This window comes from Ciconia boyciana, chromosome 2 (genome assembly GCF_034638445.1).
Source record: "Ciconia boyciana chromosome 2, ASM3463844v1, whole genome shotgun sequence".
NCBI lineage: Eukaryota > Metazoa > Chordata > Aves > Ciconiiformes > Ciconiidae > Ciconia > Ciconia boyciana.
Window position 1 is genome coordinate 57,265,700 of NC_132935.1, and position 72,089 is coordinate 57,337,788.

The window sequence follows — 72,089 nt, forward strand, 5'->3', positions numbered from 1 at the left end:
GCCCGCCCCGCCGGCCGTTGCGGCCGTTGCGGCCGTTGCGGCCGTTGCGGCCGTTGCAGCCGTTGCAGCCGTTGCAGCCGTTGCAGCCGTCGGCCGCAGTCGGGCGATGCGGAAGAGTTCAGGTTTAGAGCTCGTGTTTGCGGCAGACGATTTGGGGTTTGGCGTGTCTCTCGTTTATGGCAGTGAAGCTATTACTTGTGTTTGTTTAAAGATACGGTTGTTTCCAGTGATGCCTTATCGGGCAGTTAATAAAGCTGATGCCTATATATTGTTTTGATTATCTTCGGAGGTCTTCAGGCTGCTGTTTGGTGCTAAGAGAAAAGTGATCCGGTGGTTGGGCATTTATTTAAAGGAATTCATAATGCATGGGTCTGTCTGTCCTCTGGATGAAGGTACGTAGGTCTGATCCTGGGCTTTTTCTGTGGGTGGGATTGCAGAATTCAGCAGGGTTAATATAAGAGATCTAATTCCTAACAACTCCCAGTGTAAACTTTTTTCCCCAACTTTTTTCATGTCTTTATTTGAAGTCACCACTATCCTGCGCAGCTTGCTTTCTCATTTTCCAATAGACTGCCTTGGAAATGGCAGCGGACAAGGACCGATGTGGTTCCCATGGGAAGAGGACGTTGGGAATCGTGTCTGCCTGCTTTGAGGTGGTGATCACGGGCAGTTCCCATTACTGGAGGACACGTAGGAATTAATTACTGTCCTCGGGGCTTGGTAGCACCGTAGCTAGAACCCATCCCATGGACTGGTCCTATACCCTGGCGCAGACCTGTGAAGAAGGGGTGGGGAGAAGGTGCCTGATAAAGAATCGCTGAGGCCAACAGCGCTGTTTCCTTAGCTGTTGAGGGTACTGGTGGTTTGGTTCCTCACAGCCATGTTTGTTTCTGCCTGATTCAGCAGTGGAGTGGAAATTTGGTTTCTTCATTTCCTTATTATTATTTGTTGCTGGCAGCAAATAGTAATTAAAAAAATCAACAGTGACTGCACTAGAGGAGAAGACTAGAAGGAAAAAATTCTTGGCAAATACTTGTAGTAAGAGGGAAAATTACGGAAAATTAATGAAACGAAACTATAAAATTCAGAATGAGTGGTGCTGGTTTTTATTACCTAGCCTTCCCTGTTGCGTCAGGAGTGAGTAAATTATGCCATGTAGAATCTGTTCATGCCTGAATTCACCCGTACCCACCACTTTGTGTGGAAGGGAGGCCACGTCTTCACAGGCTGTGGCTATTGCATTTGGAGTTCCTTGTAATTTAGGGCATGCTTCCCGAAAATCGAGCTCATCTTCAGGGATCTCCTGAGTCACTTCTGAAAACTCAGAAATTGGTCAACTCCAAAGTTTTTGATGGTGGTGGTGGAGGTCTCACTGACTGCATTTCACCTCCTCTTTGTGCAGGAGTGAAACTGCACAGCACTGAGGAAAGATGCTTCTGTTATCCTGTGGCTTTCTTTTCCATTCTCAGTTAATTTCAGATTTTTCTTCCTCTTTAAGAAGTGTCCTTTCTAATCCCTCCCTGCTCCCCCTCCAGGCTGTAGCCCTTAAGAGCAAGTGAGATGGAATAGCAGAGCAGTAATGCTCTTTTGTTTGCTTACAACTCATTTTATGAAAAATATTTTGTTTCTGTTGAACCGCACCCTTTGTCCTGACACAGCTGCTCTAACTGTGCTCTCCTTGCAAGCCAATGCTGTTGTTACTCGCTGGCTACTTCCAGCCCCTATTTTATTCAAAGAACCTGAAGATGTGCTGTGAAACCCAAATCATCCCAGCTGTATCCATCAAAGCTGTTTCTAGTGACGTGTTCTCAGGCAAAAACGTTTTCTTGTCTATATAGTAAGAAATGAGCTTTTCTGTGCACAAGTTACTCAGCAGAGGGGTTTTTGGTTATTGCTTTCAGAGACTTCTATCACTTTTTACAGGTAGAAAGTCAACAGAACAGAAAACTAGCATGTACAGGAGGCAAAGAAATCCTTAATTTTTCAGTTAGGCTTTTTTATTTCAATCAATAGTTTAACAAGTGCTTAAACTTCCCCGGCAGTGTAATCTGGAACATAGTTGAGAAGAAAAATATCTTCTATAACTTTACAAAAATAAAAAGATTTTTTTTTTTAAATCCTGCACTTTAAGCAAGCACACTCCAACTCAAGCAAGACAGACATTTTATCCTAAAATATGGACTTCTGTTCATAAAAATGACATTCTACCCCAGCGCAGCAGGCACAATATGTAAACGGTACAGAAACAGAGCGAGGACACTTGTTTTGATTTTTCTGATCCCTTTTGTCCTTTTTCTTAAATAGAATGTGTTAAAACAATTTGCCCAAGAACTTCTTTAGGTTACCATTTCTTCTGTCAGGTGGCTCCTTGAGTAGGGTATTACTGAGGGAAAAACTTTCACCTGTCCTGGCAACATTGGCAGTTATTGAAAATACCAACATTAATTGTTTCATTTGTTTAAAGCTTCTGCCTTTCAGTACAGGACAAATCACTTGGGTCTTCCACTGCTAAACCACTTCCAGCTTAAGTTCTTTAGCAGCCAGGGCTGCCAGCACATGAGGTCAGGCTGGAGAAATAAAATGAATGGAATATATTGTGTCACAAATATATAGGGTGCTGTGCAGCAGTTAATTTAGTGCATGATGAAACCAAAAGATCAAGGAAGCTTAGCTCCTAGTTCTGTGCCTGTAGCCTAGGAGAAGCCTTGCAGAGAACATGGATTGGCAAATAAACTGTGCACTCCGAAGACTTATATCATTGTCCAACTTGGCTTCTATTGGCTAACAGAAAAATAAAGAAAAAAATATATAGGCACAAGGAGGGAAGCTGGTGCAGCATATGCTAAGAACTCAGATCATAAAATTATGTTTCTGGTCAACACTACAAATAAACCAGGGGAGCCCCAAATCAGATTTCTGGTAATGCATTATGAAGGCCTTTTTCAAGTGCTTCCTTTTTAACTATCTCCAGGTGACAGAAAAAAAAATGCAGTTCTTGTATAATTTGTACATTGTGTCATGTTTGCATTCAGCGTAATGGTAAGCCTTGGAAAACCTAGATCTTTGCAAGTCTGTGATTCAAAACACAGTTGAGACATGAATGTGCTTTTTAGCGGTAAGAACTAGACAAGTCTTTCTCGTGAAACTGTTGCAATATTTCCAACATTAAGCAATTTACAGAGGAGCCACGAAGCACTAAAACTGTAGATCATTGCCCTGATGAATATAGAACATGGTGCTGTGGAGCTGTTCCTTTGCTCTCGGCTTCAATCCTGCATCACAAGCATGTGCAGATTTCAGCTGGGACTGAGCTGTGTGTGGCATTTGCATAGGGAAGGAACAGGGTCCAACAACTCCTAGCCATTGATACTTTTTCCAGAGATGAGACCACCTAACATGGAAACGGTCAATGGTGGTGGAAGAAGCTTGTCTGATGTGATCCGAGGACCATCACACCATACTCATCCTCATAAATAAAGACTAATGTGCATTCACTCATGCCACTGTGTCTCGAACAGAAGTCAGAAACAAAGCTAGTATTTGAAAGGACTTGTTTAACTATCTTGTAATAGCTCAGTAACTCAGTTGGAGATATACTGGTGTAAATCTGTTGAATAAAAAATTCAAGTCTAGCTAGAAAAAAACAAACTCCTTCCTGGTTCCTAGCTTCTCTTTCAGAGGCATCGTGTCTCCTTCTTGACCCTCTACTTAAAACTGTGCTCCCGATGCCTCCTGACCAGCAACTGATCCAGAACTGACACAAGTAGGTTTGACTTTGTGGAGCAGCAAACCATCAAGAAATGCTGATCAGAGCAGCTGTTGTTCATAGAGCTCGATTCATCATGGGGAGCTGGCTTTCAGCTCCTTCCAGCAGGCTGAAGGAGGATCTGATATCAGGTGGATGGATGAACACTTTCTCTGGTGACTACTGAGCCATCCTGAGCTCTGTTCCTGACTCCTAATGAGTTTTCTGTGACTTCTCATGTGTCTGAGGAAAAAATATGAAAGATGTGATCTGACCTGGCAGTGAGTCTATGATACTATTCCTTCTCCCCTTCCTCCTGCTGTCCCAAAACCAGGTGAATCTGAGGAAATTCACATCCAAGGCTGATACCAGCTGTCAAGAAGGCACAGACTTTGAGGAGGTAGGGAGCCTGAGCATAGCCCTTTGCTGCTTGAATGGCTTTTTCCTGATGTTTTTGCTAGCAAGGTCCATGCTGTCACTATGTTTTCCAACAATGCTTTTGCTATAGCAGACAGTATGGAGACTCACCTATGTAAAGCTGAAAGACCCTCATTCAAGACATACTTTTCCTATGATGCTGAAAATAACATACTAAACGCTTTTTTCTGCCATAGTACTGGACTGGGCAGCTAGAAGCTGCTGATATTGATGAAGAAACACTATGACCTTACTCCTTATGTTTCTTACGCAGGTTCCTGCTCCTGCGAGCCAAAACACGTGTGTGTATCAGTAAAAGCGACAGCCCAAATCCTGCAAGGTTAAGCCATGCCCTCAGCTCGCTCCCCATTAAAGCAGGGGAGCATGGTTCATCTATGAACTTGTACCTCCTTGCTGGCCTTAAATATCTCCCCTGCTGCCTCCAGAGTCTGCTCGGAGTCGCATCAGTGCGCACAAGGATGTATTTGTCACTGGGGAGAACCTGAGGGTTTTTCAGGGCAGGCTCTTGGTGAAGAACGCTCTGAGGGGCTGTGCCTATCCACCTTCCCAGCAGTGTCTCCCCAAACCAATGCCCTTTTAAGCTCGGTGAAACCATGGAGTGTGTTGGGACAGTCCAGCAAGGAGAAAAGGGAGGGGGCAGCTGCATTTGTGCAGCTCTTGCTCCTCCCTCTGGTAGCACTGGTCCAGTCTCTCTCTCAGATGGATGCGGGTCTGTTTCTGCCTGCTTTCTTGCTCTACTAGGGGCCATGGCGTCCTTGCTGCTGAAACCCTTTACTTGATCCTATTTAAGATCACATCACTAAACATACGCTGCTAAATAGGATTGCAGAACGTGTTAGACCCCACTTGCTTCTTTACTTTGTCCACCTGGCTGACACAAAATCCAAGGCACGAATACTGCACGCGGAGTATGTAAGGCCTCAGGAATACAAAAACAGAAGTCGTCCCTGCAGCGTTGTATCAGCAACTTACCTGTACTGTGTGCACCTGACAGAAAAATGCTTCTGTCTGGCTTTAAGGGGGCTTGGTTGTAACTGTTTGCTAGATACAAAGGGAGGCCTCAAAGCAATTACACAGCTAAGGAAAGTGAACAAGAAAATATTAAACCACTGGTTATTTTTACAACTTAATGATTGTAAAAATAGCTTAAATTACTTGGAATATTTTTGTAATTAGAGATATCAACCACTTAGCACTATCTAAATGGAGGGCTGTTGATTTGTTCTTTCTTTTTATGTTAGGAGCTGTGAGATCATGACAAGATAAATCTTTGTGGATTTCCTCCTTATATACATATCTACATCAGAGCTGTGAAGTCAGAGGGGGAAGCTGCTATCACAGTACTGGCACGACACCGAGCCCTTCCCCAGACATAAATTCTGATGAGAAACCCAGCGCTGGGGAGAAGAGTACCACAATGGTAAGATGGCAGAGACGACTGAAGCAGGATCATAATGTTCACCCCAGCAGTTAAAAAAAAAATATCAAAGGAGACCCCCTCCCTCCCCCCAAAAGTCTGCAGTCCTAAAGTGCAATTACTTTTGTGCAGTCATGTCAGGCCAGGGATCAGACTGGATGAAGTTCAAAGCACAAACATCAAACGAGTGCTGTTTGGGATTCGAGGAGGAGGGGGGAAGTAAGGAAAAGAACAACAGTTCTCAGGCATTCAAGTGCATCAAGAAAATAAATGTCCTTTTCTTTCAGAAGAAAAACAACCCCCAGTCTGGTGGAATCCTGGCTTTGTAGTCATGAAAAATAACTTTTTTTCACTTCTAGCTGAGAATGTCCCAATATGACACAGTACAAATAAACAACGCCAAAGCAAGAGCTGGGGTGCTGGGATATTTTTCTGGTGCCCTGCTGCTATACAGCCTTATTTTATTCTCCTCTGGTGACTCTTCAGATCTGGGTACTGATGAAGCGCACTGAATTAAAGGCATCTGGTAGGAAGTGGCTCTCTTCTCCGGTCGGTCGGGGCTGGACCCGTCGCTTGGTCTCTGGCCGTTATACAGCAAGTACCTGCCCCGGGCATCCTGCTCCATTTTGAAGATTTCATACTCCGTGTGAGGTAGGCGGATGCCAAGCGCGATGCAGCCGTTTGTGTGGGTGACATCTTGCTGAACCCCAACTTGCCAGGACCCCTGTGCTCCGCACTCGTTCCCGTTGAAGACATTGAGCAGAGAGGCTGTGGATATATCCATGGGAGTGACCTTCATGTGATTCACTGCGAGAGAGGAAGAGAGGAGCTATCAGCAGAGGGACGCAAACAAAATCAAAGACAATGTGCAGATTGGGGTGTACCTGTGAAATCAGAATTGTCTCTCCTTGTTCATTCTAAAATTGATTTTTTTATATTGCAGGTGTGGCCAGCGAATCTATTTGCATCATTTTATGTCTTTGACGTAATTGCTTCTCACACAGAACACAAACACACAAACTCAGTTGAAGAAAACCTGATGGCCACATATCTCAGTCAGAGATTAAGCAGAGCTTTTCATAAATTCCAGACAATCTTTTATAGATAAAGCCTGGTTGGTTATATTGGAGATAGCTAAAAGAGGAAACAATAAAACTTTACTCATGTTTTATTACCATCCATGTTAATCCATAAGTAGGGCTGCTTATAATGTATTTTTCGTCATTTTTTTAACACGTTACCTTGTAAAGCTAATGAAATAATTAGTTCCGGTTGGAAATTTTGGAAAGTACCACAGATGCATTATCCTCCTATATTACCTGTCCATGAATTATAAAGTATTGCTGAACTACAGAGAGATGCTTTTTCTCATCTCTAAACAGTGGCTGCAGCTTGCAGTATCAAACGCAGAGGTGCTGCAGCTTCTACAGTTCCAAGCTGCCTGTATTTCAAAGGAGCTGAAGGCACATAAAGTTTTATTTTTCAGCCAAGTTTAAAGTTGGCAAAAGCCAAATTGAATGAGCCTATGGAAGCTGAATAGAGATTATTCCTGGTGTGCGTTTTACACTGTATATCAAGAAAAGGGGGTCTGAATGGATCAATACTGACCAAAACAGAAGGAATAACCGGTCCTCATGCCTCCCAACACACCAAAATCCCAAATTCTCTTGCAGGTCATTAACAGCTTATATGTCTTTTTATAGTAAGATTTGTTGGGAGTTTTATTCTGGGGTTTTATAAACAGATATTTGACTCAATGGCTTTACAGTTCACATTATTTGTCCTAGCTGGTGTAAAAAGTCATCTATACAAAGTGAACCTAAAAGTTTTACCAAAGCCAAATTAGTGACCTTGTAGTGAGGTAAATTGGCATACCATAAACCAGAAATTCAAGCAAAAACTGGATTTCACCCCAGGGGCTGAGCTGGAACATGCTGCATGCAGCTGTAAAGAGCAGAAGCTCTGACAGGCAAGGGTATCTCCTGCCTCCTATGAAAATCACAGATTAGTAAATTATTTCTTATAGTTAGATGCTTTACTAAATTGAAGCCATGCAAGAAGCTGTATGTTTCTCACATGGTAACTGAAATAAGGAGGAGAAGAGCCCACAGAGTGCTTGGGGCTTCCAGAGGCTCTGCTGGGGCTGGCACCATGGCAGGACATCGCGTTTTGGAGATGTTTGCTTATGTGAGTGGTTAAAGCCACTGAGCTCTTTCTAAGCAGGGTCCTACGGGGCTGTTTGCACAGGAAGGCTTCTCAGTTGCAGGGACCCGGGTGGCATCACCACTGACTGCTGCTTCCCAAAGTACCCGAGGGCTTTCGGTTAGATACATCTAGTGGTCACTGTGGTGGGATTAATCAGAGCTGTCTTTAGGGACATCCTTACTTGCTCTAGAGCCCCTTGGAAGCTGATTAAAAGACACATTCTGCTGCTGTATCTGTCTTCATCAGAAAATGATTTATACCACATATGACCTGAAATGCCTTCAGAAGGTGCTTTTTCCTCTCTAGTGAAAGAGCCGTAGGACACAGATCTAATCTCATCCACTTTGCTTAGATGCTTGAAGTCTGGCCACTGGACTCCAAGACTTAGTGATGCGAAATCTTATTTTCTTGTGCTGTACTTAAAGATCTCTGCCTCAAATGAGTATTGCTTCAGTGGTGCGAAATACTGTGCAGCTGTAAAGTTTGGCTCGGCATTCACGCAGCGCCTAAGAACTTCCCAAGAAATGACTAACTCCTGAAAATGACAGAATGAAATCATCAGCAACCAAATTGTTATGAGCGAACTCTGCTCTGGTCCATAACTACGTGACCACCTCCGCCCCCAGTGTAGCAAGCCACTCTACCTTTGAACACAAACTCCGTGCCACCCATCACTTTGGATGAGTGCACTCCCCGGCTGTAGCGTCCCTTGGCGTAGATGGTGAAGGTGGGGTGCTTGCAGATGGGGTCGGAATAGTGGTAGTAGTGACCTTCCCAGGTGTTGTTGTTGTCGTGGAAGATGAAGTGCCGAGTGAGGAAGAGGACCTCTGGTCGCACCTCGCAGCGCTGGCTCACCCACTCTCCGTGTAGCCCTATAGTCAGATCTGCCTTGGGGGGTAAGATGGGAGGATGGTGCTCGTCCGACCGGTAGATGATTCTGCACGCGATGCACGTGCGGTCGTGGTTCTGAAACGAAGCAGAGAGAAACCCTCGTTAGGCATTATTCATGATAGAGTGCAATGAATCAGGCTGTCCGTTTCATGTTGAAGTGACACCAGCTTAACATTTTAAGGAATACGTTATTTCTTATCTTTTAAATGTTCTCCTGCAGATTCTCAACCTTCAAAGCACCTGAAACATGGCCCCATTTGGTTTTGTATGTATAAGACTGCACAGCAGGAGCGGAGTTAGGAGATTAATTCCCTCATCTGCATTTCTCTGAAATGAACATTTTAGTTCAGCTTTTTATTGGATCTAGAAAAGGCTGACTTTATCCTTCAAATCATACAAGAACCTGGCAGATGGTAATTTACTATGGTAGGGACCTGGCAACTCTTGTGTTAGAAACGAGTACATTTGCTGAGCTCTTATTTTGCATCTGTCTTCCTTTTAGTTGTTAACTTTGGGTACCGTAGATGGACACGGGTGTCCTAAGTACATTTTTCAGTTGGGTACCAGCATGGGAGAACGATAACCAGCTATTTTAAACTTTTTCAGCTTTTCTGAGCCTTAACGCAAGCTTGTGAAACGTACAGTATGGCCAGCTGCTGCCAGACATGGTGAAAGCTTTATGGCCCTCTCCAGCGGGAACGGGGTCCATGCTGCCTGCTGGGCTCCACGGCGGCTCACTGCTGTGAGCCAAGCACCAGCCTCAAGCAGCCGGGTACCCCCAGCCCTGTCCGTGAGCACCGGGGGTGTCTTACGAGGGGTGTGCAGGCTCCGAGCCCGGGGCAGGAGGGGAGGGAATTCCACACTGAGGCTGCCACCTCCTGACATCAGAAACTGAAACTACGGAGACCCATACGTTGTTCCTAAGGCTAACTGTTTCTGCCTCTGCAAGGTTTTCTCTTGTTGTCAGAAGAGTTTGGCCTAGCTATTCTCTTTTCAAACTGTTTTTTTCACTTTTTAAATGGCAAGAGAGATGGCAGCTTTAGCATTTGTCTCTGCTCTGCTAAACCTTGAAGTAAATTTTATGGACCAATAAAGGATTACAAAACTGATTTTTTAGGTCACTTCATTTATGAAAAATAATTAGATCAAGAAGAATCAATGCCACCCCGCAAGATGTGTTTTCTGTTTCACTAGTGTTTTCTGTTTCACTAGTGCCTGTTTTGGGTTGGCGATGTGCTGTTTGTTTACATCTTGGGATCTCTAGTCGGCTGGTGATGTGCAGAGGGGCTGCGATCTGAGCTGTAAGCATGCTTATACTCAGAGTGAAAGGCAAGGACCATACAGACGGCTTGTCCCTTCATCTTTCAAGGACATTTGATCCTTCCTGGAGAGAGGAGGATGCACTGGGTGGGTTACTCACATCCACCTTGTTCAAGCTGCGAGGTGTTTTCCCGAGGCGCAATTCAGAGTGCACCGAGTTAAGAGCTGAAGCTCCCCACGCACCATCGGGGAGACAGATCTATACAAATACCTTTTCTTTGTGCCCCTTTCCAGCCCTCTTTTCTGACATCACTCTGAGCTCCCTCCGTAACGTAAATGCTCATATTGATCTCTCGTACTTCAAAGTCCACATGAGCTGCTATAGAGTCAGCATTTCTTCACTCACTGCCTTCAGCTCACCACACACTTTAGGAGTGACATTTACACAACCTTCATTAGTGCCCTGAGTTTCTCCAATAATATGACCGTAGGTAGCCTCAGAGAATCAACATACAACTCCCACAGTATATCCCTTTTACACATATTAAACAGGGTTTATATTTGCCCCCACCCCAGCCCAGACAGACACCAAAAGTCAGTGAAATCAATGAAAAGTCTGCTACTCTACATCCCTGGGATGTAGAATAATGGTCTGCGTGCAAAATAACTATAAATGATGTAACTCAGGTTGACCTGAACCAGTGCTGGCCAACAGCCCCACTTTGAGGAGGAAGGCGGTTGGACTTGCTGACCTCCAGGGGGTCTTTCCACCCCAAAACACATTGGGGTCTTCTGGGAACCACGCGTCAGCACGCTATTACTGTGGATGCAGTTCTTTCCAACTGTGGAGCTTGTTAACTAATTTTAAGATACATTTTTCAGCTAAATTCTGCAAGCACGTACAAGAGCCATCAGTATCTTAGTGAAAATACAAAGAACATTTAATTGAGTAATTTAACTGCAACTGGTGAAGTTAGCACAGGTTTGTGCTGTAGTAACTGACAGCAGAGGCTGGTGCAAAACATCTGGTTCTCCTGAACACTGAAAGCACATATGACGCATAAGGACCATGGAACTGAGCCATTTTCTGAAATTGCAAGTTTCAGTTTGGATTTTCTGATGGTCAAGAGAGGAACCAAGATCCAGTTATGTTTCCTATTTTGCTCTAGATTTCTTGTGTGATCTTCCTGTGTAACTTAAGCTCATTTCACAGACACACAGACAATTACAGCTCTTCTGTTTGGGACAGGACTGGTAGAAGGCTAAATATAGACACTGAGCTGTCAGAAAGCAGACAGAAATTTCAGGGACCTGGATGTGATTAAAAATAAAATAATAATAATTCTTATTAAAAAATGTGTGTAGCTCTATTCCTGAAACAAACCTTCAAACACAATCTGACAGAAGTCCAGTGTCTACCTTCCTCTTGCCTGCAATAAAAATCTCACCAGGTTTCATCTGCAAGCTTGTTTGGGACTTAGGAAATGGGTCTGTTGAATCCCTAGCTCTCTTCAGAGGACGTCAGTCATTTTCTCCAGAAAGTGGTCTGGTTTTGTCATGGTTTAATCCCAGCCGGCAACTAAGCACCACCCAGCTGCTCACTCACTCCCCCCATGATGGGAGGGGGGAGAGAATTGGAAGGATAAAAGTGAGAAAACTCGTGGGTTGAGATGAAGACAGTTTAATAGGGAAAGCAAAAGCTGCGCATGCAAGCAAAGCAAAACAAGGAATTCATTCACTGCTTCCCATGGGCAGGCAGGTGTTCAGCCATCTCCAGGAAAGCAGGGCTCCGTCACGTGTAACTGAGACTTGGGAAGACAAATGCCGTCACTCCAAACGTCTCCCCCTTCCTTCTTCTTCCCCAGCTTTATACGCTGAGCATGATGTCGTATGGTATGGAATGTCCCTTTGGGCAGTTGGGGTCAGCTGTCCCAGCCGTGTCCCCTCCCAGCTTCTTGTGCCCCCCCAGCCTACTCGCTGGTGGGGTGGGGTGAGGAGCAGAAAAGGCCTTGACCCTGTGTAAGCACTGCTCAGCAATAACGAAAACATCCCTGTGTTATCAACATTATTCTCATCCTAAATCCAAAACACAGCACTATACCAGCCACTAGAAAGAAAATTAACTCTAGCCCAGCCAAAACCAGGACAGGTTTACTGGGTGGTTTGCAGCTCAGGGTTGCTGGGGGGCAGATGACTTATAAATGGCTAGGAAACGGGTTGGTGCTGGGGAAAGGTGGAGACTGCCTTGGCACATCTCAGGCAGCAGCAGAGCCACCCCATTTCCCTTCAGCTCCAGCCATGAAGGGGGATACCAGAAACCGAGCATCTGCCCTGTCCCAGGCAGCACTGCTGGTGCTGCAAGAAAACTGTTGGATGAGGTGTGCGATTCCGTTCACTGCCAACCAAAGCACCGAAGAAGTACACATTTTTGACGTGTAATAGAAATAACACTTTGTCTTCTTGGAGATCAACATCCAAAAGGTGCCACCACTGCCTTGCACAGACACCTGCAGTGATCCAGGCCGAGGGGTTGCTCTGTGGAAGATGCTGGTGTCTATCAAGCACTCATTTCTCCAGCATGGCTGTCCCGCCATGGGGCAGACTGGCGTCACTAACACTTTAAGGGCTAATAAACTGCACTGATGACAGTAACTTTATTGCTGTGATTGCCCCACTTGCATGAAGTGAAGCAAGAAAGCAAGGAATAGAGAGTGTTGTAAAACTAAACATAACTTATATAAGCTGAACTGGTCAATAGTAGGAGACAATTTCTGCTAAAATTCCCTTTTCTATTGAAGTGAAGTTGAAAGCTTTTATGATCTCTCAGAGGAGACCCTGGCAGAGCAGCATGGGCCAGCCTGGGTGGTTTGGTTTATTCACATTTCCCTCTCAGGATCCTGTCCTCCACAATCAGTTTGTTAGCCAAGGCAATTCGACCTGGGAACTAGTGGTTTCTGTTGCCCTTGTTCAAAATCTGAAGAAAAACAAACAGAAACCCAGCCTGTTGTCTTCTTGGTCACCCTTGGCTGTTTGTGGGATTCCTCTGTTGTTTCTCAGGTCTAGTGAATGGACAAGAAGGAGGTCTGGAATCAGTCCTATTTGCAGTAACATTATTTTTTTTACTTGTTTTGACCAGGAAGGACTATCAAGCATAAATGTTCTTTTTGCCATTTTTCTAGCAGTGATTTTAGGTTTCTTCTCTCCTCTTACAACATTAAAAACCATGGGTATTATAAGTCAAGGGTCTGACACTGGGTAGGGAGTATTATCATTGTTCAATGTCTTCTCCATCGTACTGGGAGTGTAGAAGGTGCAGACTGGTCACACCTGCGGCTGCTTAGTCCTTTGGCTGTGGCCAGCAGCAGATTGGGCAGAGAAAGGTCCACGGAGCTCCATGGTGGAAAAAAATTTGTAAGTGCAAGCAGCCCCTTTCTCCTTATCAGGGGTGGGTTCATGTCTTGAGGCACAAGGAGGAGTTACTTCCCAAAACTTACAAAACCCATGCAGTGCGGCTATGCTGGCTGCCATTACACTGTGAGTGGAGGTGACTCCTTGGGCAAACTCAAGGAAGGGCCAAGTTAACTCACAGAAGTCGAAGTGAAGTTTAGCAGTATAAACACTTATCTATAGCTCATCTGGCTCTTTGGCCTCTGTGGTCTGTATCTTGAACTGCTGTAACTCTGTGCAGCCCTTCTAATGCCAAAGGCTTTGCACCAGCTCTGAAGGTCTGGCCAACTGCACTGCTCCGAAATGTCCAGCCTGCCTGCCTTCGAGTTACTGACCATGTGCCCAGATGAAGGGGCTGAGGTGAACGGGCACTTTTTGCAACAAACAGGGAGCAGGACAGGGAGCGGCTGGGGTGGTGAGGGGGAAGCAGAAGTATCCCTTCACAGGCTGGCTCAGGTACCTCATACGGACGTACCCTGAACACATTGCTTCCCTGAGACCAGCACTTGAATCTAAGCCTACTTAAACCTTTTTTTTGCTGTGATAATATCTTTCACAGAGTTATGAACTTCTTAGTGGAAGGATATGCCACATGTAAACTCCCTCACTACAATTTTTGTCCAAGTAATGGACGAGAGAAAGATCTGGTTTTGTTATGAGGCAATTGGACTTAATTATGGAGTAATTTATGTTTAACAATTGACTGTATTTTTCACTGTTGCTTTTTCAGGTTGGCTGCTCTTGGCTCTTAATTACACTAGCTAAGGCCTTGCAAATCACTCCCTTTCCATGTGTCTCAGGGAAAGATTCTTTTCTAAAAACAGACATTCAAAGAAAATAGGGAACAGAGGCAGAGGACATTTGAGTCCAAACACGATTAAGTACTCTCTAATAAAAAGCTCATTTGGGCATGACATAGACTAAAAAGCAATAAAACGAGCAGTGGACAGGATGAACATCTGCTCTATGTTTGGATTATCTTAGGTGTACAGTGGAGTATTTTTAATAGCAGGGTCTTGCTAGAAGGACCAGCCCCTGAAATGGCTGCTGCCCAATGACTGGAAGATCCCTTCCCATGAAGGGTGCCTCCTTGCAGCTCTGCAATGCCAAATCGACGGTGCCGCAACTCCTCACCCTCCCGGCTGTTTCTCTAAAGCCAATTTCTGAATTAATCCATGAGGCCATGTGGGCTGAAATAACCTGAATTTCTGGCTGGAAACTCTGTTCTTGTAGTCAGGGAGAAAATAGTATGTGATCTGAAAATTTCCACCAACATTTTTCCTTATCCCTCCCTCCTGCTGCCTCAGCTGAAGTGGTAACAGGGCCAGGGAGCTCTTGAAGCCAAGCAGGGAGGTTTCTAATAAAAAAAGCAAACAAGGATGAGGTTCCTTGATCTTTTTCCCAATTGCTGTGGATAGTCAGAAACATAAACCCTCTCAGCATAGTTTAATTTTCTCTTAAGTTCTACGGGATTCTATGGCTGCCTAGGACTAATTTGCCTCTAATCAATTCATAGTGTTTTTTATGGCCCAGGCCAAAAAACTATCACGCAACTGGGATGCTCTCCGAGCAATGGTGAAATGAACTGAGTAACACATAGAAAGATCTTTTTGGAAGGTGTTCTAGGTTTTTTTGAACACCTTTGTATTTTGATGCTGTTGTTATAGAATAAGACATCTATGGACCAAACCCTTTTCAAAATGTACAGAAAATCTACCCTTTCCTTATGGTTCAAGCAGAAGCTGAAATCAATGCTTACTATCAAGGAGAGGACCTGCAGGATATACTGCAAGTTGTATTTAGGGACAAAACAAACAAGCACTAATAGTAAAGAGGAGGCTGAAAATATAGTTATTTTCAACTAAACACCTTGTTCATACATATTTGCTCTCTCCCGTATCTATCTATTTATTCTTTATATCCTGAAAATATGTCTGTATCTCAATCAAAAAATTTTAAACAACTATTTGTCTGAAACAGCTCAAATTGTAACTCAAACCTTATCTTGTAGAATTACAACAGATGACTATTCTGATATTTGGCTATTTACATAATGGAAAATTAACATTATCTCAAGTATAACTTACTGCTTTTTAAGGGAAGATTCACTGGTCAGACTACTTAGAGTCTGAGACATGCAGTGCATTCTTAGCAGAACAGACTGAAAAGTTAATGTGATATTTTTCATTAGATTTTATTTTAAAAAGGACATGGGAAAATATCTCATTGAGTATACACAGTCTGGAGGAAGAGAGATACAAAGCAAAATTTTGTTTTCTGGTATTCAATTTTTCTCTGAAAAGCACATGTTTCTCTTCAAAAAATGAGAAAAGCATTTTTAGGGGATTTTTTTTGGTATTTTTAATGGAGAATTTTGACCGTTTTCTGACAGGCTCTCTCTGTCATCTTTTATAGTCGCAGATAGTTGTTATTTTACCAGACCAGACACATTAAGAAGACAAAAGCATAGAAAGCAGCAATGTGTAGTAAGCTCCTAAACCATCCAAAAATACGGCAACTCCTGTTCTAGGAGGCCTGGTGTTGGGGCAGACATGGGACTGCTGCTGTTTCGAGCTGACCTGGGCTAAGGAAAAGCAGTGAACAATTCTGAGAAGTGGTGAATCCAATTAGTTTTCTCAGTAGCAGTTTGTTTTACACCTGCAAGGTCTGTAAACTTGCATGAAATTACACAGCGGTTTCCCAATGTAATTTGGGAAATCATCTCTCCTTCCCTTTTTACCTGGAGCCACTGGACAGTGGATGCATCCGTCCTATACCTGAACCTGGTTAAGAGATTAAAGTATCAGCTATGCCTCAGCACGACGGAAAAGCACATGCTCTTTGCAATCAGCTGTGCCACCTTTGGACTCCTCCTCACTATCCTCTTCCCCCCCCAGCAATGCCAGTGTCAAACCAAAACCCAACCCGAAACCCTTGGCAGAGCAGTGGCTTCTTTCTGTAATGCCTCCCTTGAGGCTCACGCCTTTCAACTTTCACTTCTTATTAAAACCCAGATATTCAGTGTGGCTACTCTAAGTACACCCTTCCCTCTCCGTCCCCCACACCACTGCCAGCTGGGCTTGGTCTCTCCTCAAGGGCTGCTGCCACCACCGCGCCGCTCAGTTACAATAACCCCATGCCGGTGAAGTAATTTATTTCAAATTTCTGTAGCAATATCCTGCCTTATCAAGACATGTACTGACATTAATAGTATCTCTACAATACTCTACTTCTGCTGGTTGAGCCCCCAGGTCTGTGCTGGTGGCTGTAGCGTGGGGAAATTGTTTGGAAGAGCCAGGATCTCAGCTGATATAAAACCACCTTTGGCCAGCCCTGATTTGCACTGGTTACTGGTGTGTGGCAAGAAGCAGGTCTCATTCATGGTTGGAAAAGGAGGACATGTTGCATCGATATAGTATTGCAATAGCAAGGGCTAGCACCCAGCGTAGCCTCGTTGCAGGGAGGCGTGCGGTGAGGGACCAGGTGCCAGGTTTCCTCAAGCGCAGTGCAGTACAGACCTATGCGTGCAGTACAGACCTAACCGGTGGCCCGGGATTTTGCAGGGTCTGACAGTCACAAAAGCTGGTGTAGGAAACCCCTGCCCTGTGAATGCACGTATTAGCATGAGGAAAAGTACTGAAGAAGAGGGGAAAGAAAAGATGCTCTTAGCAATGATCTCTCACACCCACCTGAATACCGTGTGTCATGGGCAGGGATAGATGGGACTGGAACATGGCATGCCTGGTCAGGATGTTTTAAACCTCACCACCCGAAGTGACAGGGTTTAGTGTTAGTAACTGAGTGCTCCCAGGATGAGTGCAAATGGAAGCCCTTGGGAGAACGTCAATTCAAGGAAATTCTGCCAAGTCAACAAAAAAAGTCGGATGGCTTTGCCTCACATTGCCAAGGAGCCGAGTCCACAGAAAGGACACTTTTGGTATCAAGCTCCGCTTCTCCACTGCTCTAGATAACTGCAGACCAAGACAACGCTTTAACAAACAGCTACAATCTCTCTCCACCACAAAAGTGATAACTTGCAGGCTTTCCATGACCTCATATGAAGCTGAGTTGGCTAATGTGCATTAGGCTGGCTCTGGGGAGTTGACGAGCATGGTTGACACAGTTATAATTCAGCCTGCCAAAGGAAATGAAGAATAACAAAGATTTAAAACTTTAATTAAAAATCTTGAAGCAAGTGAAATGTTGGAGAGAGTGGTAACTCCTTTGCAGGGTTGTCAGGGATTTCTTTTGGTGGGGAACAGAGGAGCTGCAAGCAGGAAGGGTGGAGATAGATAGGTTCAGATTTATCTACAAATTCATACCATATATTTTAAGACACTGAGGAACGGTTTTTATTAACTGCTCCCATGAAAAGAAAGATAGTGAAGGAATCCAAAGGCACTACCATTACACAACTGTCTGATCTATGATGTTGATTCTGTTGCACAACCCCGCATAAAACTGAAATAAACACAACTGACTTGAAATGCAAAATTCTGGTTGTTCTTTTCTGATATAAACTACTTTAGCCTGGGCAAAAGACAGGAACAAAGAGAAAACAGACCTTTTTCTCAGATGAATGTGCTTGCATGTCATCTATCCCATTTAAAATGATACTAATTTATGGTGACATGAATATTTTGGGAAGTATCAACAAAAAAATTCCTGGAAAATCTGAAGGGACAGCTTGAATGTCCATCTTGAGGAACAGAGTATTCCAAAATAAAGCTGCCTTATGTGTTTATTACGCCTTTAAAAAGCAACCTTTATAGCCCTCTGAACCATGTAGCAATATTACTAGCAAGTCCTCCCTCCCCTCCTACAAAAGATGAAACAATTATGGTTAGATGCCAACAACAAGGAAAATGTCAGTACATACGTTGAGTTGATCTGACGGTCCATGGTTTATTTTGCTAGGCTAAGTAGTTAATTTTGATCTGTGGTACTGTATTTGTGTTGGGGCAGGCTTTTACTGCAGTTGCAGAACAGTGATAGTTAAGTGAACAAAGACGAGTAGGGTTTTAAAAGCAACGCTTAGCTTTTGAAGGTTCACACAGAGAGTGAAAAGCAACCTTTTGCTTCAGCCCTTGCCTAGCACTAATGCTGGTGTCGGCAGCAAGTGCAGAGTGGCACCTCCAAAGGAGCACTCTTCTGCAAGGCCGCAGCCAACAGCGCTGCCGAGCACGGCAAGGAGCAGCCTCAGCTAGAAGCTGTTTGCTTCTTCTTATCTCTGCAGTGCATCACACGCACTGTAATTGTTCATAAACCTGGAATTAACCTATTTGAACAGTCTTCTGAATGTTCTTTCTTCGCTCCCCTCATAATTTCCCTAACGAAGAGTCTTTTGCAAGTAATAATGAACAAAAGAAACCTTTCAGGTGTTGGCTTAATCTAGAAGTCTAGTGGCACTACTCTGGCAAACAAAGAAGTTTTGTCCTCCAAAATTACACTTTTTGGTTGAGATAATGTTTTGCATATTTCTCTGAGGCGTTTCACATGTTTAACATTTATTTATTAACTTGTGCTCACATTTCCCTGGGAGCTCCTCAAGGACATAGCATTCCCCTATAGATGAAGTCACTAAGTTTCAAAGAGATGAAGACTCAAATTTGGAAAAGCACAAAAAACTTTGCATACTTTGTTCTTTTACCGCCCGGCTAATGGAAAGCCCAAGCACCAGTCTCCGTACGTTGATTCTGTATTAGCTGCAGATGCCAGGTGCTGCTGGAAGTCAGCTCCCAGCAGCGAATAAACTTGTAATAGAGAATCAATCCATTGGAATTGTGTTTTCAAGGGAAAATGTCTTACTGAAAGTGTGTGGCCACCAAATGTTTGAGCATGGCAAAGGCAGAAGGAAGGTTATCCTAGCACGTTTTAGGCTTCTTGTGATGTTCCAGACCACTCCAGCCTTATTCCTAAACAACGGTCTAACTAGAATGACTGTTCATAACAGCCCTGCTCTGATCTTTCCCGTTAATCTGTCAGATGATAAAATAGCACAAGGAGTTCTTTGTTTACAAAGCACTATTGCTGAGGCAATTAGATGTGAAGTAAGTGTCCCAGTATTGCTGTTGTAGGAACATTTCCTGTAGTTTTAGAGCAGATATCTCTGAAAACATCTTCTGTCCTTCTGCATAGCAAACGAATACTGCATGCAAGCCTTCCTTCATGCTACAAGTCCCTGTATGCATTCGTAAATAAGGTGTGATTTTATGACCAATCAGTCAGGCTCCTTGGTGCTGTCCCAGTCGGGAATATTTTGTATAACACACGCGATGATGGCCAAGCAGTTCCCCTGTCCTGCCCTTTCCACCCGTGTGCTCTCTCATGCTGGCTAAAGAAGCTGCATGTGCAATAGCTTGAATCCCTTGATAAACTCTCAACGTCAAGAGACATCAAAGATGTTCAGCCCTGTTCATCAGCAAGTCCTAACTGATATCTTGAGCAAGACTAGAGGACTGCTAAGATAAATCTATACAGTGGCCTATTCATCAGCTGCACTCAGGAACTTCCACGTATTTTACAGGGGGAATTTGTTTAAGGTATGCTCTTATCTAAGGGAATTCGTAAAGCCTTAAGAGATGACATATTATATATTTTTAAAAGCTCCCTGCTTTTATATGAACACTTGAGATATGGTAATCTGTGAATTTATTCAGATTTGTAGCTCAGCATAAAGCTGTCTGGTTTGTGGACATCCCTTTTGATTTACCATCCTGTGGTGAAATCGCTGCAGGAATCTGGAGAAGGTCCAATTCTATTTGTTTAAAGTCCTGATCATGTGGCTTTGGCATTCCTAACATATCCAGCAATCATTTGCTTTTAATTACCATTCATTTCAACCACATAAGTAATGAATGTGGCTACCACATCCAATTTACAGGCTGTGTAAACTCTTGAGCTGGGTGGAACTTTCTTCTATATAGAAGCTTAACTATAAATTTAACTCAAAATGTGAATCCTCTTAACTTATTTTTAGCAGGCCTTTATAAGTTTAAAATAAAAATAAATAAAAAGGAAATGAAAAAAGCCTTAAATGAAAGATTCCACACAATACACCTGATTCACTTCAGAAGCAATTTCCTGGCCTCCCCAACCTCTTGGTTATGACTGTAGAAACCTTAAAAAAACAAGTTGATTTAACGTTTCTATTTATTCATGGTGTCCAGTTTCCAGAGGAGTCTGTGACTTGTAGTTTTAAACTCAATTTAGCATTTAAACTCATTTTCAGCTGGGTCCCAGTGGAGCAACAATTAGGAAAGGAAAAGAGTTCAAAGAAGAAGGGTTATAACCTTTCAGCGGTATGTTTGCCTGGACTTTTTTAAAAAAAAAAAGCATCTCTGTTACTATTCTTCCTACATTTGGCAAACACTAGGTCAGACAGCCAGGTTGCAAACCTGTTGGTATAGAGAACTTAATGGTTAGGTACAAACCAACACCCAGAAGTCCTTCGTGGCAGCTAAGGCAAGAGTGCATTTTTTAGGGGTACTGTTACTTGTATCATGCTGAAAGCCTAGTATCAGCAGGCCCAACTTCTCTTGAGAAAAAAGAAATCTCACGTGAACTCTGAGCAAGAGGAACCTACCAAAAAACACAAAGAGAAGCTGCGATGTTGCACACTTTAAACTTGTGTTAAACCTACGCATCTTTTGCCATTGAAGGCTCCAGCTGAGACTGGCATCCCAGAAACCCACATCCTGTATATATACATCGTGGGAGCCAAGGAGGCCTTGCAGGCAACAGTTGGAGGAGAAACAGGTATTGTAACTCTCCAGAAGTCATAACTGGCCAAACTGGGAGTCGAGCAGTGGCCTGCAAGTCAGGACCTGGGGCTCCCACTTATTAAACTACAGCGGTTTCATCACAGAGAGCTGGAATCTGTACGTATTTTGGCGCACTAAGAGTTATCCTGTGCTTTCTACAGTAACAGCACTTTCTGTAGCCAACAGTACTCTTATGAATGGGCTTCCAGTGTCATAAATTCAGCCTTGAGATTCAGCCTCTGCCAAGACCTGGCTACCAAAAATCTTATTTGGAAGCACATGAATACCAACGGATAACTAGTTGGCTTGTTTGCTTTTCCCCTCCCCCAGTTCTTGTAAATATATGATATGGAAGCCTCCCCTGGGAGCCACGCTGCAGGCTCTCCTCGATCGGAGCGCACGGGTACCCCTGGGCAGGACCTGCCCGTCCGGACACGTGGCACTGCGGGGTAACGGCGTGCAGGGTGACCCAGGCAGGCAGGCTGAGGCTGCTCTTACCTTCCACATAGAGATGTCACCCACTCAGGTCAGAATGGATCGGATCATGCCTGAAATAATGGACTTTGTGAACACAAATGAGAGTTTTCAGTGCTCTCACAGTTTATTTAGCTAACCTGGCTCAAGAAAGAGACCTCTTATGCAAGATTTGATCGCTTAAATTTGAGCATTATACTTTAGAGGCATTATATTTTAGAGGGAAAAAGTGATGCTACAGTAGCAGAAGAGACAGGCAGGAAAATCGTTACCAGTGTGTCCTAAAATTACAGCAGACCTGGACAAAAATCTTATTTTTATAAAGCTGGTTGACAGTACACCTGATCATTCTGACTGTAATGAAATTACTACAAGGTGGAAGTGTAAGCATTTACTATGTTATCTATCAGCCCATAATAAGACAACTAGATTTGACCAAAAAAAAAAAAAAATCAGCTAGGGTGAATTAAATCAAGATTTTTTCTCTGTTTCATGTGGTCAGAAAAAGACCTACCATATTTTCTAGAACAGATACAACAGATAGCTGTCAGATAATCTGTGTCAGATAATTTGTACCTACAGATACCTGCAAGGAAGAGATTTAGGAAAAACCCTCACTCCCAAATAAGCAAAGAGAAGGCTGATGTGCTTATTTGAATAAAGAAAAGTAAAATTTTGATGAGGAACGTGCTGTGGTTCATCTGCTGCTGCTGAAACTCTCCATTTTGGGAAGGCACGTTTAAAAGAAAATGCAAATTTGTCCCATGTCACTTAAAGAGAGCATAAGAACGACAAATGACAGCAGCTTTCACACAGAGACACAGCTGACTGTGGATTAAAATTATCCCTAGGCCAGGCTATTAAAACAATTAAAGGCAGATCACAAAGTCCTGAACCATTGAAATTTGATGTTCACAGGAGGCAGACGCAACCCAGGGTGGATGGTTTCGAATGGAAGGGAAAGCCAAGGCTTTCTCATCAAGACTCTCCCTTCCCCTGTTGTTGTTTCCTGCTATTGCTATTAAGCTGTAGCTGATTTTTGAATCGGTTACGACGAGATGATTAAAAATGGTGATAACCCATTAGCTGGAAGTGATGCTGCGGCAGTGCCCAGCTGGAGCACAGCGGCAGCCGGCAATGTGGTTCCAATCACCGCCTGCCTTTGAAATGTCACCAGGAAAGATCTATAGACAGACCTCCTGCTACAGGCCATCAGTGTCTACTCTTCCTGTTTGACTTTTATTTAACTTACTATGGGGTTGATCAGTTCCCAATGAAGCTGAGGGCACTTTGAGGCCCCTTTGAAAACTGAATTATCAAATGGAATTAGAGCCCCATTCAAAATTCACCTGTTTTTCATTTCATTAATGTGTGCACTTGCGTCTGCATCCATGACCTGCACAGCCCATCAGTTTTTTTCCCTTCATGCTGCCCCTTTCATGTGTCTACCTTCCAATTTCCTCTTTTTCTCTTCAGATTATGGATCAGCCAACTTCCACATGCTGCTACAATTTGATTTCCTCTCTCCCTGGCATTCCCGCAGCTACACAAGCATCCACTGATGCTTGTTTCTCTTGTCCTTTTTCAGTCCTGTACCAAACTTTCTCTCTTCTCAGCTGCTAGCCTACAGCCGTGGTCCCAGCCAACCACTTCCACCTCTGCATACAAGTCTTTGATTCCATCTTCAGAGTGGCCTTTATTGACCTTAGTTTGTCAGACTACTTTTTGCACATTTGATGCAGTCTCATAAACCACAGAAGAGTTACTATTCTCATGAAATATGCTCTGTGACCTTTTCTTAATTGGCTGCACTGTCTGTAAGGGTGCAATCCACCTTGTATTTTAGAACCACATCTACATTTTAGGTTACACTAATGCACTGACTCAGAAGAGCTGAATAATGTGGGCTTTGTCACTAGTATCTTAAAAAGAGGGCATATATACACACACACGTACCTTGGCATTTTGAAGAGGAGGTTGGTAACTAGAGGGCCGATAGTACCTCCTCTGAGTAGCATCGGTATGAATGTCTCCAAGAAATAACTCCTCCACAAGGTGGTCTAAATTGTGGTGCAGGTACTGCTTCTCCACACGGATCAGCTGGAGTTCGTGCATGGCAAAATTCAGAGCTTTGGTGCATTCACAGCCGTTCTCTTCCCTCAGCAAATCGTAGCTCACATCCTGCTCCCAGGGACTATCTTCTGGTATAAATCCAGGACACGTATGGTTCACCAACTCACTTAATTTTTTGGCCACTGCTTCGTTGTGGCATATGATCTGTATGTTGCGTAGCTGGTAATCAGCTTCAGTACCCCCTCGGATGATCCAGGATGCTTGGCGGAGACGTATTTTGCCACGTATAACTAATGTGTAGATAGGGTTTGTGCAGCGATTGCCACCGTAATAAAACTGATAGGCCTTAAACGTATTATTGTGGTAGAACCTGTAAGATCTTGTGATGAACTCTGGGCCTGCTCTAACTTCACAGCTGTGGGAAGACAGAAAGTGATGGAAACAGAATTTTAGCAAGGTGGCTTATCATGTACACTACAGGTAACAAGACTGAGCAAACCTGCATGGGTCCACAGAGACACTTGGGTGCTAACGTCCCTCTGGCATAAATGGGGGTAAATAGGAACTTGGCATCTGTGGCCTGCCAATTAACCAATTATTTCCCCTGCTCTTACGCTCTTAGTACTATACTGCTTCACGGTGATCACATCTAACTAAGGGCTTTATCTTTGTAGGTTTAAATACTTTGAGTCATGTTTTGCTTTTCCTTTTTGTCTAGGGACCACCATGTGACTCAATTCTTCTCTGAAAAAAAGTAGCAGCTTATTAAACATCTATCTTCTCTTTTGCGTGGTAGAATCAGCAAAAGGACTGATAACATCAGAAAGTGAAATGCCAAACGTCCACACAACAGTACAAAGAATTGGCTTCTATGTTGCTGTAGAAGCTTCTCAGCGGAGCTCCACCAGCTCTGGTCTGCAGAGGATGTGCAAGATCATGTCCTCAGCTTTTCCACTCAAACTTTCAACAGGGGTGGCAGTTAATGCAAATTTCTGACCGTTAATGCAAAACTTCTATTTGGCTTGAATTTGGACCCTGCAATATTCAGGTTTTGTGTTTTTTCTTTTTTTTTCTTTTTTTTTTTTCTGAAGGTGTAAATGGCAGTTAAATTCCACTTCCTGTAGGAAGTCCTTTTGTGCCTTCAAACTTGTCCCCCTTGTCAGATCCACACTGCTTAACATAAATACACTCCTTTCTGTTAAAATACCCCAGTCTTTCCTACTACAAGTCACTTCAAATAAGCCTGTCAATATTGCCTGCTGAGACACAGAAAGCAAAACAGCTCTCTGAATTACAAGTCATCATGTATGGGGAGTAATAGAACTGGTGAAATACAGCTTCTTAATTTCTTTTGCTAATAAAACCTGTGCTAGACACATGCTCTGAAAACAAGGACCCATTCTATGGATCTAATGCATGTAGTCAAAGATAGTACAACGTTATGTTTGAGTAAGCATCCATTTTGGCAACTTGGGCTCCTTCCTATTCAAAGAGAGATTTAAAGATATTTCACAGCATGCTGTTTAAAATCCAGACTATAAATCGATTCATCAGGACAGCTTTATAGAATGCTCTTCTACTGTACGTAACGCCGCTCCTTCTCCTTTTATGCATAAACATACAGAAAGCATCTGGAATTTAGAGCATCACCATATTAAAGAAAGTATTTCCCCTGCTGCTTGAAGTGGGAATATTCATCCTTCCCCCTCTGCTTCCTCACCCTCTTCTCTTCCACATGCATCACTTAAGCATCTTGGTTTATCTTTCCTTACCCAGTAGAGACCCAGTGTCCCTCAATATTGGGAGGCATCTGCACAGTGATCCGGGCTCCATTGTGAAGGTGTTTCAGCATATGATGACACTGTGACTCCTTGAAAGCCCTCCATGCACTCTTCTCCAAGGACCGAGGGTGGGACCTGCTGTCTGGGTGAAGAAGAGCAGAACCTTCTCCCAGCCCTGTGATTGATAGAGAAGTGTAAATTATCATGAGACCCTGCTGAGAAGGGCTTCAACACAATAAAGGAGGTTGTGAACATCTTGTGTTGAATGACACTTGTTCGCAACATTATGTGTCTAGGAAAGTACTGTTTACATTTCTTTTCTCATCTGAAAAAAAAAATATATGGGAAGCTCTTCCTGTCTGTCAGCCCACTAATAGTCCACTAAATAAATCTGCTTTATGAAATACACTGGGGAGAAGGGCTTGAACCAAAGTGTTGCGTTTCCACACCCAGGAGATGTGGATCTGAACCTGAATTTTATAGAGACCTCTGTAATCTCTGGTCAGGACGATCAAAAACCTGGACCGTGGAAATTTAGAAAGTTGCATCAAGATCCGGACATAAACTCTGCGGTTTCAGCCCACCTCTAATTTGAACGCTTCTATAATAAACTTGCAAATAAAGACTACTCTTTAAAGCCAAGGGAAAACAGATATTAAAAGCAAAGCCTCTGCACACAGGAAGCCTCTGTGATGACTGAGGTGGTCAATTAAAGGCAGATTCTGCTATTTCTATTTTAAAGGGGAAAAGGAATTTCAAAAGCTAATTTTATGTCCAGCACACAGTAATTTTGGTTTCTAGTAATGTATACATACAAAACCCACCAGTGCTCTCTCTACACAATATTAATTGAACAAAATGAATATGTAGCTTCAGAAGGAATGCGTCTTTACTCTTTTAGGCACAGCCTGCTCTTAGATATGCTGGAAAACATGGATCAAAAGAAAAACACACATCTAGAGGTTAAGAGGTGAAAAACATGAACCTTACATAATGGGTTGGAACTGTATTACTTTGCCAGAAGGAATTTAAGAACCAGCAGGCTAGAAAACGAATATGGGGTGGGGCGGAGGCGCTGGTTGCGTGCCCAGGAAGTCAGGGCAGCCGTTTCGGGAGAGAGATGTCTCACTAACACGTGCTCCCAGGGGCAGGGTCTAGGATTCACCCCCATCTTTTCTGGTGCCCTCTTGGCTGACCTGGCTCAGGAACTGGGCTGTTAGGGATCACCAGCGCGTTGCAACCCTACATCCTGCCAAGCCACCTAACACAGGATCCTACGCTTTCTTCCCCAGGCCCCATCTAATGCTTAGGCACGTGCTTGGGCAGCACGCAGCATCACTACAGAAATTATGAGAAAATCAGTATTATGTGGTTTTAGTTTCTTTGTGTCTTTGTAAACCTTTGCTGTTTCCTATTGCAAAAAAGAAAATGGTGTCAGTGATTCATTATGTTGGCTAGGTCTTAGATCTTGCGGAAGAAACTTGGGTAACACCTGGGAAAATGGCATTGCTAAAAATATAAATACGTGTCAACCATTTAAAAATAGCAATTCCTAAGCTAAACAAAGCCAAGGACTTATCCAGTAGGCAGGGTAAAGAAGGATCAGAAAGAATACAATAACTACTGGAATGTAAACAGTGCTCACCACTGAATGATCTCAAGATTTAATGAGATTAATGAATACAACCTCACAAAGTCTTTACTGGAAAATCTGGTAGCTTTGTTGCAGGTTACAAATAATTCTTCCATCTGAATAAGAATTTACGGCCTTACCTTCTAAAGGGTAATAAATACTAGGGATGCTTTGATATTTGAGCATGCCATCCGAGATGCCCTTAAAGGAGCCTGATTTTCAGAGGGTCAATACTTCTCCCTTTCTGGAAGTCAAGGCTTCTCAGGGATTTCTACATTGGTGAGCAGAGTCACTCATGTTAGTGCCAAACAACTCCCGTTCTACAGCCAGAAACAGTAAGGCCACTTCAGAACTGGTACGGCCATGGCAGGGTGACTCCCTGCTTGAGCTGACTACATCTTTGGAGAGGCAGGATTTACTAGATAAGGTCAGTGCTTCATGTACGCGGCGGTACAGCCTCCTGGGCTGAAGCCCGCATCTCTGCACAGCAGCTCTGTGCTGTGCCGTGTCTGCAGCCCACCTCACCTAGAGCAGCACTTGACACTCTCAAAAACTTGGGCTTATTTGGTTTATCTGAAACCTTGTGGGTACGGGGCGGGTATCGCAGGCCTTCACACTGCCAGGAGAACAAGTTCAGACAGGTACAGGTAAGATTACCAGTATATTTATTTTTGTTGTTACAAATCCCAGCTAGTGACCGAGAGCTTGCCTTCTAACACCCTTCTCCATCTCTAAGTCTCCACACGCTCAAAAAGCCCACATTACTTCAGCACCTCATTCTGAAATGGAGTGAATGCTTCTGTCCGTGGGCTCAGAGCATCTTTTGGGTCAGAAGAGACACCTCCTGCAAGGTACCCCGTAGAGGCTGTAGCCATCAGTACTGACTTTCAACAGAAACATAGCTGTCGGGATGTCTCCTGCAGACAAATTATCTCACACTGAAAAAGTCTTTGAAAATTCACATTTCCACCTGAAGTTGTTAAGCGTTTGAAATCTGCCATCAAGAGGAGGTTTTGAAATGGTTCAAGTGACTATTTCCAAGGCATATTTATTACACCATTTGCTTTTAAGAAGCTGTATTTTGCCTAGCTCATGTCATATGATTCATGAATACAGGCGCACTTAAAAATGAATGATTTATTCATTTAAACATACTTGGGTGTTTAATTTCAGCAAGCAAAAATCCTTCTGTGGGAGGATACCATCTTGTATGTGCACATATCAAAGGAGAAAATGCACTAACCACATCATACATTCCCAATTATTCCCTGGAGGAAATAATGAAAAGAAGGGGGTTTTGAAAAGGAGTCAAACTTTATGTGGTATTATACAGTGTCTTTCCTTTGATATAGCTCAAAAGCAAGGGGGTCCCAGCTCTCCCTGTCACATGTGTGTAGTTCTGTCTGTAACTTGCAAACGATAAACTGTAACCAGTGGACGGAAGGGAGATTTGCATCGATAGCTCTAGAGATCTGTACCTGCGGAGAGGGTATTTGTTTGGGACTCTATCCACCCAACTGTGACAAATAAGGGCAGGAACAAGTTTAGGTAATCAAGACAGGCATGAGAGCACAACAAAGGCTGCAGAGACGGAGGAGGGGCTGTAGAAAACACACACATGCTAGGCAACATCACACAAATAGGACATGAATATCAGCATATGAATTATGGTATAAAAGTAAAAGGCAGCGATGGGACCTTTACCTATGTTTGTGTCGCTGGGGCAAGAAAATAATTTAGCACAGGCTCCTTCCTTACTGAGTAATCATTTCAACGCTTTTATATTTACTGACATATGCCTGTAGATATGACTACCATACAAAGGTGCCATAACTTCCCCTAGTTCCTTCTTAAGTTCAAACACAAGACCGGTGATACGCTTCCCACACAGGGCATTAAACCGGACACCGTCTTCCTGTGCTTTTCCTCGCAGCAGGTGCTCAGAGGCAGCGCAGTGTCCCCCTGCTCCACCCCTGGCAGTGCACAACGAGGTGTTCTGCAAAACCGAGGTCCTGCAGGGCTGACGTCGCTAATTTTAAAGGATCCGCTTGGCCATGTTAAATGGGACATCGCTGGAAGGCTCAAGGTTAAAATGTGCTTTCACGAAACTGGGAAAATAATTTCATGGCTCTTTAAAAGCCCACTTTGGAGCCTAGATGCAGTTGCAACATAGTTGGAGCCACTACTTTCATTCAAAGAGATCCAAGTCTGCTATTCTCTACAGCACAGACAGCTGGTAGGTTTCAGTACCTCCATGACAAGCCATGTAAGTATCTCAGACTCAACTGAGAGTATCTCAGACTCTTTTTGACTGACGGACTTTTAAATTTTTGTGTGTTATGAAGGAACCTTACCCACCTGTTAAAAATAAATAAATAAATAAAATCCACCCTGTTATCAATCAAAAGTGTGACAGACTTCAAAGAAAAAACAATCTTTGCATGGGACTAATAGCAATAATTCTGTGAAGCCTCTGGTTGGCTTTCACTTTAGCTACACCACAACCAGAGGTCATAAGATTGTATCACCCACCCCACGGTGGCCGTTTATGCAAAGGAGCAAGTCCAAAAGGAAAAGGAAAATTCCAGAATCCATCAGAAATGCCAGCTAGAAAAACAAAGCAAAACAAATGCATTTTCTGATGAGTTGATATCCAACTTCTCTTTCATAATCAAGCCCTAGAACACAGCTTTAGCATCAAACAAATTGAAAAGAGTATAAGAGGTGCTATAGCTAGCTGGGGATCCCTGCCCAGGCCCTCACAGATCACACTTGACAGGGGCAGATGCAACATCCACCTGAATGGGAAAGTGGAGGTCTGCACAGCTGCCACTCCACTAAGATGTGGATAGGAGCAAGTACTGCACCAGAGGACTTTAGGCTCTCAGGTTCTCCTACAAACCTGTATCTGATGTGGGAACAACCATTCAAGATAAAAATAATTGTTAAGGGAAGATAGGTTACTTTCAAGTTCTTCAAAGATTTCTGCACATAGCTGCGAGTAAAATACAAATCTTAAAAGGGCAATCTGTTGGCAGCCCGTTAGCCAAACGTGTTTCAAAAATGGCTATGACAGCTCGCCACCAACATTTCTGCAAAAAACTGCGAGCTGCTAGAATAAATGTTTGTTTTCTGAAAAACAGCATGCAAATAATGTACAACTGCAAACCAGATAATAAGTAGAGTTGTGCTTGAACACAAATTCTTATAATTTAATTCGTGCCTAAACACCCCAGCCAAATTCTGCTCTCAGCTATGCCAGATTGCAAAAGTATAACTCAAATAATCTTAAATCTTAAACTGTTTAGATTTAATAACTTTAATAAACACCTCTACCAGAATCTAAACCATAGCTTCAAACATGTCCAAGTGTAGCATTTCAAACCAGACTCAAAGCTACTGCACGTTCAGCAGGTTCACCCGCTGCTAAATGGGAGAATAAATGTTACCTAAAAATAGGATTCACAACTGGATTTAGATTGGGATTGCTCAGCAGGAACCACCTCACTTTTTCTTTCATTTATAGCAATGTAAATCCAGAAGAGCACCGTTTTATTATGAATTAAAACAACCTCGAGTCATAGTACTAGTTCAAAATATGTGATGGCTTCATCTCCGATAGAAACATTTTAACATTCGTGCTTTATTTCTGCAGCAAACTTTTCAAGTTAGAACTTGCTTGAAACTTGAACAACCTTATAACAGATAAAGAATAATTGGCTGGATTAAGTTTATAGCTCTCCTTATCTGGGCAGTTGCCCTGCACAATTAAATAAAGAGACATTTGGATTACGCTCTTTCTTGATGTGGGATAGTGTTAGATAACGCCCATGACAGGCTTTTAGCTACAGTGCAAACTTACGTAATTGCCATGGAGAATATAATGTCCTGTTACCAAGCTGCGGTCTGTGTTTACCAGTGTTTTCCCTGCACTTGAAACTTCAAAGGGTCCTCGCAGGATTGGGACCTAAATTAGCTACTACAAACAAAAGGGTTGGGAAAGGAAAACTGGGTTTTATGGTCATAGAAGCAGACAGGACAATGATTTCCTTTCACATGTATCTGTTGCCTTCCTCGTGCACACAGAGTTTCTAGGTACAGCTTTCAAACAGATGCAAAATGAATGTTTCAGAGTGTGGAAGATCCTGAAGAGAGATCTAAAGTATGTTTAGATGGGACAGCTGAAAAGAAACTCCTCCAAGGCTGACTGGCCCAGCATTGAGGTCCTCTGTCATCCTACAGCTCAGTCCTTACTCAATGCTCCATCTTGGAAGAGGTCAGAGAACCAAGCGCCAAGCAGTTACACAGCCGATAACGTCTGCTAAGTTGAAGTTCAGCTCTTCATTCTGATGACTGCTGCTACACCTGCAAGGTGAAACACCACTGTAGGGAGCATGGGCTTCTTTATGAAGCCCCGAAGGGTTAAAGCCCACCTCCCTTCAGGGCAGCAGGAACTCTGCCACTGGCATGAATGGCTGCAGCACTGGGCCGTAAGTGCAATTCAATAGCGACGATGGTTTGGTCTTGCCCTCTTTGAAGGAAACATCTGCTGTCTGTCAGAGGCATCTGCCGTGCAGCCTGCAGACCTCTGTCCTGTCCTCCACCCACACCTCGGCACCAGGATTTATTCAGGTGAAACTGCCCCCAGCACCGATGGGACTTGTATCTGAGTAAAGACATCACTAAACAAGCTCGCTATGTATAATGCTACCCTCTATCAGCCCTGCTTAAAGGGTCACGTCAGTAATAAAATACTAGCCTTGCCTTGAATAGCTGAAGGTGTGTGCCTTCAGCATGGTTGATGCTAGTTTTGGGCTTGATTGCCTGGCAGCCCACCTCCTACGGACACCCTACAGAGCGCAAAAATTGCCCTTACTGTTCATGACACCCACATCGTACCACTGTTAGCTCACAGTCAAGCTACAGAGATGAGTGAAATTGAATTTACACTGACAAAATTGTGAATAAAATTGAGCCCATCTTCTAACTCTCCCTGCAAACTCTGCAAGTCCTACGCTAAGCAGCGTGTCTTCCCCTCTTTCTCTCTTTATTGTCGACCAGATTTCCAAATGCAGTATTTTACTGAGGGAACAGAGCACATATGCCTCTAGCACGGAGCACAGTATTTGTCCATTTTATGGATACGGGTATTTATATCTTCTGATACATTTACTTATTATTTTCCTGAACAGGTTTTGAAATAGAACACTTCCATGTAACTAATTGAAGGAATATTGCCAGAGAACTTTTAAAAGCATAAACAGTTTTGCTCTGAAAAGCCTAGCAGTCCTGTCTTCATCATCTTTATTAGTACTATTTCCATGATGTTATCAACAAATCGTTTTACTTAACGTTTCTAATTCATTACTCGAACAGTAACATAACCAGAAATACGCTAAAGTTACTTCTTAGCATCTGTATTTGTAAAAAAAAGTTTATTTACAAAAGATATTAGCCAAATTTGTTTTGAATCCACTTGAACGTAGCTCTTATTAATAAGGTTTTTCTAAAGCTGAATGATCTTAGCATTTGACATCTGAAACTTCTGTGGCTTTTTGTCTAAGCAAAGAAAACAGTGATAATGGACAACTTCCAGCTGCAAACCTTTTTTTTTTTTTGACATTGTACAGGTTTTATTTTGATTAATGAAGACAAGTTTTTCCAAATTTCAATTCAGTGATGTTAAAGTAGGCATTTCTTAATGTAATGAAAGCAGAAGGTTTAGCCTTACAGGACATTTTAACTTGTGTTATAAAGCTTTAAGCCCTAAAAATCCTCAACCACCCACCCACACTTCACTCACTTTTAACCCTTAAATTGCCATGTGCAATAGAAATGCAAAAGAAAACATCACGTGCTGTAAAGAGGCTTAACACTGCGATCCCCTGGGATTGCTAGTTGTTCTTACATATTACCAATTCGGGCTAGCCGCCGACCGAAGGATGTTCCTATTGACTCTATGGCACAGAGGGAAAAGCTCTAGGCCAAGTTAAAGCTAACAGGGTAAATACATTTAGACGGGCTACATTTCAGTGCATTATATGCCACTGATGTCATTCTGAAGTTTGTAAGAGGGCAGTAGTTTCCCAGCGCTTGAAGCTCAGATCCAAACCGTGCACTGCTACATTACCGAGGTATATATCTTTATATACGAGGCGCCGAGTTCTATCTTTCTACAAGAACTTAGGTTCTTGTGAAATATAACTGCAGATGGAAGAAATAGATGATTTTCCTCCTTCATCCTCTTTTGGCAGCTGCTGTTTTGATCTGATCACTGGCCCTGATTTGTTTCCTGCTCCAGCCAGGGTTCAGCTCTGCTCTGTAATTCCAAGCAGATGAGACGGGGAGTCCAACCCTGTAATTACACCTCCTCTCTTTACCCTCTAACTTCAAACCTCCCATTTCGACTTTTACATCTCAGATCACAGAGTTTTAAAGAACACCTCTGGCGTTCCGGCAGGTCTGGCTCAACTAAAGACGTTTCTACGCTCTCCGGATTTCATAGCTGAGCTGTGAGAAGGGTATAAAACCCCCTCCTGGGGAACAAGGTCTCTTGCTCTTTCTTTCTCAAAAGAAAATACACCATCAAAAGCCCATGCTCTTTATTATTTATTGAATACCATCTGTGTGCTTAGCACTTGTACAAACACAGAGAGAGACAATCACAATCCCTGCTCCACAAAATCAACCCCAGGAACAGCTTTGAAATCCTTACCCCAGCTCACAGATCTCACACTGAACCCACGTCGGTCATTTGCATTGCAACAGTTAAAATAAATTCCTCTTTTTACAAGTAAGCTTGGGGTCCTAAGAAATTTAACTGAAGAAGGCTGGATGCTACAAAGTACTTCAGAATTAGGAACACTCTTCAAAATGATGCTGTAACCAAGTAGGTTGAGTCACTCTTTAGGAACAATATCGCACCCAGATTTTTCAAATCTGGCTGCCAAATGTTAGACATACCTAAGCAGCTCATTAAACAGCCTCTTTTTCAGAAGTTGCTCTTGAAGAACGCTGTTTTTCTGGAAAGATGGGTTATCTGTTTAAGTGCCTAAATACAGATTTACAAGCTGAACTTGTAAGTTTAGGTTTAAATGCGCTGGCTTTTCTCACTAAAATTTTGCCTACTGTGCAGTTTCAGAGAAACGTCAGGCCAGGGCTAAGCTGAGAGAGCATCAAAGCCGGACTGTGCGTAGTGACACCCAGAGCCTCTGTGCTCTGCAGCAGAACATTCTTAGTTGGGTAGAAGAGCGGTGCTGGCAAACCCTGCTGCCTAAGGCTTCCCAGTGAATACCTCCACACCAAAAACCTCTTCTCTGCCTGCAGGTAAAACGTGGGTCCCACGGAACATCTCGGCCACGCTCCCCGGAGTTGGGTAGAGCCAGCCCTTCGCCCGGCCGTGAGTAAAGCATCTTTGTGTGAGGTGCCTGGAGCAGCACCCGGAGCAGCTGCTCCATCCAAGCAGTTACAGCCGTGCAACGGGAAACCGCCGACACGAACTTCGGAGCGGGACGCCTTCTGCGCGATTTCACCTACACGGGCTGGCTGCCGCTCCACGCCGCACCCACGCGTCTTGCAAAGGGGTGCCGCTGACAAGGGGGTTCAGGCAGAGCGAACGCGGTCCCTGCCCGCTTCGGCGCCCGTACGGGCCTCTCCCCTGCCAGACCCCCCCGGCCCGAGCAGACCCCCGCCAGACCCCCTCCCCTGCCAGACCCCCCGACCCACCGCCCACGGCCGCGACGGGCGAGCGCACCCACCCGCCACCCTCTCCCCCCGCCAGCGAGCTTACGGGCCCCCCTCGCAACCCAGCCGGCTTTCCGGCCGCGCCACCGGAGGCACCCAGCGGGCGGCGACCCCCGGGCAGCCGACCCGGCCCCCCGGCCCCGCACTCACCGTGCAGCAGCAGGGCTGGGAACAGGTATCTCATCAGGCTGCCGTACGGGGCGGACATCTCCCCGCCTGGCAGCGCCCCTGCCCCGCGCCCTCGCTCCGGCCGCCGCCACCTCCCGCCGCGCCGCCCGCGCCTCAGCGCGGCCGCGGGCAGCCCACGGCCCGGCGCTGGGGGGCAGGCGGCTGGCGGGGCCGGGGGCCGCCGGGCACCCTCCGGGGCCGGGGGCCGCCGCCGCTCCCGCTCCTCAGGGCTGCCGCCCCGCACGCTGCCGCCCCGGCAGGGCTCCGGCTCGGCCGCCGCCGCTCGGTGCCCCAAGACGCCCGCTCCTCCGCCGCCGCGTCCCCCGCCGTCTCCGCGCAGCGCGGCGGCGGCTCCGCTTCATATTTCCCCTTCCAGCAGGAGGAGGAGGAGGGGTCGGGAGGTGGGGACCCCTCCCGGGGCGGGGAGGGGGCGGCCCCGCCGCTGGGCTGCCGGCCGCGCCGCGGAGCGCTCCCACGGCAGGGGAAGGGGCGCCGGGACCCGGCGGGCGCCTCCGCGGGGCGCGGGTGGCGGGGACGGGAGGCAGCAGGCAGCAGGCAGCAGGCAGCAGGCAGCGGGCACCGGGCTGTGGGGGGCGGCGGGCAGCCCGGGGGTTGTGAGAGCGGGCGGCGGGGGGGATGTGCCCGCGGGGGCTGGAGGACTCGTGGGAGAGCGTGCGGGGGTGGTCGGTCCTTCCGCAGCTGCGGGGAGAGCGGCCCGAGCAGGGGCGGGAGGTGCCGGCAGGGCTGCGGCTGCCGGTGCCCGAGTCCCGCTTCCCAAGGGGCGCGAAGCGGGTGCTCGCCGCTGCGCCCGTGAGCTGGGGAGAAAGAAAGTTGGCGGGCGCCCTTGCCTCGGAAAGAAACCTTTGTGTGCTTGCGGCTTTCCACGTAAATCGGGCATGTTAAAAGCTTAAAATAGAGGCCTGCGTTGCCTTCTTTGGTGCTCCAGCGCGCTTTTTCCCGTGTCTGTTGTTGGTCAGTTTTGCTTTTTATTCTAGTCTTAGGCCTTGGTCATGCGCGCACTTCAGTGTGCTTAATGTCGTACATGTGAGCGACTCGTGCCTGCGTTTCAGCATGAGGCTTTCGTTTGTAATGTCCTCTGGACAGGGACATCATGTTTTCTAGTTTGTGTTTGGACTCGTGGGCTCAGCTGTAGGGCCTCATGGCAAAGAATGTGTAACAAATTGGAGGAAATTTTGAGAGAATCGACGTAACTGAGTTTTGAACAGCTTAACTGAGCTAAAGTGTTTACACGCTGCATGCTTAAAAAGAAATACAAAGAGCGATGACTCCTTCCAACTCCCTTGAGAAGGAAGAATAAATTCAATCTTCCTCACACAGGGAGGAAACTGAGACAGAAACAAGTAAGTGGTGAGTCAGAATTAGAGCTCCGGTGCTTTGGATTCTCAGGGTTACGCTTGCGCCTTCACACAAACCAGAAAGGATGGTTTCCAGAGCACTTGGTGGCGGTCTGTACAAGCCTGTAGTGGTCAGATATCCTCTCAGTGACCCGGAGAGAGACGCACAGAGAAAAGCAACATCCCTCAAGAAACAGGTGTCCACGACCATGAGCAAGTAACACTGGGTAAGGCTGTAAAAATACCCTTACCCAACGTTGCTTGCTCATCTTCAACCCATTCCTGTAGCTGCCACAGAGGTGTTTGCCAGGAGTGTGTATGAAGGGAGGTGATTCTTGCCGTAGAGGCAGTGCATTTGGAAAAAGCCCTGTGTATCCACTTGGCTTATTTCAGGACTCATCCGGGGCAAAATTCTGATTCCGCCACTTGTAACAATCCTACAGCGGCAGAGACACCCAAGTAGATTTTCTTTACCTGCAGGTTCAGTAAGTGAAACAGATCCAGTGAGCAAGGAAAACATCAATGTTCGCTGAAATACAGTACAAGCGTCTGCATTTCTGAGTCCTGGGGACCCGTGATGTACTTCAGATCTGTGCGTGGCGGTTGCCTCTCCTCAGAGAGTGCAGTGCCAGGGTGATCAGTGAGAGAATGCCGGGCGTGCAAGCGGGTGATATAAGGAGAATTGAAAGGCAGTGTATGTGGGAAAGCAAATTGCCCTGTTGTTGGCCATAAGCACCAGATTATTACCAAGGGGTCCTGCCTGATGGAAGAAGCCAGCTTGAAGAGTCTCACGTGTTTGGCAGGCGTACAGATACTACGGCTTGTAGGAAGGCTCTTCATGTAAGTCACCTGCTGTTTACCTGAGTGTAAAAGGTAGGCCAGCATCACCGTGAGCAGTAATGAAGGACTAGCAGTTTTGAAGTATAATTGTATAAAAGCAGCAACATCCAAAAGGAGAGGCTTTTTCTATAGACACAACCTGCTTTACCGTCCCCAGATTGAGCAACATAATTATCTGCAAAAAGATGAGACTGAGGATCGCCTGCAAAAAGTCATTTATCCCGAAAGTCAATTATCCCAGAAGCTCACAGTTTCTCCCCTGGGAAGCGACAGCCCCCCACAGCAGCATCACTAACAGCTTTTCATAAGGGGAAAGGGGAATGACTTTACTGCTCCATTGGCCAACTTGGTAAATGAGCTCCGCTTGTGATTTACTATCAGTACAGCTTCAGATGTGGTAATGAAATAAAAGGAAATCAATACCCAATGGGTTCAGACACGGGAGAACTTGCCAAAAAACAACACAGACTATACTTTGTCTTTTACTCGTCTTCTTAATTTTGTGTTATTTTAAGGATATGGGTTTTTTCAGCCTGATGCACAATATTTTTTTTAAATATATGCAGTCCTACTTGTTTCATTACTGTGCCCCTGTTCAGAATGTGCTGTAATGGGAAGCAGTGACAAATAACAGCTCTTTGCACTTTGATCTAAGCAGCATGTCACATCAGTGCTCATTAAGAATTGTATTAACCAATCCAACCATGACTTTCTGAACTTGGGCTCCTGGGGCAGGGTATATACCTAATATAAGGTATAATGTAAAATCATTTACAAAGGCATCTCTCAGCCATATTCTCAAAAATCTCCTAGGGGTCAAAGCATTTCAAAAAGGAAGTCATCAGCAGAAGTTTGCACAGAAAGGAGCTGTTTTGAAAAAAGAACCGATGGGAAATGTACTTTGTGGCTGGGGCCTTCTGCAAAAAGTATTAAAATAGGAAGAAAACTAACTTGTCGGACTTGTTGTGTGACACTTCAAAGATCTAGGCATATCAGCATAGCACTTGTCTAGCTAAAGTGCCGGCTGGCTGGCTGGCTGCCAATGCCAATCTGGTGGTGAAAGATATTGAAAAGAGAGAGAGGATGGGAAAGAACGGAGGCAGCGAGCACGTGGGACACTTTATGCTGTGGAGAAGAATGGGATGGGGCAGCACTCTTCGACTCGGTAATGCTTTGACAGTGCCACAACTACGATTTGCTAATGGCTATATTATGTTTTTAAAAAGACAATATGTTCTCTTGATTAAGTCAAAGGAGCGGGACGTAAAGATTTATTAGAAAGGAGTGGAGTGACTAATTCACAAAGAATCCAATGCCTGTCAGATTTCTATTTGTGAATTGTTTGTGACAAATTCATCAAAATAAGTGAAGATTTGGAGGGAAGTTTTCCTACGTGTCCAGCTTGAGTTAGAATCTGCAAGACGAGCCTGGAGCCTGTCCTGATATATAGAAATATGCACTATGTGACTTCTTATTTTGGGGTCAGCTGTTTGAGGGAGAAGTTAAACTGTTTTACGATGTAAAACAAATGGCAATTGGTTTGTTTCTCCTTTCAATTTGAACTGAAAACGCTATAGTTTATGGGGTATAGCCGGGTTTATCAGTTACTGCAGCTATCATTTTTGTATTTTTAGAATAAAGTGTTTAAGCTGCTGATTTTTTTCTTATTCTTTGTTAAAAAAAGTAATTGAAAGAGCCTTAGGCAATATTTTCTAGATGTTCGGCTCCCAAATTGTGCAGAATATTTCACCTTCCCCTACCAGAGACTTGATCTTCAATGCAGCCACTGAAGCCAGTGGAATTTTATGATTATTTTAAGGGATGCTGAATCTGGGTTTAGTTTTCTCAAGCATGTACCTGTGGTGATGTTCACCTGCAAACTGTGGCTCTGAGATGGTGCAGGTTACCACAGAGGTCTATCCTTTATTACTTTTCCTTGTTTAGGTAGATAACTAGTCTGAGAAGTATATTTTGGAAATGAATTTATTTTAGTCATCTAAGACACAATACATATGTTGAAGCTCTGCTACCTGGTAACAGCCATATAGACCAAACATGGTAAAAATGAAAGTCTTGTGACCGTTGTCAAGATAGGGTCTTTTCCCTCTATGTTTTTCAGATACACACAGACACATGCTTGCATGCACACACACAGAGCCCATCTGCTAGAATAGACTTGCTGGTTTCACAAAAATGTAGTTATCCGAAGTAGGTTTTTTAGTTTTCCTAGAACAGTTTGAAAAGTAGGTGGGAATAAAGGTATAAAATGACATGAAGAGCAGACCCTGCAGACCTCGGGCCATCCCAGACAAAGAAATCAAAGAAAGATGTAAAGAACTCAAACAAAGCAAATGGCTTTCCATAAAATAAGCTCTCTCCTTCTTGTTTCTCCACTTGTTTCTGGCATTTAAAATGTGCTTGTGATTTGATTGCTCAGAGCCAAAGAGGAACTTCTCTGTGTAGAATTACTTTACTACGAGCACGGACAATTTCACAGTGCCGTTGCTGCAACTAGAGCTTTAGGGCTGGGTCAGGCTCCCAGTGAGCTCGGGGGGGTCTTGCCATTGACTATAGTGAGGGCTGGATCGGACCCTGGGTGAGGCTGTTGGAAAGGCCAGCTGGAACAGCGAGTGCTTGTTGTACGCTGATGGCATTCATCTGGAAGCACAGCAAACGGGGGCAAAAGGTATTTGTTCATTCAGCGTACGTACGAGCAGCCATCCTAATTCTCTCCAGTGCTGCTGATTTCATTCATTCATGGCACTCAAATACCATGAAAATGAGTGGGGTAAAAATGCCTTCCTAAGTGTTGTTTATGCCTTCTATTGTTTGCACAGTGGCTTTCTGATGTTGTGACTTAAAAAAAACCACCAACCTCACACAGCCAAACCAGCAGATTGAAAATCTGTTGCAGTCTGGGCAAAAATGCCCTCCATATATCTTCTTGCTCTGCAGCATTGTGCAGCTGGTCGGAGTAATGACAGTTTCCATTGCTGTAGACAAAAGAAAACTTCTGGAAAAATTTAAACACGTGTATGGTGTTGTTCATTGCTGCTTATGTTTTCTCGGAGTGAAATTAAACTTTGATTTTGATTAATTTCTCAGAGAAAATGGAATTTCTGGCAATTTTTTATAAACTATCCAAAGAAGCAGATTTCATTTCCAAACTGAAGAATGGATTAATGTGACCTGCCAAGCTTTGTGTGAGAGTCTCAAGTAGCAGCTAATGCACCTGAGAGCTACTTTCTTAGTTTATATTCTTCTTGTAGCCCCTTTGGGGCTAGAGCTTCTCCAGGTTAATAACATCCTTGGGGAAATGGGATTTTCATCCCTTGCAGAGCCCTGCCCGTGGTCTTCCTTCCACTTGGCAAACTTCTGCAACAGGGGAAACACACAGGGGAGAGGCAAAGAGTGGGAAACTGAACCTATTCCAGGAAGCCCTGTTAAAGTGGGAGCCGTTCCTCAGTGAGAAGAGGAGGAAGCCCTCCTGCCCTTCTGCCCATAGCTGATCTGAGTGGTCAGCTGGACTGGGTGGACCCTGAGTGTTGCCTTGAGGGAGCAGGTGGGAAATTTTCTTTCGTGGTTTTGTTCAGTGTTTGTATTTGGTGATGGATCTCTTCTAATGTGCCCTAGATACGCAAATGGCCAAACACAAGTTGAAAGTGTGACCCTGTCTCACAGTGCCCCTGGGTTTTTGTGGTGGCCCTTTGGCCAGCTTGTATCCACTCTCATTCTTGTGCTAAGGTTGGTTATTTCTCAGTGTGATATTACAGCAGCCACTTTCAATCTTGATCTTGAATCACAGGTATCACAGTCTTGGAGGTCTGCAGGTATGTCAAACATACTCATGTGCAAGGCATTTTTTCTTCGTTCATTACAAAGCTGACTCTTGTTCAAAACATTCACTGAATTTTAGACTCAGGGTCCTGGCTCTCAAAACCACTTGTATGTTCAAGCACAAGTGCATTTTATGAAAGCTCCGTCCCAAAGAGGGCTAACCAGCATCTTTCAGCAAAAGAATACCACTTCCATGCACTGTCATGCAGTGACATAATCACAGTGTCATCATGGCCACTGAGGGCACAGCTGGCTCCAAAAAACCATAGAAGCATATGTTTTCCCAAGTAGTTTGAAAATAAGGAGAAGGAAAAACTTAAGCAACAAGAAGTCTTGGAGAGTTACCATTTCTAGTCTCAGCAGCTGTGGTGGAATGGAGGCTGAGGGCAAGCCTCTGCTCTGGCTTGTTGTGTAAGGCTACTGCACGCCACTTGGTTTCTCAGGGCTTCAGTTTCCCCAACAGTGGGAAAAAAGTACAAATCTGTGGATGACTTCAGGGACTAAAAGCAATGCATATGCAGTATGAATGGTAACTTAGGGTGGGAGTTGACCCACGGATGGAATGGCATTAATATGGCTTTAAATAAGATATGTCACAGAATCACAGGATGATTGAGGTTGGAAGGGACCTCTGGAGGTCACCTGGTCCAACCCCCCTGCTCAAGCAGGGCCACCTAGAGCCAGGTGCCCAAGACCGTGTCCAGATGGCTTTTGAATATCTCCAAGGTGGGAGACTTCACAGCCTATACAGGGCAACCTGTATGTACATCATCTCAGGGTATTCCCAATCAACTGCAGTAAGTTTTGAATTCCTTCCACCATTTCCATCTATTTACCAATGTAAAACGTATGTTATATACTTACATTTGTATAGGTGGTGTATGTACATATACAGTATGTATATATGTATAAAATATGTCTATTTTCTATCTGCATAAAGTCTTTGAAACATCTGGATAGCGCATTATCCAAGCACATGCTTTTCAAGTCCATACGCAGCCAGCCAGCTTGCTCACTGCCTGAATTAAACTGCAATCTTCCCAGACAATTCCGTCTGCAGCTGTAAGATGTTCTCTAGGCTACATAAAAGCTGCCAGGTTCTGTAGGAAAACTGCTTATCTGCTGAGAAAATATTACCTGCAGCTTCTTGGAGAGAAGCTCCGAGTTTCTCAGAGCAGTGGCTAAATTACAGTTGTAGGTAATAAAAAGAGAAGAGAAGAAGGAAAGAAAAGACACCAACCAGCTGAATTTTGGCTCATTTCCTTCCTCTCCCATTTCAGTGCTGGGTACAAGAAGTAGGAGTATAACAGCCGGGGTGGTGTAAGACATCTTTGTGTTTTCTGGGGCTGATGCTATTTAGGCTCCAGAAAATAGCTAGCGAGTAACCGTCCAGAGTAAGAGACAGCTGCTCTGTCCCCTTTTGCATCTTTGTCTCTTATAGACAACTGCCTTTTATTTTTGGTCTGGACAAAGTTGCAATTAACTTGTGTCAAGCAGCACATAGAGGTACCTTCTCTTCGTGCCATGGGAGGAATTAACAGCAGTGCAGAAGCCCTTTATCCCTATCCCATCCATCGGCTGCGACCCCAGGAGCTCCGGCAGCCCCTTCCCCAGCCCTCCTCTCAGCCCCTTCCCTTCACGCCCCTGCCTAGCCTCACACCAGCAAGGAACAGGTACCTGTGGAGGGTTACAACAAACACCTGGCCAAAGGGACATACTCGCACCTCCGTTGCCTTGTGCAGTGTGGGGCTGTGCGTGCGGGATGCTTGAAGAGGAAAACAGAGAGCAGAGATGTGGACCATGGAGAAGGCAGCCAAGGCATGCTGACACTTGCATCGCTCTTCCTCCGTTGGACACACGCACACACAAATAAACACCCCATGTACGGGCGACCCGTGGAACTGTTTTTCCCATCGGAATAATCGCAGCTACTCCAATTATAACCACACGTGTGTGCGGCTTGCTCCTGGCAGATCATTCAGTGATCTCAAAGCTATCAAGTTACTAAAAATATCCCCTTCAGCCTGCTCTTTAATTACTGAACTGTTCCCCATCACGTTACAGAAAGAAAAAGTACATTTGGTAGTAATTGTCTGACGTGAAGGAGTCTACACACAGAGCTCTCTGCTCATCATGCAAGTGTGATAAACTCCCTGAGATATTTTTAAAGGAGCATTTTGCAGAGGTTGCCTCCATTGTGAATCAAGGGGCAGACAGCTGCTGCTGCTTTCGCTTTGGTCTCTACTCTCCCAGACCTGGAGGAAGCTAATGTGGTCAGAGCGAGCGGCCGGTTGGTGACTCTGCATTGACGCACGTGTGGGAGCAGAATTTTCTTCTGACCATCGTTGTGTGTGAAATGGGAGCAAGCTGCCTGTGATGAATGGAGCTGTTTGGAAGGAAAAGGAAGGGTGAAGTTCATACAAATTCCTCAGGTCATACCAGATATGCCGCGTGGATTTTCATTTTTCTATGGGAGGCACAGAGTGACCCAAGCAGTGGATGGGAGCTAACATTTCACTCTCAGAGTGTAAAACAGAGTGCCTTTCCTGTAGCTATTGTCTATTTTTATCACTGTATATTATGAATATAGACAGTAGCACAGCTACTAAGTCTTCTGATGGTGCCACCACAACAGGGTGCACAGGCCAGAGTAGCCTATGGGCTACCACCTCCAAGGAATACGGGGAAGAGGAGTAGGGATGGCTGGGTGTAAAGGGCCCTCTGCAACATGCTCCACCGCTGACAGACTCTCTCCTCCCTTGAACATCAAGACTGGGAAATCAAGAACTCGAGAGAAGTGTAATTTAATTGCTCACACGCTTTCATGGTCGGCCGTTACCAAACTGTTATTACTCATCTCATTCCTGTCTGACATGAGTCTGTAGCTATTTACGAGCTCTTCAAACTTACATTTACTTGCTTATACTCGGTTTTGGGCACCTTGACAGTACAGAAGTTTGCTCTGAAGAGCTATGTATTCCTTATTCACTGGTGAAAGGTCCTAGATGTAAGCACTGGGAATGCTTTATGGCATGATAGGCAGGATAACTTGTATCCCAGGAACAGAGAGATGCACAGCGGTCCTTAAATAAAGGATGGCAATTAGCCTGCTTTTTACCAGCCCTGATGATGATGATGAAAATATTTATCCCTTTACTTGCTTTTTCAATTTGCAAGCACACCTCTACCACCAAGTACCTTGTTCCAGGTTTTGTCCAGGTTTGTACAGTTCAGTAGTGTTCTACTGCAGTCAGTGGGAGCTTCACCTTTGGTTGCAACAGAAGTGGGATAGGTTGTAGGGCTAGTGACAAATCCTTTATAGTTCAGTCTGAAAGCAAGTGCAAACAACTGAAAGAAATGTCTTAATAAAGATAATTTGCATGTTGAAACTTACATTGCGTAAATGTGCCATTAATATCATTAATATCTTCCTGGAGATAAGATGCAATGAACTCTTTGAAGATGAATTGCTCAACTCACCCCTGGCATGACTTCAGTTGAATCTCACCTACTTCTGACAGTGATTTATTTCGTCTGGAGCACTTTCCTCTGGGAGTCCAAGATGTCTATCTTTTCAAAACCATACAATCTAACATCAGAGAACTCAGAAGCAGGACTCTCAAGTTCCAGTACTAGCTCAGCCATGAACTAGCATTAGGCTGGTTATCTCACTTAATTTCTGTGGGCTTTGGCTTAATCATAAATCTCAGAGGCATACTTATTTCTTGCAAAACTTTTCAGAATCTCACTTTGAAAGGTGTACTCATGAAAAATTTAAATTACCACAAATTAAATGCTTCTAAAATAATTTGCAAGTAGAAAAGGAGATTCATTCCACTAAAAGGAAAGGTGGAGATGTGCCCTGAGGCCGTTGTAGAAATTTTTGATCATGCCTAATATAGTGGAATAGCAAAGAAATGTTATTGGGGTGTTTGTTTGCAACACAAAGAGGCCCTGTCCTCAACGCTCTCTGTTGTTGTATTGGTGTTTGTTTGTGTATTCAAAAGTTAAAAGTGTTCACTTCCATTGTAGGAGAAGTGGCAATGGTTCAGGCTTGAGCATGAGTTGTGATGGGCTGCATTTAAAATTTGTCACATTTGACATGGAACAAAAAATTGTCTGTACAAATGTCAGTTTAAGAAAAAAACGCCAACATTTTAAATTAAGTGAACAGTTGGGTTTCTTTAACCCACTTTTATGCCTCCTTGATGTTGGCGAGGAGCTGTTTTGGGTCTGAAATGGCTTTAAGTGTTCATTTTCAAAGTCCTACTTTTAATGTATATTTTGCATCTTGCCTCCAAGCAGGTATGAATAATAAGAGTGGGAATGGAGGCACATTTCCACAGTCTAAGTTGCAAGGAAATTGCCTGTATTGCAGCAATGCAACACGGACTTTAAGAGTGGATGGAGCCCTTAATGGTCTTCTGCTTTCATACCGCCACTCTTTTTTCATACCTTGACTTTATATTACAAGAGCTCAGGGTCCTTTTTCTCTCCTGAAGAGAGGTGTTGTGATGATAACACCGAGGGACCCCATGTCCAGTCTGACCTCATGCTTTTAGTAACACAAGGCTTTGAATTAATAGCACAGTCACTTGTTGCTGAAGTTGAAGAAACCACAGTTTAGCTAAACAGTCTCAGACACTTGGACAGAGCAGAGACAATTCAAAACACTTATAGGCAAAAAATATTTTATCATAATGATATAGGGAAGTAACACCCTCAGAGATATGGTGACAGTTAACACTTAGAGAGATGTGCTAACAAGTAAAGTTTTATAAGCTTTTTTGTAAAGGAATCTTTATCTGCTGATGAAGGACAGTTGGTAAATAGTTGCAGCTGAAGAAACACTAAGCAGAATGGGGTACAGTTTATCATACCAACTACATTATATTCTCCTGTTACTATTTCTCTTCTGCATATGAATATTAGTGTTAAAATATGTAAGCTGTATCTTAAGTATGTGTCTGTTCACGTATGTGTTTGTATATATATACATACACACACATACACACATATATACATCTATGCTGAATCCTTTTATGTCTAAACTGTAGATTGTGTCACAAGATTAAACAGCATGGCTTTGTAAAACTAAAATAAAACATCTGTTTGGAAAGGCCCTGGCATTGTAAGAAATTTTTGCAGGCTGTATCTGCATTCAATGAACATTAGCCCACATAAGTTTTTATAATGATTTCAACTCAAATAATCTCATCACATACATTCAGAAACTGAAGCTGAAGGATCTGTTGAACTTCAGCAAATGCTTCTCCTGAACTGCAGTTGTTAAGTTTGCATAATGTTCTCTATGGTAATCTGTTGTTTTCACTGGCTTATGATTTTCTTAGCCAGGTCCCTACTTTAAAATGAAATATGTTTTTCAAAGACTTCAGCAAGAAATAATTAATTTTTCACCACTTCTGTGAAAGGCAAGAGAAAAAGTTCACCTTACCTATCAGAAAATGTCCTCTGTGACCCTAGTGAAGAGGCCTGGGGCTAAAACAGGGGATCTGGGGATCAGAGTCCTTCTTGGACAAGGGAACTATGCATCTTTAAAAAACATTTATTAAACATACGGCAAAAGGTGACTCCATCTGAGGTGTCCAAAATTAGTGGGCGTTTAAATAATCTACATGATTTATCCCAGGTCTTACAGTCAGGTCTTGGTACCCAGCCTTCTGAGATGCATGGCACCATTTTATCTACAAGACATCGTTGCTTCTCAGGTGGAAATGATTCCAGATTCTGTTCAGTTCTGTTTCCTGGTGAGCAGAGGATATATTTACCCATCCAGGGCAATCACTTAATGACCTACCAGGGAAAAACTCTTTGTAATTGCCGTACTTTCTTACTGCTGTTGATACAGACTGGCTGTCTGATGTACTGATCAGCAGTAATTGAATAGCGCAGCGGGTGGAGGTCTGCTTCTCTTCTGGAAATCAGATCACTTCATGTTACACCATAATTTCTCAGTCCTTTCTGGATTCCCCTCAGATAAGATAGCTCAGATTTGAATGCTTGTTCTGAGAGCAGGGCGAGGACAGAGAAAACCGTTGTCTTTTCATCAACATACCAAAATCTGTGTCAGAGCAAAGAAATGCGGGCTCTGAAAAAGAAAGTTTTTTCACTCTGTCTGCCTGAGTAGAAATGAAAGCAGGAAAACAGCAAATTGCAGGTGTGAAAAATGTCACGTTTTTCCAGCTATAATTGTCCCTTAGTAAAATGCACAAACTGGGAAGTGTGATGGATCCAGTTCTGTGGGTATTTCAGAGTGGAGCAGGCTGGGTGGTGATGCAGTATGCCTTTTGCCTTTTGCAAATAGGCTCAGTCAGACTGAGGGACTCTCGTCGCTATTTCCAGTCCGTGCGGGTCATTTTGCACACTGTTTGTTGCACCCTACTTTTGGGCCTTGGAAAGATGATAATTTACAAGCAGCTCCAAGCTCTTAGTGAAGCTTCTAGGAGTAAGGCTATTCAGTCTTCCACACAAGGCTCTGGATGCAATGACATTGGACCAGGTGCTGGACCTTTTAGATGTACAGGTATAGAGGAAACAAAAATGAATAAAAGCTTTTAGAAGAGTAGAGACCGAAATGTATACCATATTGGTCTACACGTGCAGGTGGGGGTCCTTTAACATCATTACACATCCAAATAATTGCACTAGACTTCCAATTCTTGCCCTCTTATCCCTATGCTCATGTCCCCTCGACCACGCAGACTAAATAATCAGAGTACAGAATTGCTGTTTTTTAATTTTAGGCCCCCTTCTTTCCCATATGCTTCGTGTTTTGGTTAGGCAACTGTCTAAGACTTTAGAGACTGCTTATTAATATCCATGTGGATGTAATTTAACTGTCTTTTATTCCAGTCATGCTTTTATTTGAAATTTTAAAAGATAGTGGTACAATACTAAAAAGAAGCAAAGAAAAAAGAATTTAACACGTGATTCCTTTCAGAAAAGACACATTATTCTATGAAATGGTGGACAACTGTGCAAAATAAATCAGGCTATTAAAGAATAAGAATTAAAAAGGAGGACCAATAAATAATAACAAGTATCAGTGTCTAGCAAATACTAGTGTACTGGCTAGGCACCACAATGTTTAGGCTCCATTCTTGCATGTGCTTATGTTCTTGAATAATTTTATATATACGAGGAGCGTCTATACCTGTGTCTGGAGGACATGGCTCTGTGTGAACAACCCTGCTATGCGGAATGAACTGATGCATCCATTTCACTGTTAGAGCTGTAGGTAAGTGGCACTAAAGCATTGAATTAAATTCAATCAGATTAAAACGTTCTCATAATAACCTTAAGGAGTAGGTAAGCATTATCATGTACATACAGGAAAAAGATGAGGCACACTGTATATTTTCATGCATGTACTCTCTAGGTCAGGCAGATAAATTAATTTTGACTGAGGTCTATTTCCTGTCTTTGTTAAGTGTATTGGATCCAACAGTGTACTATACGTGCTTTTTATGCGGAATGAAGCAAGATCCTATAGCCACATAGTTTATTTCTGACGAAATCCCATCTTATATATTTGTAAACATTACTATTTCCTTTCTGGAAGCTCCTAACATTGTGCATAATTTCATCAATTTCTAGCATAACCATTTCTGACATAACGTGTACTCGGGCATGCAGCACATGCACACGGAGCATTTACAGAGGTCAGCATCAGCTGCGCTCTCATGGAAGGATGGGTTTGCCTTTACTTATAGGGCTTTTGGGCTACAGGGAGGCTAGCATGCTACACGATGGTGGAAGGAGCAGAGCTGTACCTATCCGCGGGGGACAGGCAGTTCCCCAGGGCACTCTCCTGGGGAGCCTTGCCGGGGGCTGCCTGTCCCCCCTTGCGGCTGCTGGCATCCCTGGGGCCAGGACCAACCTGCCCTCATGGTGGGAGCTGGGAATTTCAGCCCAGCCTTCCTGGAGACGGCATCTGTAATTTAACCAGCAGGCACTGAAAGAACCAAGCTGGATTTTCTGCTTTTGGATGCTTGTTCCCATCTGGGAGAGCAGCTGCTTCTTCTGGCCAGCATGAGCTGCTCTCTGGTCACCGGTGACCCTGAGCAGGGAACTAATCTGCCCAAAAAATAACCACTGCTCAGCCCAGTCACTTTTTAGCATGAGGAGATTGTGCCTAAACCAGTGCCAGGAGCATTAGGAAGGACTGGCCAAGGGTTAGGTGGTATCCCAAAGGGCATACCCCTTGGAAGCAGGTGTATGAGGGATGCAGAGCACCATGAGTCCAGGACTGTGGAGAGGTCCAGGTGAAATGGACTTACAACCGAGGCCAGGGTTGTTGTTTGACTGTTTCTGCTCTAGGACTTTGTATATATGATGGGTGAAGTGAGACAGATTTAGGTTCAGTACTTTGCCTATTTAAATGGAAAAAATTCGCATAATTTACATTGCATTTTAAACAATTTTTGGTTGACATCTTTGTTCTCTCATCAGTTTTCCAGAGTTGAGTATAGAAAGATAAAAATATTGATTGTAGTTTTTATCTCTTTTTATGACCTTGTTCTTTCCAGTGCAAAGAAAAACTTAAAACAAAGATAACGGAGAGAGGATCAGGAGTTTTCTTGTGCTTTTAAAATAGCAAATGTCAAAGCTTTTAAAAAATAATAAAAAAAGAAATCAGTTGGGATTGTTTAAAAACCACAAACATCAAAACTCTGTATTTACAAAAATCACATTTTTTGATAGAAGAAAACCCTCTTTAATTGAAAAAATGCCTGCCATCCCGCTGACTGAATTTTACAATGGTTTGGTGACAGTTCCAGAAATGAAACCCGGAAAATTTAGTTCCTCATGTCAAGCAGGCCACATTGCCCCATTCTTTTTCCAGGCAGAGCCAATTCCTAGTGCAGGATGTCTTACTAGTGTGGAAGGCCTATTTTGAGAACCTTCTGAAAAGCTGAAGTTCGGGATGAGTCTGGGATGAGTGTTAGTGACCCTTTTTAGACTTGGATATTCATTAAACAAGCCCAGAGGATTTTTAGCTTGACCCTGTCAAATTTAGCAACCAGGACTGTTGTTAGATATTTTGTTGTTGCTGCATTAGTGTTTATGCTTTCAGTGTGTATAAATAAATTAAAAAATATCTATTTTGAACAAATGGGGGAATGTTTGCATGTAAGTAAACAAGACAAAAAGTTCATAGGCTCTGAATTTTTACTTATGGTTAGACAAGCTTGAAAATATCATAGTTCATCTTGACAATCAAATATATTCACCCATTTCCTCCAGAACATCTGAAGTTTTCTCTGTAAGAAGGGGTTTTTTTTTTTTTTAATTACTTCTCTTTACCCTGGAGGACAAGATAATCCAATGTAGCTCTTGAAATATCATACACACATTTATACAGGACATCAGTAAAGCAAGATTATTTTCTGGTTTTGTTGTTTTTTGACTGAAATATTTCTCTTTAGCTTTAAACTTACAGGTTGGCTTCAGCCCAACCTATCCTTTGCTCATTCTGCTCTGACATGTCATGCCGATTAAGTGCCCAAAGCATGAGGAATCAGGTATTCTGTGGATTAATTTATCAATTTTTTACACACCTTCTGTACATTGCAGTGAAAATACCGACGTCTGTTTGTCATCAAGCGTGTGCAGTTCCCCTTGACTTCAGTATGGGTGCGTTCCTTATCAATGGCTGGGACGTTCCTCAGACGACTCCACAGAAGACTTATCTCCAGAAAGGTCCTGTTCTGTGGTAAAGATGAAGGACAGAAATCTTGGAAGAAGGGTGTCTACAGCAAGCTTTTGTTCTCACAAGAAGAGAGTTGGCAGGTAACTTGGATATGAGATGGTTGAGATGTTAGCAAAAATCTGTCACTAAAAGTAGTTTTCAGCATCCGAGAGATAAAATAGGAATGTAGGAATGGCAGTGCTGGTCAGACCAGGCACCCGTCTAACCTAGGGTCCTCTCTCTAATGTTGGGGAGCCATGGATGTCTAGGTGAAAGAAGAAGAGGGCTTAGTGCTTAGTGAGTGGTACTTGCCTGGTATGCTCTCCTGCCAGCCAGCGATTCGGGGCTCAAACCACCCCTGTGCTGGAAGTTGCGTCTGTAAAAGGCAGCAGTCCCCAGTGAACCTTTGTTTTGTGAATTTGTCTGGTTGCTTTTTGAAACTGCTGGTATCCCGAGGCAAAGTACTCCAGAGCTTAATAACACGTTGTGTGAAGAGCTGCTGCCTTTCCCTTGTTTTCAACCTGCCACCTTCTTGCTTCACGCTGTGCCCCTGGTTCTTGCCTGGAGGGGACAGTGCTCCCATTGTGCCTAGCTTGCTCCCCCCGTGACACACGTGTGTGATTTATGGACCTCTGTCGTATCTCCACTCGGTCATTTCATTTCCAGCCTATTCTGTGTAGTGATTCCTGGTTGGGAAGCCGTTCCACACCTTTGATCATCCTTGTGACCTTTCCCTGAACCTTCTCCAGTTCAAATATATCCTTTCTGAGGACAGAGGAGCAAAACTGCATAGGGTATTCAAGGTGCAGGCACATGAGAAATACACGCAGTGTGTAAAAATAGCAAGTTGTTTTGGTCTTTTCTTTCAAAGCCCCACTCTTTGATTTTCCTTACTGATAGCTTCTTGATACCAAACCTGTATTTATGTGAAAATATCGACATAAAGGATTGTACTCTAGAGGGGTAATTGGTGTAGAGGCCATCATTTTAGACTAGACCAGCCTAGCTGAATGGTACTAATACAAAAAAAAGAAGTTTGTTTTAAGAAAAACAGGACAGGATGATTTTTTTAAAAATCCAGAATGAAAATAAACATTTTTAGGATAATTCACCCAGATTTTCTTTTCACACTTTTGTTTGAAAAAGTTTTGTGTGAAAGTTTTCTTTATGTTTCTTTCTTTTTTTTTTTAAGAAATATTATATTGGTTTAGAGATGATTCAGGAAGTTTCAGGCCATGAGCCTTACATTCAGACTTCGCAAAAGACTTTGAACTAATGAAATAAAATGAATCTGGAAGATCATAATGGGTTTTTGCAGTGGGAGATCGTGCTGGGCGAATTCTTGGACTTCTTTGAGTCTGTCAATGAAATGGTCAGTGGATAAAGAAAAATGAATTGGTGAAATTTTAGACTTTGAAAGACCTTTGATAGCAACTATTAAAAAATTAAGTAGTCACTGGCTAAGTGTCAAAGAGTTGTTATTACTGAAAAAGTGGGAAGGAATCAATTTCCATGAGTGATCAGTTTTCATTGTTGCAAAATCCTAAGAGCAGGGTCTGACAAGTTTCCATATTAGGGCCAATGTTTAGTGTGTACAGTAATAACTTGGAAATGACGGTGAGCCCAGAGGCAGTAAGTCAGCAGATGGCCCCCAAATAATTCATGTTAGTCAAGGTGAAAGAAGTAGGTAGGAAGACAAAGACTGGGAAAAATTTGGTGAACCTGAAGAAATCTAGATAAATGAACTGCTCGTAGCAAATGAAGTTCAGTATTGCTAAATGCAATTTATAAATGCAGTAGTAGTTATAAAAACAATGGATAAATGCAGTGCAAATGTACAGAAGTGCTTTGTACACTGTAGACAGTTCTATGTTACAGGAATTCAAGAAAAAAGTGGAAAATCTCTACTCAGCATGCAACTACTAAGCTGCTACAAGTAGCATATGCAGTAGGGAAAGTCCTACGTACACAAGAAATAGAAACTATTCAGGTAGTCAAATCACCCCTTTTTAATTTAAGAAATCCCTGAACCACACAGGTTTGAAAGATAAAACATTCATAAAGCACATAATTTTGAAGATGCTCCTTCCCTTTGCAAAATTATAGTCTTGGTAACTTCTAGAAAAGTGCTCTGACTGGCCAAAAGCCCACTTTGACTAAATTAGGTTAATTATCCTTATAAGTTGTCTGAAGATTATAAAGATAACTATCTTTTGGTGTACCGATACTACCAGTAAGTTTGAGAAAGTTCTCACATCACAGGCTTAGTTTATTTAAGACTCATGGAATTGTTTCTATTTTGTGATTGACTACTGTAGTAATATAATCCTGCTTCTTGTAGAGTTAGGGGATAAAGCACATCTAAAATTTGTTTTTCCCTCAATATGCAACCTTGTGTATTTCTGCCTTCTACAAACATTTGAGCTAGTAAAACCTGATATCATAAATATCCAGAAAAAGCAAATATAAAAGAGCAAAAAACAGCTGGGAAACATTTGTTTAGAAAGCTGATCAAATATTTGCAACTTTTTTCTTTTTTTTTTTCCCCAGTATTCACTCTCCTATGTTGGCACAGAGGTGCCTTTACTTCTTTATGTAGGCAATACTTTTCACCTAGAGAATTCCAACCCCTTTTACAAACAACGAGTGATAAATAAACTTCAACTCAGTATTACATTGCTGTCATCTGAACTACACTTGCCCGTGGTGTGAAGCAGGCAGGGCATACCAATTCGAAGGAACCTCCCTTAGTTTTGATAGTGTGCCAATATTGTATCAAAGGGGCAAAATAAATGGTAGAAATGGAATTTGACCAGGAGACTAACTGCAATGAAGAACATCCTGGGTCTTTCTGTGACTGCAAATGGCAAGGGGCGGCATTTCAGCCAGACCCTCTGAGTGATTCACTGGGTCACGGAGGGGATGGGGGTAAGGTGCAGAGGGCTACAGCATTTGGATCAGAAGTTGGTCAGAAGTCCTGCAGTATTGTACAGACCCCTTCCAGCTGTTTTTAATGTGGGAGGAGGTGCGTAAGGCATCAGAGAGCAGTCACCATGGATTGTGCACAGGGCCCTCAGTGAACTGTTGTCTGTTTCTCTTTTCTTTCTTTCTTTTTCTTTCTTCTGCTTAGGTAGATTTGCCGCAGCTTGAATCAAATGGATTCCATTTGTCAGCTTTCAGGGTTGATGCAGTATCTTGCCTTACATCTTGATCGACTTTTCACTCTGTGCTTTTTGCTCTGCAGCTGCTCACAATTCTTTACTGTAAGTTGTCACAGATGTAGACTTTGACTCACATGCTTGCAAAGTGAATCAGTGGCAACATCTGTTCCCCCAGAGGGATGGGTGCACCAGCCTCAAACCACCCACAGCGGCAGTGCCTATGGAAGTTGGTATTTCCTGGCTTGCGCTCTGGCAAGCATGTTCATTAAGGGGGAAAAAAAAGTCAATCCATGCTTCTGTGCTTTTGTGCATAGGTGTCAAGATCTCCCCTATATTCAAAAAGACAGGCTCAGAGAGAGGGAGTCATGTGGCATTACTACTAACATGCATCTGAAAGTTCCAGTTCAATCCAAGGTTCATTATATGGTTATCGCAGTCAGAGATGGCATTTTTCGTGTGTGGCAGATGTTCCAACAGCTTGTAAGGAATTATTTGTTATTAAAACAAAAATCATTTTGTAGGATGCATTTTTGCCTCTGTTGCTTTAGTGGACCTGCACACACGTACCTGGAAGCTGACCTGTGTGGATAGTCCACTCAGAACTGAACGTGGATCCTGGTGGGGTTCTACCAATCTGCAGTGGCATCTGCAGTCTGACAAATGAAACGTAGTGGGATTTTGGGCAGTTCAGAAGGGGAGATACCAAGAAGAGGAGAGCATGTGTGAGGCTGATTAAGCATCAGTTTCAGTCCTAAATTGTGATCCAAGACTATAGTTCTTCTGCGATTAGCTGTGTATTCTCCTTTGAAGACTGCCTCTGAAAAAGATCATACAATTAAAAAATCTCCAACTTCAATGGTAAAATGGAGGGAAGCCAGAGATGAATGGCCACAGAGTCAGGAGCAGAGGAACTGATTTATGAGGAAGGGTTAAAAATGAAGGGAGGTTTACCAGAGTGGTTTAGTTTCCCCTACCTGCTATTAGTGACACAAGGAACATTGCGAATTGTGGGTGAAGTGACCGTGAACGAGTCGTGGCAAAGTGTGATTTCACATCCTCTTTGTGGCTGCACTCAGCCCTGCAGCATCCTATGTGGAGGTCCGGATAGTCAGCAGAAATGTCCTCTTGATTCTGAGCAATCATGGGCCATGGATGCAGGCTGGCCAGGGGGAGACTGTGCAGGCATCTTGGCCCACATGTATTTTGAGGGTTTAAACATCTTATTTCTATAGTTTTAGGTCAGGAGTGCATAATATCAGGACCATTATTCTCCAAGACAAAATCTTGGGTGGAAATATCTTCGTCTCTGGTGTGAGCAAATATAGTATGTGAGCAGGCAGCCTGAGATCTCCGTGGTTTGCTGGCAGCAGCTGTGCTGGGGGAATCACAAGGGAGTTACCTCCCTACCAGACCCTTAGGACACTGGTTTACAAACAAGAGGTCACGGTACTTAAGAGGTGGCTTGATGAGAACTTGACTGCAGGAGTAGGGCTTGCAATCAGATGTGGGGTCATGAGCCTGGAAGTGCACCGGGAAGTGAGGTCATGAGTGGAAAAATTTGAGAAATTGCTCTAAGAGCTGTGTTTCGTGCACAGTTGCCCTTGGCCTCTCTTACATGCTCCCATCACTGTGTCCTTAGCGCTTCTACAGAGGATTAAAAAAACGTTCCTGATCCATGAGAATATTCACTTGAATCCCATTTCTTTGGTACAGTTCAAAACACTTGCCAGCAGGCTAACAACAATCATCTCCTTTGTCAATGTGAGGAAAAACCTGGGAACTTTGTGATCAAGGACTATTTCTCATTTTCATGAAAGCAACAGGAAAGGGTTGAGCCACGGGGGAGACATTTGGAGTCAAAGAATAGAACTTGCCTCAGCAAAGCTGTAATGCATATACACACACCAAGCAGCGGAGCTTAGAAATCAGTCTTGTAGCACCAGACCAGTTTCTATGTGAGAATGATCATGCATAAGAAATGAGACTTAATAGCTATTTGTAATTAAAAAAGGCTATTTGTTTATATGTGCTGTTCTCATGAATCCAGGAGAAGACTAGTTTTTCTCAGTCTAAATAAAGAGAAAGTCAAATAATCTCTCATACTTTCCTTTGGAACTGTGTTCCAATAGAGAAACTAACGTAAAGCATGTAAAAAAGGTGGTGAGGTGTTTAATTAATATTAAAGCATTAGAAAGGGAGATGGTGCATTGTTCTATGCAAGCTATATAATAATTTTATATGATAGTCGGTCCTTTTAATGCACAATATTTATGGCCATATAGTTTATGTTTTATTAGGAACATTTTCCTGAATGTGCAATAAGATCCTTATCTGTACATATTAACAATGTCCCCTTATAAGGAGGCCTTAGAGAGGGTTTTGTGATCTTCAGGAGAGGCAAGTGAGATGCAGGATTTCCTTAGAACTGCATTTGATCTATAAACAAAGTTCCTCTCCGTATCTCTGAAAGTTTAAATGCCACTTCTTAAGCAAGAAACAATAGGAGTATCTCAGAGTTTGCCAGTTTTGAATAATTATTTTAATTGAAAGTGTGGCGTTGTGTTCCCATTCCTACACCAAAATGTCTTGCAGGCACAGAGAAGAGGAATTATTTGTGGAATGCAGCATCAGCCAAGTCTCAACACACCCGCTGGGAGGAATTGGCGTAGGCTCACCTGTTTTTGCATGCGGGGAAGTGTTGGAAGTGTAGGAGTTTGGACTGGTTTTTCTTTTTAATTCTTTTCATTAATGTTAAAGAAGAGCAGATCCGAATTGCCCATTACTTGCTTGTTTTTCACATTTCTCTAAGTCAGAAAAACTGTGGCTGTCAATGGGACTTACCTTGTTGCATACAGCTTCGGACAGTTTCCTCTTCTCTTCTCTTCTCTTCTCTTCTCTTCTCTTCTCTTCTCTTCTCTTCTCTTCTCTTCTCTTCTCTTCTCTTCTCTTCTCTTCTCTTCTCTTCTCTTCTCTTCTCTTCTCTTCTCTTCTCTTCTCTTCTCTTCTCTTCTCTTCTCTTCTCTTCTCTTCTCTTCTCTTCTCTTCTCTTCTCTCCTCTCCTCTCCTCTCCTCTCCTCTCCTCTCCTCTCCTCTCCTCTCCTCTCCTCTCCTCTCCTCTCCTCTCCTCTCCTCTCCTCTCCTCTCCTCTCCTCTCCTCTCCTCTCTCCTCCCCCATTTTTCCTTTCCCTTTTTCACCTGTCTTACAATAATCATATTGTCTTCTACTCAGACGTGCTTGGCACACCTTTTCCTGTTGCAGCAATTTGTTTTTGTATCCTGGAGTTCTTAACAGCAGCTGAGCAAGGGAGATCTATCAGTTGCAATTGATTGAATGTATCATTAAGGCTATGTGAAGAATTGATTTTTTTTCTCTGGTGACTGGGTTAAAAAAAAGTCAAGATTTTGGTTTGGATTAAAACGAATTTAGACTTTTTTTTCCTTTTTTTTTCTCCCCAAGGAAGAAGGAAAACTCCCAAAATTACATTTTATGTTGAATGAAACATTCTGTTCAACCCCAAATGAAACATTTTGTTTTCCAAGCATTTGCAAGAAAAGCAAAGAAAATTAAGGGATAGATTCACAAAACTGGAAAGTGAAAAGGAGTCATCAGACACTTTTAACCTATTGCCAGAGAACTCTTCTGCTTTGTCACTTTTCAACTTTGTATAAATATTTATTGGAACACAGAAATGAGCCCTGAGGAGTGTTCCAACTTGCAGGCTACCTACGCCTTCTCCTGTATCTATTTCCCTTGAAGATTTAAAAAAATATTTAACAAAAAGTAGACCAGAAGGCAGCAACTTCACTCCAAGCTGTGTTCAGGTAAAGACGAAGGCTGAGTTTACGCATGCCTTCTTTGCACGGCGTAGCCTTTAACCACTTCTGACACGTACAGCTCAATTTTCCTGTACTACCAAGCCCCTGAATCAGAAAGCAGTGATTTTTAAGTCAGATCTCTGTAGTAAACATTCAAACCATCAGGTTTTAGTGGGGGTCCCTCAGTCACTTCTGTTGAAGCTCTTCTACCCTGTATGGGATTTTTAGAAATTGAGACAACCAGAGCAAATGAATGGGACTCCTTACCCCGATGGGTAGGATGCTCAGTTGAAAGGTGGGAAACCTGCAGTTTAGTTGTTTCTTAAGTTCTTTAGTTACTAATGAAACTAGTTAACAGGGCAGATTGAGACAGATACCCTGCCCTGAATACGAAAAGGGTTGATATTATGGGTGAACTTTTGGGAGATGAGGGCTATTGGTTACATCTCCTCTGGCACAGAAAGGAAACTGGTGTTTTCTTACATCCACCTGAGTTCTCAGGCTGCTATAACACTAGTTAAAAGAATACCACAACTAATGCTTTCCTGAGTCTGGCTTTTTTAACTTTTCTTCAAGCCAAAATGATTTGGTGAATTTGACCAGTCTGCCCTTTGCTACATGTATTACATGGCAAATATTCCACCAAATAAAATATGTCCTTGAACATGTGTGAATTTACTGTATGAACCTGGAGTAAACAGTGGGCTGAATGAAGCCTTTAAGGTGAAATTCACCTTTTCTTTCAGACGGCTCTAAAAATCAAGAGTATACATGGCATTTCTCTCAACACAAACAGAGCTATAGCAGAGTGGTCTATAGGCAGCAAAGGACTTTGAACAGTGGATTTTTATAGGGTAGATACCATATCCTCTAGGTATAGTTTTGTACTTGGTCTAAGACCTTGACTGAATAAGCTATGTTGAAATTGCTTTTGGCATTTGTGTGTCTACGGAGAGAGTATTAAAGAATAATAAGAGGAAACAGCCACTTCAAACTACTTCACTGATGAAGAGGAGCTGAGAGAGGCCAGGTTTAGGATTGAATGGATTTTCCAGAATTGTACCTCTCTGTGGTGGCATCTTCATGAACATGAACCTTCCCATGTTTTCCTGATGCAGACAAGGAAAAAGGCTGAGACCAAGCCAATTGCTCTGGATATAAGTAAGTTACTTACCCTTTAAAGCGTGGAGGCTTGCAAGCTATTTCCAATTCAGTTTTAAGAGTTCATTCTTGAGAAGAACTCTTACTGCGTTTTTGTAGAAAATGGTACTCGTATATGTGTTTTTGTATCTGCAGACAGAGGACTTCTGTTGGCAATCTCAGCTTATGCTCAGAAAGTCTAATGTAAGTTGAGCAAGCTGCACTAATAACAGTCAAGTACTAGTGTTCTTAGCTTGAGGGTAAGCAAAGGGAGAGAGTGAGAAATAAGATTTTTTCATTCCAGGTTTTTGCTAGAGCTAGAAGATGAAAAGTAATTTTGGAAAAGTGAAAAAGTTTCATTTTGTCCATAAAAATTCAGAAAATTGAGGCAAAAGTGAAAAAGGAGAAGCAAGCCCTGAGCCAAGTGTTCCATACAAGATCTCCACTGAATTTCCAGTTTGGTAGCTGAATCGAAGACACTGGAATAGACTCTTGCTATAGTGGTGACCCTAAGTGAAATGTTTTTCCTGTTTTGCAAGGACTCAACATCAGGACTTTCTTGTGGCATTAAAATACAAAATTTCAGTATATTTCAGAATAGGTAAAGAAGAAAATTCTTTCCTCCACACTTTACCACTGTGGCTGAGTAAGTAGATACACGTAATTTACTTTATGTTTGATATAACTGCATATGTTTACAAAATAGTAATATTCATGCTAAAAGCCACATACCCGTATATAATTATACTATAAAAAAACCCCCTAAGATTGATCAAAACCTTTCATTTGACTCAAAGTCAAATACTCAGTTTCTTTTGTGGGATTTTAAACTCTTTTAAAAACTCTTTAAGTTGATTGGACAATTTTAAAGTAAAAAATACCATTTTGAAACAAGAAAGGGAAAGAATACTGAAAATATCAAATGAAACACTTTGCCCTGTTGTTCATCTTTCTGAGATCTCACTGCCAAAACTATTAATTAAATTTAACCTATCCTTCCCTGGCCCCTTGCAAAAAGGGTTTTTCAGCAAGTAAAATACTCACTGAGAATAAATAACCTAATCTACCCTAAAGTCCTTATGCTGCACTCCTTTCTCTAGTTCACACATGTTGTATTTGCTATTATTAGCATGCTCAAATAACTGCCCTGATATTCACTTACTCATTGAGTTGTGCACAGAAATGTACAAGACATACTCTTCAAAAGTTTAAACAGAAAAATATAAGATAAAAATATACTATGACTGGTGCAGAATCTGAACAGCTGTCCTGATAAAATTCCAAAAGTGCAGTGAGCAATGTTCATTTAACTGCTGATGATGCCATGCTATCCTGCCTTTAGTGACCTGCCTCCGATGGGTCTTTTTTTCCTGCCTCCTCATGGATGACCATGCTGGTTCTGCTGAACTTCAAGTTTAGGTCTGCGTGCTTGCAGAGGAAATTGGATTTTTTTTTGGACATTTGTATGCTTGTTTTGTTTTCTTCTGTCAAAAACATTTTTTACCTGAGAAAGAAGGCGTTAATAAAAATAAGCTTTCTGCTCTTGAAATGTCAGCCGCAGCTTCTCATCGCCCCATGAAAAGCCCTCTTGTTTCCTTGCTCAGCTCCTCCTGAACTTCAAACAGTCCTATAATCCCTTTGACCTTAGAAGGTCAAAGATATATAAAAAGTATCATTCTTTGTGTAAAAGCACATTAATCATTCTTACCTAGTCCTTTATTCTCTTTTGAGGGCCCTGTGATATTTTAATTCAAGAACCATCTTCTAGCATTAACATATATAATTTCAACTCTTTTCTTAAGCAGGTAAAAGAGGAGAAATCCTTTCTGTCTCTGCTCTTGCTGACTCCCTGAGTACAGGCATCTAATTTATTTCCATAATTCATGTAATTGCATAACTTAAAATATTAATATTCACTCAAAATACACATACGTATGTCCAATTGTACTATAAATGTTGTTTAATTAAAATACTTTAATGAGTGGAGGTAGATTTTTAAGCATGCTGCTCTCCATTTCTATGAATTTGGCAGGACTTGAAAGGCCTAAGACTAAATTCTGATGTCAATGCAAATCTGGATTTTAATTTAGGTCAATGAAAAAAACCTGTGGACTTTCACCTGAAGACAGACTTCTTCTCCCTTGAAGAGCTGTATCCTGCAGTGGAGGAGGAAAGCGAATAGGCAAAATGAAAACCCCGCTAGAAACGAAGCAACTTACAGGCAAACTTAATTAACTGTGTGGAACCCGTCAAAGGTCAGGGCGAGATCACCGCAGGAAAAGCAAGTGCAAGACTGAAACATCGGCAGCGGGAGAGCGAGGGCAAAGGCAGAAATGAGCCTTTCAGGCAGGCGCAGTTTCATGCCGGAGAGCCAAGCCAGCCTGCCGGTGAGGTTAGTGTGCCTGCGAGGGAAGAGCTCCTGTCTCCTTAGGTCCTGCCTGCGACAAGCAACTCAATGTGTGCTGATGCCAATGGGCAGTAACCGTGCTTCTCATTAAGCACCTGCTCTGTGCACTGCTGCATCAGGCCCTAAATTCCGAGCAGGCGGTGGAATGAGCTGCACCAAGGAAGTCGGTGAGAACTGGGCAGGCGCTGAAGTTGTTCTGAGCCTGACTCGTGCTTTCTCAGCTACCCATACTTGATGCTTTCGGAGGAGCAGCTCTTTTGAACTGAAATGCCTGTGCAGTGGTACTCTGGTTTTCTTTTTTTTTTTTTTTTTTTAAAGTAGGACTGTTTGCCAGTGTATCGGCAGGACAGTTTTTAACTCTAGTTTCATGACCCATGTTGAGACTAGTATGTTTGATTGCATATTTGAAGGTTGTCTGTGACGAGATGCTTGGAAAGGGAGTGCACAGAAGCCTTTCTGAACAGAGTGGTTCAAAGGAAAACCACAGGCTGCAGAACTGCATCAAAGGGTCACAGCTGGGGAAAAAAACGTAAGGTGATTTATTCTACCTTTTGTATTGATTTTATTTTTTCTGTATAAACAGCCTTGCAGTAAAAGAGTATAAGTAGTGACCCGTTGCTGTGTTGATGTGCCAGGGAGATTATACTGATGTGTCCAGACCTGTCCACCTTTTTCTGTCCCACTCTTTTAGGACTGGAAACGAGTCCTGGGGACACATGGGGGCAACAGCACTGCCCTGAAATTTGGGTGTCTGACACGGCTGTTCTCAGCTTCCTTCAGCCTTCCTGGCATTATTCCAAACACGGCATAAAGTGTTCACTGATCTTCTTAAATCTTTGGGGCAGGACAGTGAGATGATGAGAGAAGGACCACTCAAAATACATAAAAAATCCAGGGAAAAATGTCCATTTTTAATGTGTTCTCTTTCCTCAGCGGGGGAGGCAAAAAGCCTCTCGCTGATTGTTGTCTCCCACTGATGACGGAAAGGCTATTTCTGACAGTTGTATGGGTCCTTCGTGTTTTTATCTTCCCTTCTCTCTTCCCCTTGCCAGGAAGCAAAAGGAGCTGCAGCAGCTCTGACTTTTCACCAGTAAATTCTGTATGCTGAAAATGAACCAAATTCATGGATTGATGCCAGGAGGGGTAGGGTGCACTACAGACAAATTGTTATCTTGGTTGATAGCATGAACTGACGAGCCATTGGGCTGCTCATGCTGGGGGAGAGCACGTTGTAAGCCAGAGGACTGGACAGAGAATAGGAGGAAATATTCTTGTACCTGCGAGAGAGCTACGTGACTCTGAAATTCTCCTGCTCCTTAACATGGGACCCTGCTGTCAAATTTATTTCAGATGATCAGCCCGTGACCCTGTCACACACTTGTCTTCTCAGTCCTTTGGCACTGCCACCCTTGCAGCATGGCAGCTTTCTTGAGCTGTTGGTGATCAGTGCCCTAAGCTCAGACCCATGGCTCCCTGTCCTCCTGAGCTTCCCTGTTAGCCCCTTCTTCCCCGTAGTGTGGTGAGGCCCAGCCTCCTTCCTGCAGCAACTGCCTCTTCACTTTTCCCAGTATCAAAACTGAAAATTCCCCCCACCACCCCCACCAGGATAAATACCACAAAAGCCTCTTTCCCTGGGTCCTCGCAAGGGTGCAGCACTGTGCCCCTGGGCTGTCTCTATGGGGTATTTTTATCTTCTTTCTTCTGAAGCTTCAGCTACTTCTGTCCTGAAAAAGTTTAGGCATCTCTCTGCCCCCCAGGGATGCGATCCATTTTAACCTCCTACCTTCTGCACTAAACCTGGCTTTTATCTACCCCTCTGTTATGCACTATTTTGGCCACTGAGCCAACTGACTGTACAGGAGGGGCTTTCCCCAGTCCTCTTCTCATATATGAGGACTCAAAATCACATCACGGGAGCTGTGTATTTACTGTTCTTGGTCAACAGCCATTCCTTTGTCCGTGAGTAGCTTGGTGTCCTAATCCTGCTAAAGGTACCATCTGAGCTGGCCCAGCCATTATGAATCCCCACCCGGCTCAGACATCTGATATTGGGCATGAATTTCTCTAACTTACCTCCCAGAATTTGAAAGAGGTGGGTCAATAGTTCAAGCCTGATTTGTGATCCCAGCCCAGCTTGGAAAACCATTGAAATCAAACCCTCCCTTAAGGTAGAAGGGGTAGAACTCTCCTCCAGAGACTTGTTGAGAAAAGTATGTAGTTGCCTGCAGGTTTATTGGAGGGAAAAAAAAAGCATAAAAATTAACCTGGGAACTGTCAGGCCAGGTGCTTTACCCAGTGTTATGGGCTTCAGGGTATTGGCAAGCTCCGATGTTGTTAATGGACGTCCCAGGTTTCCTGCTGGGACACAGAGAATCAGGGCATTTATATTTTAGCGAAGAGCATTTCCAGATACATGTGTGAAGGAAAGAATTGAAATTGCAAGGGCTTGCGTGAAAGTTAAAGAATCTCTTGTTTATATCTTTGGGAACAATGCGTAGTTTATTCTGGGTACTTTGATGTGCAAGAAGGGTCCTGTCTAAGCCCCCTTACTTTGGTGGAAGCTCTGACACACTGCCTGCCTTCTCCTTGCTCAAATCCTTCCCAAATCCAAGAAGCGTGAACACAGCCCGAGACGTGTGCCACATACAGAGCTCCTACCTGTTTCTGGTGAATATGAGGAGGAGTTCAAGGGAAGGATTTGAGGCAAGCTCCTCATCCAACCCATTTGCTTTCTTTTCACTCCCCTTTCATAGCTGGAGCAAAGCTAATAAGCCTGCCTATGAGAAAGGCTTTTCATGTGTTACAAAGAAGCTGGCTGGAGGAAGTTGACAGTTCATTGGTATCCAGGAAGAGGTCGATTTCCTTCTTTATAAACATCTCAGAATAAAGCTATAGAAGTAATAAAATATTAAACCTCCACCTATTTAGTTTCTTGTGCAGTCTGTCAGGAGAGAAGTGAGGGAGAAAGTCAAAGAATCATCACTGTGCCAGTCCATACAGATTGGATTATTTCCCCAGAAAGGAAAGAAAAAGTCAGTCTGTGAATGTTTTTTATGGGTAAGGAGGAAAAACACACAACTTCTTGCTGTTAGATTCACGAACATCCACCCAGCCCTACTTCCTTTACCAGAGAGGCCAACAACTTTCTGGATCACACTGCTTCACAGATATTAGGAGATGATTAAAGGAAGGATCTAGTACAGGCTCTAGAACTTATTAAAAGTTGTCTGTGACTTTGAGAAGGTATATCTGTGCAGCCTGGTGAAGAATCTGTGCATAGTATCTGCCTTGTTCTTATTGGGTTTCCTAATATTAGTCAGAATCATTTTACACCTATTTTTGAGTACCCTGTGTATGGGAAACTTAGTCTGAATAGTCAGAACTTTGCCAACAGCAGCTAAAGCTAATTTTGCTTGAGTAGCTTTGAGCTGATTCTGAGTTTGGTGGTATGGAAAAGGACAATGCTTTTCCACCAGTCCCATCCCCAGTTTACAGTGTTGTCTAACAAGCTGTTTGGGTGTGTTGTAGCACCCAGACTTCCAAAGAGCTTAGGCATGCAGACAGTAAGCATCCCACCTTCTCCACCCAATGCCACTGGAAAGAGCCAGCAGATCCAGCCAGGGTGTGGACAGGGGAGCTGCATTTGTCAGTGGGGTTGGGCTCCTCTTGCTCAAGAAGGAGTAGTTCAGGTGGAGAACAGGTCACCTTCAGTTCAGGAGAGGCAGACAAAAGGAAGGGCAATGCCCTCATGGCTGCTTGGTGTCCAGCCACTCTGTGATATTGCCCAATATTCAGCTGTGTGACGGGGTCACACATTGGTCCCATGTACTGTGCAAGATGGGACCAATAACCCCATAAGAATCCTCTCTTGGTCAACACACTGGCTGGACTATGAAGATCAGGATGGAAGTGGGAAGGAGAGGTAAGGTAACACAGAAGAGTATCACAAAGATATGATGAGACTGAAAGGGTAACATGAGACTTGGACATTTGAATGGTTATCACTGCCTTGGGCTGATGTGGTTCATTGCCAGAGTGGGAAATGCTTTTTGTAACAAAACATAGAAAAAAGCATCTTTTACTTGGAGTGTGCAGGGTGGGTCCAGGATATCTACTGGTAGTTCAGGGCCTCTATTGGATTCAAATGCTTAAGTACAGGAATGTAAAAAGAAATGCAAACAATTTCAGCCCAAAAAATCTCCCCAAAAGGGTGAGAATTTTTGATGTGGAAGAGATGGGGTGGCTTAGCAATGAATGTAGGCTGGATATTGGTAGTCATCACAGATGACTCAGGAGCTGCTCTGCCAGGTTCCTCTGCCCTGGGAGGTAAAATGCACACAGTAGGATATGGGTAATCAGGCTCCCTGACAAGAATCGAATTGGAATCAGGTTTGGAGATGGGATGAAGGTACTGCAGTCAATTAGAATCTGGGAAGTAGGCTGCACTTAGCCAGAAGGTCTGGTCAAGAAGGTCCTCAGAGGCTTAACCACAAAATTAGGGACTATAAACTGCACAGCAGATTCTGGGATAGCAGATGAGATAAGGTTTAAGCAATGTAAGACAAGCAGGTCAGGATTAGGAGGAAGAAAATTAACACAGGTCAAATCAGAAGTCTGTGAAGAAGGGTCAAGAGCTAAGTCGGGAATTACAAGTGAGGGCCAAAGGCCAAAGCAAAGACTGAACAGACAAGGAGCACTGTATGCTGAAAACATACATATCCCCCATGGTAGAGTCTACCTGTACTGGATTAACTAGGACCAGAAACTCTGATTTTGTGCTGGATCTCAAATTCTTACAGGGAGCAAACTTGGAGGCTGCACTTGTCTTTCTTCAAAGAAAGGAGATTTATTGATCACAGACAGAATCCTCTGAGATTCTTCTTTTTGTAGACTCTATGAATATAACTAGCTTTAAAAAGAAAAAGATCTGAGGCACATGATGGTATTTCTTTCTCCTTGCTTGAGGCAAATATTCAAAATAATTTCCAGTGTCCAAACCCTTCTAATCTAGACCTTCCAAGTCACCCAAGGGTTGTGGTCTGACTGCAGGAATTGCTGAATGACTTCTGTGGTCTGCATGCCATAGGCCGTGATCACAACAGTCCCGCTTGTCACCAAGTGTCAGGATGCTTTGGAGAATGTTACACCTTGTGGCACCCACAAGGGCTCCTTAGCCATTGCTGTTGCTTACTCTACTTAGTCTTCTCTTTCATCTGGGTTAAAAACTGGCAAGCAGAGAAAAGAGGGTAAAGTCATTGCCATTTTTCTTGGCCTCAAGAGTCTACAGACCCATATTATCAACTGCAATAAAATGATGTTGGAAAAGAATTGAATATTTTGGTGCAGAGTACTTGAATGTGCTTCAAAATCCTGTGTGTTCCAGCTGAAAGATCAACAACATTTTGGTTTGAAAATGCTGACGCTGCTCTGGAGGGCTGCTGCCGTTATGACTTCATTAGCGTGGTGCAGATTCTTGTCTCCCTCACCCTGGTTTTACGCTGAAGTAGCTCTGTCAGCTCACTGGAGGTACGTCCGACTTAACTCAGTATAGCTGAGAGGAGAATCAGGCCACAAATATCCTAGGCCTAACTCTTTCAGACAGGAAGGAACTTCTGGTTTGGATCCCTTTGGGTTAAGAGGAAAAAAAAAACAACCAAAAACAAAAAGATGCTTTTAAAACCTCAAAAACAAACATAACCTTTCTTTCCCCTCAGCAGCAGGTTTTGCTTATGAAGTTATAGTATATGATTCTATTTAGCATGCTGGAGCTGCCCCACAATGATACAGTACGTTTTCTATTTTCCTTCTGGGAAAGAGCCGGCTCCCCACCAATGATACGTGGACACAGTTCGGTTAGCTGTTGAACCAGGGAACAGTGGGTTTGCAGAGCTGACGCACTTTGGCTGCCTCTGCCATCTTCCATCCTCTGATGGCATAGACAAAGTTCATCAAGCCAGACATGACCTAGAAGGATGTTTATGCAATAAAACAATGAAGTATTTGTTTCAGGCAGCTCTGATGACACTGAAATGATATCACTAGAAAAGCATCTTTTCCGATGGTAATTGCAGCCTACTGCTAGATCTAGATCTTGACAGAATTTTATTAGTCTTACTGCCTACATGACCCAATGTGGGTGTAGTGCAAAACATCAAGCTAAAGCAGAGATGATGAGAATGGCAGAGCATTGACATGGCATGGGTAAGGTCCCACCGCAGAGCAATGGCAGATCTGGGAGTTTGTTCTGGGTTTCCTAAGGCACCTGAGGTCTCCTTTGTACATGAAACTGTGATTACAGCATGTAGGTCCGGTGGTTTGCCAGAGGAAGACAGAATATATCAGTTCTTCTCCAGTGCAAACTCTCTGCTTGTGGGTGCAGCTGAAGATGTTGATACAGACTTCTGTGTGACCACCTGACACAAAGGCTATTGGACTCAAGGATTTTTGATTCCTTACACAGGTTGGAGGAAGACCTTTTGAACTGCTCCTTGTCTTGCCAAGGCAAGTGAGATGAGTGGATTGTTAGTATAAGCAGTGGATTATTAGCATTAATTGGTTACAATCAACTAATGGTAGATCTACTAATTGTAGATCCCAGCCAATTATTCTTAAGGAAAACTACTATCTCTGCAACTTTTCGTCCCCATTGATCTAGGAGAATTTGAGGCTACTGATCTTCATGAGATAGTACAAGGCTCAAGTCGCTCCCAGACTTCTGTTTGATGAATGGGAGTTGTTGCCTGGATGTTGGTTTTATTCAGTAGTTTGGTTTAAACCAATCTATGACATTGTTTATACACACTCGGAGGCCTTGGTAGTAGAGGCATCTACAGACCAGTTAGTATACTACTTGGCAGCCTGTGCTATAGCTCGTGCAAGCCAGCACTTTACTACACAACACAATAGGCTGGATTCATCAAAGTGATAGCAGGGTCAAAAGGGCAGAGTTGCCAAGACATAACTCACTGTAGTTTAGAGGTAATTTTAGTTTTATTTCCTTTTTGATTAATGTTTAAACTTTGATTAAGAGTTTCCAGGGGAGAACAATAGAGCTGTGGGTTAGATGTTTAAGTCCAAACTGATAATGCAAAACAATTTTAAAAAAAGTTCCCCTAAACCTCTCAGCAGGACTTTTTCCAAGAGAAGTCCTTCATGTCGAAACTAAACAGGCTGTTCCCCTTCCATCTCTGTTGTTCTGTGAATAAGGAATGTCTGTAAATAAAACTAACATGTCGCCCATCTGTTATGCACAGCTAAAGGAAATTTAAAGACAATACTACTACAACTCCCAAAGATACCATCTAACCCCGTAAATAATTTATTTTCACAGCTCAGATCAAAGAGCTCATGGATATTGGACTCATTCTGTCGCTGGCATGTCCTTTGGAAGAAACTCCCACAGTCATGTGATTGTTTTGCCACTGCCTTCTGAAAAAGTCCTCAGGCTCAGAAGTTCCCTTTGCTCCATTTCCCGCTCCTGTCCCCTGGATTATGTTTCACATCACTCATGCTGTGGCCGTTCACACCATCCTCTCTAGACGAACAGGGATTTTACTTTTCTCGATGGTGCTGAGATCCCCTGTTGCCCCGAGGAGGGTGTTGGGTCACAGTGTGAGTGCTGGACTGTCAGAAACACCTCAAAATTGAAGAAGAAATTTTTCACCCCAAAGTGGGGCTGTGTTTCTTGCCTTTAGTCTTACAGAACTGGCTGCTGATCTGTGCGTAACGCTGCTGAGACGGCTCATCAGTAACCTCGTCTTAGGTCTACCAGTTTTTGAGGCTTTATGAAAATGCTGGTGCCATTCTTGCTTCTAGATAAAGCAAGGAGGGCTTAGGCTTTCTCTTTGGACCATGCCATGGCCCAGGTGATCAGCTCTTGTGTAGTGGATTAGGTGATGGCATGATGTTATCATACATGGGAGACCTGCATCTGTTGCAAAGTTTTTAAAGCTGGTCAGAGCATACAGGGTTATGTGTTATGTTGGGCTAAGTGTCAGGTGCATCAAGCCACAAAAATGTGGAAAACGGGCTGCATGGAGGGGCCCACAAGTGTCAGCTCAGACGTACTCATGATGGTCCAAGGCCAGTGCAGTATAAGCAACCAAGGAACTGGCTTTCCAGTGTTCTGTATAGATGGACAACATAGGGTTCACAACCAGATGCAAATTAATGCAGAGGACCCACACAAAAGCAGTTTTCTCCTTTCTGGTTAAATGGTCACTACTGATTTTTCTCACGAAATGAGGCATATTGCTTCATCTATATGGCAACCATGTATAACAGCTGTCATGCTGCTCCCAAGGAGTACTTTTTGGAAACTGGTCCTTTAAACCTGGCAGAGCAAAACATCTGTGGTTCTAAAACAGGCATTTTGTGACTTGATCTTCCTCTCAGCTGGTAAGCTTTCTTAAGTCCTTTTTTTTCCCCCTTCTTTTTCTTTAAAGCATCGCTGAGAAAACTTTATGATTTTAATACACTGCCTGTGATAACTTTGATAAAACAATCTCTTCAGCAGTCTTGAGTCCTCTGAGAAGCAGATTGCGCACCCATGGCAGACAGCTTGCAGAGCCCTGACAATAGGAAAGCGTGGCCATGGCCTGAGATGTATGGTAAAACAAGCCATGTTTCGTGTAGCCTGTTAAAGCAGGAGAGGTTGAGGAGAACAGCCACACTCAGATGTATTTTGGCAGCTGCTTAAGTTTCCCTATTCTTAGCCACTTTTAATCCTCTGGGGATTGAGGACTTGATTTGGGGGACTAGGAAAATCTGTTTTGAATTGCCATACAATGCATGTATGTCTAAGCAGTGAGATGAACAGTAGGGCTGTTTGTAGTGCAGATCAGCATACATTATGTTAGCTCTCAAAATGCCAGGAATGAGACTAATTATTTTTTAAAAAGCTCTGCTATACTCTCATCTACACCCTAATTATTTACACATATACAGGAACAGAGCAGTTTCTTAGCATTATATGCTTGACAGTAGCTAAGTATCTAAAGATCTCATTACTTTAAAATTCTTATTGCTTTAATTTACCTGCTTTAATTTATTTACTGTGTTGGATCTGTATCTTCTAAAAGGGCAAAAGGTGATACGAGTAATTATAGAGCAGCAACATCTGCATCGAGTGACTCTTCTTGCTTAAAAAGAACATTGAAAGTGAAATAGAAGATTAAGACTGTCATGATATACTTGAATGTAACTGGCACAGCTTTTGCAGTCTCTTAATAAATTGGGTCATAATAAAATAACACATAAAGGAAAATCAGTTGATAGTTTTAATTTAATTGTTCATCTTGGTAAAAAGCCTCCACAAAAGGTTTAGACAGTCATGATGTGAGAAACAAAGTGTTTTGAGAAAACAGGAATGTCAACACCCCTACACACCCCGCCAAACCCCGATAATATTATAGCAAAATATTTACAAAAAGGGAGCTGAATTCATGTCCTGGGATAGAAGTTACCTTATTTGCTAATGATATGCAAAAAGAGATGAAAAAAAAAGATGTAATAGCACAAAATTATTTCAATGAATGGGACTGGGGAGAACATCAGATGGACTTAACTGACTTGAGTGAATGACAGATAAAATTCAAGGAAAGCTGTAAAGTAATGTGTCTTTGGAAGAAATATTTGGAACTCTGAATTAACCCCATCACCAGAGAAAAAGATCTTAAACTAAAGCCAACCAGCAGCAATAAGGAAGATCTCCAGCATGGGAAGAGGGACGATCATATCAGTTACTTGCTGTGGGTCTCGTGTGTCTTCCACTGAATCACCGAGACATTGGAAACAGGACTGTCGACTGAGACTTTGGCTCTTACCCAGTACGGCCGTTTTTATGTCCTGAAAAATCAGTATTTGGGTGTCATTGTGAAAGCTTTGCTCTCAGCATATAAAGTAAGAACTCAAACTTATTGGTCAAATGCCTAAGAGATAGGATATCAAACAATTAAATGCTCTGATGTCTTCACAGTGATGTGGCCTCATTGGAAATACTGTGTTGAGTTCAGTCATCTGATCTTAAGACTGGTTTTAGAGTTTATTCTAGAAAGGAGATAAATGCCTCTGGAGATACTGATATGGACAGGTCTCGAAGATAAGGCTGTGGACTAGCTGGGGCGATTCCTGATTTGGTTCAACAGCGGTGTGTTTCCTTTGTCTCTAGCATGTTAAATATTTAGGCAATGACTGTTTCATTTCCTGAACTTGCATTCATCTTGTTTAAAGATGCACTTAACTGATGTTTAATAAAATATCATGGATAGTCTTGAATTTAATGAGTTGCCATGTCAGATTTCATTTAAATCCTTTGATTTTTGTCTTAGGTTTATAGCCTAAAGCTTTGTGTTTCATTTTGACCAGAATTATTGCTCTAGCTATTGGCACTGGGTTGCCTGTATTTACATACGTACAAAATAAAGATTGAGCCAAACTAAATTAAAACTTAATAATAATAAAAACCCCTCAGAAAACGAAAACAACAATTGAGCTCCATACTTTACCTCCTCAGAAATCCTAAACCACAACACATCAGCAAAAAGTACCTTTTTTGCTTTATTACTCAAGGCATGTTTAAGTATTTTGGGCCTGAAATGAATGGGCCCTTCTTAAATACAACATCTGTGTATTTTAAAGCAAACTAAACCTTTCTGTGGGGATTATGCTAAATTGACACCCACGGAGATTACAGACTTGTCTTTTCATGTGGAGAGGATGTCACCCCACATGTTTGTTTTTGTATGCGTGTGTAACCCGTGCTCCTGCAGTGCCTAAAATAGCT

At 43.2% G+C, this 72,089-nt stretch overlaps 1 protein-coding gene across 1 annotated transcript; it reads right to left on the reverse strand.

The window, feature by feature from the left end:
• Positions 1-1,998: 1,998 nt before the first annotated feature.
• Positions 1,999-35,400, reverse strand: APCDD1 (APC down-regulated 1). The gene is made up of 5 exons (XM_072852758.1): positions 35,021-35,400; positions 25,486-25,669; positions 23,597-24,128; positions 8,450-8,771; positions 1,999-6,407 (listed from the first exon to the last, which is right to left on the reverse strand). The coding sequence occupies exons 1-5, from the start codon at positions 35,076-35,078 to the stop codon at positions 5,956-5,958; spliced, it is 1,548 nt and encodes a 515-aa protein (XP_072708859.1). The 5' UTR covers positions 35,079-35,400; the 3' UTR covers positions 1,999-5,955.
• Between the last annotated feature and the right edge of the window lie 36,689 nt (positions 35,401-72,089).

Bases quoted from the DNA above. Each gene is read 5' to 3' on its own strand.
- APCDD1 (XM_072852758.1), bottom strand. From the start codon at position 35,078: ATGTCCGCCCCGTACGGCAGCCTGATGAGATACCTGTTCCCAGCCCTG. The intron at 24,129-25,485 runs GTAAGGAAAGAT...GTCTTCCCACAG, and splicing joins GGACACTGGGTCTCTACTGG to CTGTGAAGTTAGAGCAGGCC. The intron at 8,772-23,596 runs GTACGTGTGTGT...GCTTCGTTTCAG, and splicing joins CTCCTCTTCAAAATGCCAAG to AACCACGACCGCACGTGCAT.